At 36.9% G+C, this 72,089-nt stretch overlaps 4 protein-coding genes across 4 annotated transcripts; 1 reads left to right on the forward strand and 3 right to left on the reverse strand.

Annotated features, from left to right (window-relative positions):
* Nucleotides 1–16,350: 16,350 nt before the first annotated feature.
* LOC123947948 (olfactory receptor 4P4-like) lies at nucleotides 16,351–17,277 on the forward strand. The gene has a single exon (XM_046014290.1). The coding sequence runs from the start codon at nucleotides 16,351–16,353 to the stop codon at nucleotides 17,275–17,277; it is 927 nt and encodes a 308-aa protein (XP_045870246.1).
* An 18,978-nt stretch (nucleotides 17,278–36,255) lies between these two features.
* Nucleotides 36,256–37,194, reverse strand: LOC123948638 (olfactory receptor 4P4-like). The gene has a single exon (XM_046015832.1). The coding sequence runs from the start codon at nucleotides 37,192–37,194 to the stop codon at nucleotides 36,256–36,258; it is 939 nt and encodes a 312-aa protein (XP_045871788.1).
* A 10,106-nt stretch (nucleotides 37,195–47,300) lies between these two features.
* LOC123949845 (olfactory receptor 4P4-like) lies at nucleotides 47,301–48,231 on the reverse strand. The gene is given in 2 exon segments (XM_046017510.1): nucleotides 47,301–47,322; nucleotides 47,324–48,231. Coding segments are annotated over 2 exon segments (930 nt in total).
* An 11,159-nt stretch (nucleotides 48,232–59,390) lies between these two features.
* Nucleotides 59,391–60,318, reverse strand: LOC123948639 (olfactory receptor 4P4-like). Its single transcript, XM_046015833.1, is given in 2 exon segments — nucleotides 59,391–59,592; nucleotides 59,594–60,318. Coding segments are annotated over 2 exon segments (927 nt in total).
* Between the last annotated feature and the right edge of the window lie 11,771 nt (nucleotides 60,319–72,089).

Genomic DNA, 72,089 nt, shown 5'->3' on the forward strand with positions numbered 1-72,089 from the left:
TTTTATAAAACATTATTATGTAAGTACATCTTTTAAACCACATATTTATGGCCTAAAATCCTTTATAATTATGTTGGTATGCTACACTAATCTCATTAATGAGAATAAAATATTATATTTTCTGCTGCACCTTTTATTTTTTTAATGCTATTAGCCCACATGAAGACTTTGTAGCCAAATGCATTAGCTCCATTTCATAGGATAGTCTTTACTAATTTTAAGTTGATATGCTTTTCTCTTTTTCTTTTCCAGTTATATTATCTTTTTTTAATAAAGATTTTATTTATTTATTTGACAGACAGAGATCACAAGTAGAGAGAGAGGCAGGCAGAGGGGGTGGGGAAGCAGAATCCCCGCCAAGCAGAAAGCCCAATGCGGGGCTCAATCTCAGGGCCTGGGATCATGGCATGAGCTGAAGGCAGAGACTTTAACCCACTGAGCCACCCAGGTGCCCCTTATATTTCCATTCTTATAACATGCAACCCTCGTCAAAGCTTTCATACCAATAAACACAGAAATGGAAATATGTTGGAAATAGCTTAAGTCTTTAATAATAACAAATATGCATGGGTTTTCCTAATAAAAAATCTAGATAGGTCCTAGATTCTGACATGGAGTATTTCCATAATCTACGTCTTCAAATCTTCAGGCAGGATTTTGTGCAATAAAATTGAGAAAGTCTGGCATCCAAAAAGTTCTTGTCACAAGAAAATAATTCTCAATTATGTGTGGTGATGGATCTTAGCTACACTTACTGCAGTGACTATTTCTCAACACATTATGTTAAAGAAACTAATATAATCTCATACATCATTTATATCTCAATTGAAAAAGACGATGTTCTCCACTTATTAAACATGAAAGCCATAGTAAGAAGCCTGAAGTCATTTCTGTGAAAGTTGTTGATTTTATAGAATGCCAAAGTCTCACTAACTTGGAATGCATGTCTAGATTTGTGGCAGAAAATATCATTAACCTAGGTCAATATTATGTGCAAATAATAGTGATCATTAATAGGTTCTGAAAGAGAAATTTATATTATTAAGACAGCATGATAATGAAAACAAGTGTATCCAGTAATAAAAGAGACCTTTAAAATGCATTTGTTGTGTATATATCTAAACTTGTACTTCATTTTCAGGGACAGCTTTCTTTGATCCAGCTACGTAATGAAACAGGTAGAACATGCCTAGGAGAAAACGTTTACTCTCACAACAGTGCTTTTTTGTGTATTTGCTTCTTTGTGTATAACTGCTGAGACAATCTGCCCACTCCCTCTCTGCTCTAACAGCTCTGGTGCGTTTCATCATCCTCATTATTTTTTTCTGCTCTTTATGCTTGTTTGAACGGTGCCTCCAGACTGACTGCAGCTCTTGCATTTTACTTACATATTCTAAAATACTTTCCATGCTTTTACCATCTTCCTTTAAATAAAATCTTGCTATCTAACATCTTCTCTATAATGACATTTGCTGTGTTTCTTAAGCAACCTTTCTTTGAATCCTATCAAACGTGCAAAAAAAGGCCTTTCCTACATTTTTCCCCCCTGTGGAAAATCCTTTTCAGATGTCTCTTTCCTTCCACTTACATGCTTTGATATATCTGTCATGACATAGTGTATATTTTTAATCAATAAACTTTATTTTTTAAGCAGCTTTAGGTTCACAGGAAAACTGAGCAGAAAGTACAAAGATGTCCAATAATATCCCTGTCCCCACACACAGACAGCCTCTCCCACCAGAGTGATACATCCATTTCCATCCAAGGAACCTACACTCACATGTCATTGTCTCCCCAAATATTCTTTTCATTAGGCTCACACTTGATGTACTACATTTTATGGGTTTTGATAAGCATAAGGACATGTATCCACAACTGTACTAACATACAGATGTGCTTCCTGCTTTAAAAGTCCTCTGAGCTCTGTCTATCCTTTCTACCCTCCACACTGACCTTTGGCAAACACTGATGTTGTCGATGTCTCCATTGTTTTGCCTTTTCCAGGATTCATATAGTTGCAATCACATAATAGGTAGCCTTTTCAGATTGGCTTTTTACAGTTAGTAATAATACACACTTAAGTTTCCTATGTATCATGTCATGCTTGATAGTGCATTTGGTTTTAGCTCTGAATAACATTCCATTGACCAGAAAATTGCAATTTATTTACCTATTCACCTATAGAAAGACCTCTTGTTCGCTTCTGACGTTTGAGAGTTATAAATAAAACAGCTATAAACATCCATATGCAACCAAAATACGCTTGGAAAATGACATATGGCTTGCTTTTGGTGTTAGAACATGTCTTAATCTGTTTTTTGCTGGGCTTTTGTTTCCACGGACTTATCAATTTTTATTTTATCAATTTTATTTTTCAATCCCTTAAGATTTGTTGAAAATGTTTTATATTCTGTTAAATAGGTGCAATAAGAAGCAATTATGATTTTAGCATTCTCAATTCTTGGTTGTTAGTCTCTCTTGACTGTTAGTCTATTTCTAACATGAATTCAGGAGAATTAATCACCAGGAGCCACTTTAAGAGAGGTAAGGAAGAAAGAAAGAAAGGAAAAAAAGAAAGAAAGGAAGGAAGGGAGAGAGAGAAGGAAAGATAAAAAGAAAGAAAAATTAAGCTGGTTCTATACAGATTTTTTTTATTGCACAGCTAATTTCTGAATGCCACTACTAGAAGTACAAGTGAATATTTTATCATAAAGGTGCTCATGATGATTGGTGTTATATGTAAGTAAGGAATTGTTGAACACTAATCTAAAACTAATTGTCACACTGTATGTTGGCTAATGGAACATGATGAAAAAAATTAAGTAAGAAAAATAAAGTCATGATTTTAATTTAAATTTAAACTTCATCACTGGTGCAGAATGTGTATCACTATGTGGACTGGCATATAAGTCCAGGATATTTAATAGAATTATCACTTAAATTGTTTTGCCTTGATAATTCACTGATTAAATAGTGTTGCTTTGTTTGCTTTGGACCAGAGAGTTTTGGTTTGTTTGTTTGTTTGTTTTCCTGCAAATGACCCTATCCACACCTCCTGAATACTCCATAAAATTAAGTTTTCAGTTAATTCTGGTAGGAGGGAATAAGGATTCATTTAGCTATTGTGTTAAGTTTCTTTCTAGTAGCACTTTCTTTCATGCATTCCATTCATGAGAGTGATGGAATATAAAGACCATGAAATATTTCTTACCTCGCTGAGTCACATGAAACCCATTTTTATATAAATGTGTTTAGTTATACGTTTCTTCATTATTATTATTATTTGAAAATAATGTTTGGAACCAAACTTTTCTCATGGCACTTTTCATCTCTGTATTTCTCAGAGTATAGATTAAGGGATTGAACAGAGGAGCAACGATGGTATAAAATAGAGCAAATATTTTGTCCTCAGGAAAAGTGGTAGGAGGTCGAAAGTAGACAAAGATTGAAGGCCCAAAAAATAAGCTGACCACAGTGATATGAGACCCACAGGTGGAGAGGGCTTTGCATCTTCCTTCAGCTGAGTGATGTCTTAGACTAAATAAAATAATGATATAAAAAACAAACAAGACAACAAAGGTAACTAAGGTGACCATACCCGAATTGGCAACCACAAGGATCCCAGTGATGTAGATATCAAATGCAGGCTACACTCAGCAGAGGGAAGATATCTCAAAAGTAGTGATTGATTTCATTAGGACCACAAAAGGGTAATTGGATTGCAATCAATAATTGAGGAAAAGAATGGAAAGCCCCACCAGCCCAAGCAGCCAAGACGAGGAGATGGCACCTTGTCCTGTTCATGATAATCACAAAGTGGAGAGGCAACGTAGCAATCAAAGGTCATAACAATGAGAAAAAAGACCTCAGTACTACCAAAGAAGTGCATGGCAAATAGTTGTATCATGTAATTACCGTAGGAGATGGATTTTGTCTCCCCTAATAGGTCACCAATGAATTTGGGTATGATGGTAGAGGTATAGCAGCTGTCCATAGAGGATAAGTGGCTGAGGAAGTAGTACATGGGTTGGTGAAAAAGAGGGCGGCATTGAATGGAAACAAGGAACAGTTTTCCTGCGAACAGTTCAACATAACAGAATAAGAAGAGGGGACATAATATTGAGAGGCATTGAATTGTATCAATGTAATGGAAAGTTATGAAATATTGCAAAATTTGAAGACAGAAATACACATATTCAATTAACATACCTATAGATTAAAATTTAATATATATATAAACTTATTTTAATTAAAATTTAATTTATATATACATATATGTGTGTATATATATATATATAAGATTTTTAAATTTGAAAGTAATGTTTGTTTAGTATATGTTGGTTGGATTTTTACTTACCAGGTGATGATCTCATTTGATGAATTTAATTATCTCTGAGTAAAAGGTGGCATCTGGTGTTTTCAATACAGTCAAAATAAATGCTTAATTTTGTTACAAAGGATTAATGAATTTCACCATGAAAGCAGCCCATGTAAGTCCTGGTTGTGGAACTTCCTATTTTCCTTATAAAGAAAAGCTTTCTCCACAAATAAGTGAAACCCCACATGACACTTGACTCTCTCTGCTTGACTTATTTCACTCAGCATAATCTCTTAAAGTCCCGTCCATATTGCTACAAAAGTTGGGTTTTCATCCTTTCTGATGGAGGCATAATACTCCATCGTGTATATGGATCACATCTTCCTTATCCATTCGTCCATTGAAGGACATCTTTGTTCTTTCCACAGTTTGGTGACCGTGGCCATTGCTGCTATAAACATTGAGGTACATATGACTCTTATTTTCACTACATCTGTATCTTTGGGGTAAATACCCAGCAGTGCAATTGCAGGGTCATAGGGAAGCTCTATTTTTAATTTCTTAAGGAATCTCCACACTGTTCTCCAAAGTGGCTGTACTAACTTGCATTCCCACCAACAGTGTAAGAGGGTTCCCCTTTGTCCACATCCTCTCCAACACACGTTGTTTCCTGTCTTGCTAATTTTGGCCATTCTAACTGGTGTAAGGTGATATCTCAATGTGGTTTTAATTTGAATCTCCCTGATGGCTAGTGATGATGAACATTTTTTCATGTGTCTGATAGCCATTTGTATGTCTTCATTGGAGAAGTGTCTATTCATATCTTCTGCCCATTTTTTGATATGATTATCTGTTTTGTGTGTGTTGAGTTGGAGGAGTCCTTTATAGATCCTGGATATCAACCTTTTGTCTGTACTGTCATTTGCAAATATCTTCTCCCATTCCGTGGGTTGTCTCTTTGTTTTGTTGACTGTTTCCTTTGCTGTGCAGAAGCTTTTGATCTTGATGAAGTCCCAAAAGTTCATATTTGCTTTTGTTTCCTTTGGCTTTGGAGACATATCTTGAAAGAAGTTGCTGTGGTTGATATCGAAGAGGTTACTGCCTATGTTCTCCTCTAGGATTCTGATGGATTCCTGTCTCACGTTGAGGTCTTTTATCCATTTCGAGTTTATCTTTGTGTACAGTGTAAGAGAATGGTCAAGTTTCATTCTTCTACATATATTTGTCCAGTTTTCCCAGCACCATTTATTGAAGAGACTGTCTTTTTGTGGAGCATAACAAATAACATGGAGGACATGGGGAGATGGAGAGGAGAAGTGAGTTGAGGGAATTGGAAGGGGAGATAAACCATGAGAGACTATGTACTCTGAAAAACAACCTGAGGGTTTTGAAGGGGCGGGGAGTGTGAGGTTGTGGAACCAGGTGGTGGGTAATAGGAAGGCCACATATTGCATGGAGCGCTGGATGTGGTGCAAAAACAATGAATACTGTTACACTGAAAAGAAATTAAAAAAAAATGGAAGAAAAAAAAAAGAAAAGCTTTCTCTCTTGATTTTTGAAACTAAAAGGAAATAAAATCATTATTGGCATTTATGTTGAAAAATGCTTTTGTTTGTTTTCTTCCCAAAAGTTGTATATTCATTGGTTTTAGTGTTGGAAATATATACAAATGTTCTTTTTAATTTCCAGGTGTCATTTAAAGTACAGGACCTTGGAGAATATAACCCCAAACATCCCTCTCACTCTTTCTACAGGATGAGACATTTTCCAAAAGAAAAGTTAGCCAATGTATAGCTGAACAAGGCTTGGTTCCTTTCCAGTCTTAAAATAATAGCTATGTCATAGTTAATAACTTTTTATACCCTGAGGAGTTGGAGCACAAACTAAGAGTTCACTTGTATTCAGTATTGATTGGCCATAAATCATGTGCTTCCTGTTGAAACAGATTCTGAGGAAGAGTAGGGAACAATGTCTCAGCAGAGGTTAAACTAGAAAATGCCAAAGACGCCTAAGGCCAGATTTTGAAGTCTGCTTTAGCACAGACTAACTTAATCAACCAGTGGGTGGCAAACTTCTGTGTGTGACTTCATACCACAAAGACCCTACTTCTTCCTCCAGCCTCCACGCTGGCATCCGGTGTCACACAATGCGAGAGCTGGTGTAAATTTACACACTTCCTCCTACAAATACCACAATGAGAATTTAGTTCAATAAAACAAAGAAAATGTTCCCCTAAAAGAAATGATGTTTTTGCAATCCAGACAAATCAATTACAAAGAGACATACAGTGGTAAACATGCTTAACATAGCTAGAAAGGGGCACATAACTGAGGGAAGCTTGAGTAGCACAGGTTAATACCATTGACCCTTGAAGAGCATGGGCTGTTCAAGGTGAGTTGTGTTACATATGGAATGTTTTCAATAAATACAGTGCAGTACTATATTTTCTCTTCCTTATGAGTTTCCTACTAACTAGTTTATTTTGTTAAAAAAATACAGTGTATAATACATACATCACGCACAACATACAAAATATGTGTTAACAAGCTTCTCATGTTATTGGTAAGCTTCCAGTCAACTGTAGACTATTAGTAGTTAAGTTTGGGGCAGGGCTCAAAAGTTATACATGCCCTTAATCCCCACATTCTTCAAGGGCCAACTGTAGATTATGAAAGGTACAACTGAGAGACTTTCTGATCTGAGTGAACAATATGAACAAAGACTTGAGGCAGACTGAGAATATCTGAAAATGATGCATTGGTTATGATCAGGACCAGATAAGGACAGTATGCAGACTCATTTGAGAGAGAAATGAGGAATTTGGTTGTTATGAGGGCAACCATAGTCTAAATATCATCGGAAACCATAGAGCTGGTTATCCCTCTATGCAGGAAAAAAAAAATTGTTATATGGAAAACACATAAGTTAGTAATTTGAGAGAAAACTCTTATAATGCTTGTCTATAAACATGTTGACCTTATGTTTGAAAGAACATTTTTCCTATTTTCCACACAAAAACTTATGATTTTCCACAAAGAACACTGATGTGTTGGGATTTACAATGGAGCTTGAATGTTGTGTGGACAAGACACAGTTATAAGGATTGTGAAGCAACTGCCTTCTGTTGGTGGTGTCGGTAGGCTAACATAAAGGATAAGGTAGTTATTACTTGGTCTACACAACTTCAGGTAAACCAACAGGATGAGAGATTTTCTGTTGCAGTTCGGTCTCCAGAAGCCCAAACACAGACCCTGATAAAAATGAAGTCATGGGGGACGCCTGGGTGGCTCAGTTGGTTAAGCCACTGCCTTCAGCTTGGGTCATGATCACGGGGTCTTGTGATCGAGTCCCATGTAGGGCTCCTTGCTCAGTGCAGAGCCTGCTTCTCTCTCTGCCTCTGCCTGCTGCTCTGCCTGCTTGTGTTCTCTCTCTCTCTCTCTCTCTCTCTGACAAATAAATGAATAAAATCTTTTAAAAAAATGAAGTCATGGGTTTGATCATAGACATGGGAGGACGGTAAAGTTAGCAGAAAATGCAGCCTCTATGGTCTCTTATGTCAACAACAGAACCACAAAAAGAAAAAAAAAAAAAACAAGTCTAAAACAATGTGGTTTGGGATTGAATCTGAGAATTTTGAGAAGCCAAGTACCGTGAAGCCTCTGAACAAATGGAATCCCCTTCCTCCATATTTCTAGAGAAGAGATTCTCATGGCCTGGCGGTGATATAATAACATCACCTGAGTTATTTCCTTGCAAAATCATGCTTATTTTTGTAAGGTCTGATAGGCTCAAGGAATTTTGATATAATTCCTGCAAAATCATCTCCTTCTTCTCAGTCAACTCATGTTCCATTACAGGAAGTTGGCTGAAGAGGAAATATATGATTGTATCTGTTTATATTTAGTTCTTTCTGGCACCAGATGAACTAGAATGTTGTAGCATTAAAGCCGCAAATACAAAAGCACTAAAAAAGATGGGGGTTAAGGAAATCTTGTTAACAAATTCTCAACCAGTGCATTTGATTGTCTGCTTTGCACAAACCAAGACATAACTAGAGGTCTAGATCTATTCAAATTCATGACAGTTGCTAAAGGTTTTACTTGTGTTTGGGGACTTAGTGTGGGTAGAAACTGTGACTATATGGGTAAACCTCAGCGACAAATATAAGTCATAGAAATGCTCACTACCTGTTGTACACTGTGGAGGAAATTCTCAGTGGTGGTAGATGAGATGATATGTTTCATGGATCTCAGCCACCCTCTTTTCCCAACTACCCAAGTTCTTGTTCTTATTCTTGTTTTGTTAGATGTATAATTTTATGTTATGTGTCTACAATACTTTTAAGTTGCATTTTTCAGATCTTTTCTATTCTCCTGACATAATGTTTGCTTTACTCATTGATAATTTTAAAAAAGGAGTATTTCAATTTTCTCCTGTGAAGATAGATTCATGTTTTTTCATATGGATTTACCTAATTTTGTTTCATGCATTCTGAGGCTGTATTACTAAGTGCATATGTGAGTATGGGTTATGCAACAAGGAAAAGACAAATGCTATAATTTAAGAGCAGTATTGGAAGAATTTACTTTCATGATGTGGACAGCTATAGAAGACCCCAAGGAATGTGCAATACTCCAGGCTAGTGAAGTTGAATGTGTTAGATTATTGTGGGTGCAGAGAAGGGGCAAGCAGAAATGGAGATGAGCAATGCAGAAAGGAAAAATATGTATTAAAATAAAACCCTAGATGGACCTGCTGTGCACCCAGGAGGATCATCTGCGATGTACTAAAGGCTATGATTTACTCAACCTGTCCCCATGAGGTTCTATTGACACTCTATGTCTTTCTCACTCAAGGAGAGGGAGATAAAGCAGAGGAAGATAAAAACAAACCAAAAAAGGGGGAGAAAATTATTATGCACTGTGGCATTTCCAAATTCTAACCAGTGCCCAAACAAAGTAATATCCAGTAGCACAAAAAAGTTATAATTGGATTGATAAATAATTCAACATTTGTTAAATATATATTATGTATTATGATCAGTGGATGTGGTGCATAAACAATGAATCTTGGTACACTGAAAGAAAAAAAGTTTTGAGTTAGGATTACATCTTGCACACCCTTGGACTTCATATCTGGTTGAGGAAGGGCTTCTGAGTCGACAGTTGTCTTTGTCTTGCCTTTTTGTGGCCTGTTGTGTTGTTTGTTGTGTTTAAAAAAATGGAGCAAGCAGAGAGTAAGGAACCTGTGACACCCCTAAGTCTTGTTCTCCAGCATTTCAAGGATTTTCAAGGTAAAACCACCCAGTTGGATGACAATGTTTACCCAGGAAAACACTCTAAAATGGGGAATCCTTTCTCTGCCTTTTGGCAGCACTTTGTTCTTCTGGCTCCCCCTTCTGTTTCTGCACCAACTTGGGTGTGGCCTGCATAACTGGCCTCTAGACCATCCTCAGTGCTTCCTGCACCATGGCTCCTTCTCTTATCACTGCCAAGGACCAAGAAGAGCAGCCCCGGGACCTAAATCCCCCCACTCCAGATCTTCCCAACCATGTCTCAGGTAAACATTAAAAATGGAGTGGGTCCAGGTAAAATGTAAATCAGTATTTGAACTACGTTAAGTTTGTGGTTTAATTAAGATAGACATGCCTTTAACGTTAACAGCAGTAAACATGAAACTTCAAAGTTTTCTAGGTCAAATAAGCTCATGTTATTTGTTAAAATCTGTTAGCAAAGAAATAACTGAACTGATGATTAATTGTCTGTCCCAAAGTTTTAATGGGTGATTGTTAAAGTAGCTTTCAACGTCTTTGGTAAACTGAAACTTTAAAGTTTGCTTGGATGACAAATGGGATTAAATTTGTTGGACATCTAGGTCTTAACCAAATGGGATAAAATGTTAAAGCACTGGTTGCCGGAACTAGGTTTGTGCTTTTGAAATCTGTTGGTAAACATGTTTTGTGCTTAACTGATTCATAAATTTGCCTTCTAAAAATTCTGTTGTAACAGTTCACAGTTGGTTGATATTTAGTCTTCATTAGAGATTGAGATGTTTCTAAGAAAATGTAAATGGCTTTCTCTTCACTCACTCAGAATTGTAAATGAGATCTCTGACTCATAAGGCTTTCTCTTGATATGCTAAGTTACTCAGGAAGTGTTGGTAAACCAATGATAAACAGCTTACATTTGAGTAAATTCTATAACTACTCTAGAGGTTCTATACATTTCCTAAAGGTTTAATGTTTTGATAAGGTCATCATTTGATATTTAACAATATCTATTCATAGATGTTGTCATTTGTAATTGTTTTAATTCTCTTGTAACATGAATTCCACCTTAAAGGAAATTATATGTGAGAATTTCAGGACAAATGCAGGTCTTTAATATGTTAAAATCCTGGAACTGAAATGGGCAAAAATTTCCAGAAGTAAGAGCTACATTCAAACTAAACCAGAATTAGTAACATGGGACTAGATGAACTGAAAGATTGTAATGTTATGTCTCTTAGTGTTTTGTCTTATTTTAAACAATTACTGGTTCTGTGATGTTTACTCTTCCAGACTAGGGAAACTTTTTCTTAAGTTATCTGCAACTTACAGAAATGTAAAAGTATTCATTTGTAAACAAATCAAGGCATTCAACTTTTCTCTCTGTCTGAACCCTCTGAAACTCAAAAGATCTCAGCAAGTATTTTTTCTTCCATGACAATCAGTCATTTGCATAATTTCAATAAGAATCCATTCTCCTTATAACAGGACACCATTGGAAACACTGGTTACTTTACCAAGGCTTTGACTGGAATGTTATATTGAAAAAGACTCAGATATGACCAGACAGCTTAAAAGAACTAAGGTTGACTTTATGAAACCTGGAGTCATACAGCCCCTTGAAGCTGTTGGCCTGATACCTTGCTTACAGAGTTCTCAGCAGCCTCACCAGGTGAGTAAAGAATGTAACTTCTTGGCAGGTGCAGGAACCTGAGGACACATTGGGGACCTCATAAAGAGGAATTCACCCAAATCAACAGGTATTGCAGGCATGTCTGATGACAAGTACTTGGCTTGGCTTCTAGCCTGGAGAGACTATTACAAGTTCAACTTAGAGATTCCTTATAAAAAGTTCCAGCAAAACAGATTCTAAAAGATCTATATAATCACTCACTGTTCTTGCTGAGCTTATGTAAATAATTAGGCCAAGTTTGTTCAAACTGGACGTGTTTTTCAAATAAATTAGTCCAGATTTGGCGATCTCTGGAAATAAGGGATATTTTAGAGACAAAAATTATGTTTCAATAACACACCTTTATGGATATTAAGTTCTAGATTTTGTTGTGTTTAAATGATTTTTTACCTAAGCTAGACAACTTGAGGTAAACTTCAAAGAAGTTGAAAATCATATCTGCTATTGTTAAGACATTTACTCCTGGAATCGACACCCAGACGCATACTAGGAACTACTGGGTGTTTATTCCTCGAATGAAGTTTATACATATAAACAACAATATGGCTACCCAGGTAATATGGAGTAGGCCCTAATAGTTAAACAGGTTTTAACATTAAATCGGCCCTAACATCACTCATGTAATAACTCTCATGAGATAAATGACAAAAGCCTCAAGCCCATCCATATGACCTTATAAAATGTGAGCTTTTATAACCACATATGCACTGGCCACTGTAAAATGCCTGTGGGAGCTTTTCCCTCAGGTCCTTCTTGTGCTTTTAATTCAAGGTATTCCCAGTAACACTTTCCTGAAAGCTTCTTTGTATGGAAGATTCACAGGACAGTCAGGGACATTCCTCATGTGTTTGTTATTTTATAGCACAGGCACAGAAATTAAAATAAAAACAACACAGCCTGAAGGATCATCCTCACATTCCAAAGAGATTTAAAATCTCACAGAAGTAAGCACCCTGATTACTATGCATGTATGTGTGCATGTGTATAATGTAATGTATATTTATATATTAATGTATGTATATATATGCATAAATATGTATGTTTAAATTGGGGGAAATAACTGGGATACTTAACAATTTATTTTACATAAAACTCGATCTTATTGAGTCATTATTTTTAAGTTTAAATTCTTCTGGAATAAATTTTCTTGTTGGTTATTTTTAAGAGAGGTCATTCAGGATATTCAAGATAAAATCTCAATATTTTAAGGCAAAGGGAAGGTTTAAAGCTTTTATTTATGAGAGGATTATGAGAGGATATTTAGGTAAAATGAATAAAGTATGAGCTTCCAAATCACATTGAAAAGGTTTAGATACAGACTGCCCTCTCTTACTTGTGTAACCTTGAGTACAAATTTCCTTATTTGCAAAACAGGGACAATAGTACAACAATAAAGCTCATCAGGTCATAGCGTAGTCAAAATAGTTGTTAAATGAAAACCATTTACTAAAGTGCCTAGAATATATTATTACTTACCATTCGGTTTTTAAACATTTTAGTATAAATATGTCACTTAATTGTGCTCATAAGTTTCAATTCACATTTTTTCTTTATTATAGTTTGATAAAATTAATTTTATTATGTGACAGAGAGAGACACAGTGAGAGAGGGAACACAAGCAGGGAGAGTGGGAGAGGGAGGAGCAGGCTTCACACTGAGTAGGGAGCCCAGTGTGGGGATCTATCCCAGGACTCTGGGATCATGACCTGAGCCAAAGGCAGATGCTTAAGGACTGAGCCACCCAGTTGCCCTGGAAGTAATAAATACTTTTAAAAAGCCAGAAGAATAAGGGCATCTGGGTGGCTCAGTCAGTTCAGGATCTGACTCTTACTTTCCATGCAAGTCACAATCTCAGGGTCTTGAAATCAAGCCCCGGGCAGGCTCTGCATTCAGTATGGAGTCCGCTTGATATTCTCTTTATCTTCTCCCTCTGGCTCTTCCCCTGCCTCTGCTTGCTTGTTCTCCCACTCCCTCTCTCTAAAATGAATGAATGAATGAATGAATGAATGAATATTTTTAAAAAGCCAGAAAAATCGTGTCAAATTGTCCTTGATGGATTTTTATGCTATCCATAGATTCTCATGTCCTCAGTCATAATATCCACTTCCAAATAAGCTAATGAAACTTCTTTTCCTTTTAACCTATAGTTAATATGTGTATGCAAAGAATTCCTCATGGATTCTTCTCAAGTGATTTAAAATCTAAGGAGATGTTCTTGATAAAATTCTTTAAATAAAAAATGTATGTAAAAATGTGGACTCTAAATTTACTCTAAAAACCCAGTTCATAAATATATACAGTGTGTGTGTGTGTGTGTGTGTGTGTGTGATAGAGAGAGAGAGAGAGAGAAAAGAGAAACAGGATTTTTATTTAATGGATTAAATAATGACCACAAGGAAAATGATCCAAATATGAACAGAGGATATTTATGCATAAGGCAACATTCCCAGAGAATTCTATGGTCACTGCTTTGTAGAATTTTTTTTTCCTATATAGGCTTATGTTTTCCCAACTAATGTTCAGTCACTGTAAACTGAGCAATACTGGATCAAATGTTGAGAGATGTTGAGTCTTAACCAAAATTTGAACTTGTTACACTTTAGTTCTACAATTTTATGAAAAGTTGTCTGTAAGTTCATATATATCCTTTAACTGATCATAATCTGCCACATAAACAAGGACTAAGTTTCAAAAGTCTCAGTTTATACATAAATAAATATATTGTTAAGCTTTGTTTTATTAACCCAGAACAAACTTATACTAACATCATTTTTTTTTCTTTGCATTCAATGTATGTCTAACATGAATTCTCCAACTATCCCATTGTGGAAGAATATAAAATCCACAGGTAAAGCCAATGAACTGATGTAAGTACTGATAACTATCTTCTTATAAAACTTGTTCCTTTCATTTCGGGATGGACTCTTCTTCAGACTTAATCATATCAGAATCATAAGCATCTATATTTTGTATCTCTAAATGAACTTTATTTTGCCCTTGAAACAGGACAGACAGATCCAGTATGATTGGTTCCAATACCAGCTGAATAAATGGGACCAGGGAGAATGAATTGCTCCATACTAACAAGAAAAAGGTAAAAAGACATAGGAGCTTGGATGCTCACCTTCATGATCATTAGACTAAAAATCTGTCCATTACATCATACTGTTCCTTCAGTAGCACCATTAAAATAATTCATTGACATTAAGATTTTTAGGAAATTATGTCCGCTGTGGCACACATTAGGTTAAGGTAAAAGTTGATGGCTCAACATAGTCACTCTCTGCTCCAAGGTCTACTGCATCTAAGTGGCTATGCTGCTCAACTGTATGGTTAAACATGCAGGACATTCATTAATCACCTTGGGTTCTTCAATATGTCAGTAGAAGATAACTAGCTCTCCAAAGTGCTTCTAGCATTTTAAACAGCAACCTCAAAATGTGTCTTTAAAGTGATTAGAAAAAAGGGAAAGCTGTATATAATAATAAACTGCTATAATAGACTGGGCATCTTATATTCAGATTCCAGATTGTGTCCCAGTTCCTTTCTCCCTGTCTCTCCATGTTCTGAATCTTGACCAAAAATGTCAAAAAGAAGATTCACTGAAACTATTATCAACTAATTATCAACCAATCTCTGCTATGATTCAGAGCCTTGATTTTGTCCTTAATTCAAGAATATATCTTTAGTTCTACTGGATATATAGAAAAATTTGTGTGATTGGGATATTATGTATAAATTCCCAAATGTCCATTAACTGGTGAATAGATGAAGAAGATGTAGTATGTATGTACAGTGGAATAGTAGTCATTAAAAATAATGAAATCTTGCCATTTGTAACAATGTGGATAGAGCTAAAGTTTATTATGGTAAGTGAAATAAGTCAGCCAGAAAAAGATAAATACCATATGATCTCAGTCCTTTGTGGAATTTAAGAAACAAAACACATGAACATAGGAAATGGGAAAAAAGAGACAGAGGGAAGCAAACCATAAGAGACTTTTTCCTACTGAGAACAAAATGAAGTTTGAGGAGGGAAGTTGGAGGGAGATGGGCTAGATGGATGGGTAATTGGTATTAAGGAGCACACTTGTGATGAGCACTAAGTGTTGTATGATAAGTAATGAATCACTTGATTCTGTACCTGAAACCAATTTTATCATATATGTCAATCAACTAGAATTGGTGGGTATTATGGAGGGCATGTGTTGCATGGAGCACTGGGTGTGGTGCATAAACAATGAATCCTGGAACACTGAAAAGAAATTTAAAAAGTGAAATAAAAAAGAAATATGGCAACCACATGCAACAAACAAAACTAAATTATATGTAGCATAGAGAAGGGATGAGACTTGTTTAAAATCATATAGGTAGTTAATGGAAGAGATGGAGTAAGACCCTATCTTCTAAGATGGTGGAAAACAGCTGCAAGTCCATTTGTTCGGTAGGTAATGTGGCATAAATGTTAAGAGAATGGAAATAGCATCTGATACAGGTTCATATCTTAGGTTGCTACTTAATACCTTAATGATTTAGTGGAATTAACTGAAGCAATCTATATTTTGTTTTCCCCATATGTAAAATGAGTATCAGAATAGTAACCATTGGGTTGTTATGACTTAAGTGCATGTAAAATGCTTACAATAGTTTCAGACATAAAACATATTTTTATTGAATATTATTTGAAATATAATGATGTCTCTGATCTGAAAAAACTTTTTTAAAGATTTTATTTTGTAGATAGACAGATACCCAGCCAGAGAGGGAACAAAAGCAGGGGAAGTGAGAGGGAGAAGCAGGCTTCCTCCTGAGTAGGGAACTTGATGTGGGACTTAATCCCCGGACCATGCGATCATGAACTGAGCTGAAGGCAGGTGCTTAATGACTGAGCCACACAGGCACCCCTCATCTGAAAGGATTTAAAAGATTGTAACAAAGTCTCTATAATCTACATATTTTTTTTTCAATTTGTAAATATTTCAAAACTTTAAAAAGCTATTGAAGATGTCGTATGTTCTCTATTATTTCAGATAAATTATGTTTCTTTTGTGTCTCTGGAATCACCTCAACCACATGGAAAATCAGAACAATGTCACAGAATTTGTATTCATGGGTCTGTGGGGAAATAAGCAACTAGAACTACTGTTTTTTTTCTTCTTCCTGCTTTGTTATTTGGTAATCTTAATTGGAAATTTTATCATCTTACTCACGATCACCTGCAGCCATTTAATCGAACAACCAATGTACTATTTTCTCTGTCACCTTTCCCTCATGGATCTCTGCTACACCTCCACTGTGGTCCCCAGGATAATCAGGGACTTGGTTGCAGCAAGAAAAAACATTTCCTATAACAATTGTATGGCCCAGCTCTTCACTGTCCACTTGCTGGGGGGCGTGGAAATATTCATCTTGGTGTCCATGGCTTTAGACCGCTATGTTGCTATTGTCAAGCCCCTGCACTACATGGTCCTCATGAACCGGCGGAGGTGTAACACGTTGGTCTTCATGTCCTGGGGTATGGGTTTTTGGCACTCTGTCTCTCTACTGTTGGTTGTACTCCATTTACCTTTCTGTGGTCCTAATCAGATCGATCACTACATATGTGATGTGAAGCCTCTTTTAAAATTGGTGTGCAAAGACATTCATGTTGTTAATATCTTAATGATTGCAAACACAGGAATGGTGATAGTTTCTGTCTTTCTTGTCCTGGTGGCTTCTTACATTCTCATATTATGCAATCTTAGGACACGCTCCTCTGTAGGGAGATGCAAAGCTCTTTCAACCTGCAGCTCTCATGTAATGGTGGTCATTTTATTTTTTGTGCCTTGTATCTATGTTTATGTTCTACCTCCTGGGAGTGAGAACAAGGATAAGGAAGTCTCTGTATTTTATACTGTGATTGCCCCCATGCTGAATCCTCTCATCTATACTCTGAGAAACATGGAGATGAGAATTGCCATGGGAAAGGTGTGGTCTAAAATGGCACATTCAAAATTGTGATAGTGGCACCTGGGTGGCTCACTTGTCTCAGGTCATGATCTCAGGGTCATGGGACCAAGCCCTACATAGGGCTTTCTACTCAGCAGGGAGTCTGCTTCTGCCTCTGCCACTCCCCCTGTTTTTGCTCTCTCTGTCAAATAAATAAATAAAATCTTTAAAAGAAAATCAGGTAAAGATGATATTTATTTTACTTCTGATCCTATGTTCCCAGAGAATTTATTAGCTGAGATGTTGTAGAAGATATATAGCTTTCTTTGGGGAGTTGGACTAAATGATCTCTAACATTTTAAGAATCAAAAGAAAGTTACTGTAGTTCAGATTGCAATTTGCATGCTAAAGTTTCCAACTAGTGGCAGATGTGGTTGAATGGCTTTGAGGAATGCTAGAAATGTCTTTCTAAAACACATGCTTAATCATAGCACAATTATAGATGAAACCATATTTTCCATGAATAAAATCCAAACTTCTCCGTTGTTTATCAAAATTGGTCCTGGACAAATTTGCTAATCTCAGAAGGCATTACATTTCTAGAAATTATGGTGCTACAATGACAGGTTGGAGGGTCAGGGAAAGCTGGGTAATTACTGACTCTGGTACATTTTCATCTTCGGGTCTTGGTAACTTGCTTTAATTATATATGCATTCTCATTTTTCAATTGTCTATGAAATGCATAATATTATACTTTATGAAGTTGTAGCAGTACTTTGGCTAACACATGTGAAGATTTTGCTAGGACACATGGCTACTGGAAACACGTTATATATCTTTCCTCTTTCCTTACCATTCTTCACTTTTTTTCCCCTTTGCTAGAATGCTTTCAACCAACTACACCAAACTCCACATTCTTCAAACATACTCTAAAGACTATCAGCACTATGACTGTTTCTTCTATCTTTCCTGCTTATCATGCTGCCCCCACTATGCATTAGTGTTCATGTCTTAAATGTAAGTCAAACTTCTGATATTTTCTTTTTCCAAAACTTTTTGCCAATTCATGGATAGACCAGGAGTATTTCTGATTTTTCTCTGTTCTTTTGTTGTTATGAAACTGTACATTTACTCCTTTTAAAATAATCCTCTGCCCCATATTAGTATTTTTTCTCATGTTTTTCTGGTTTAAGTCAACTCAATCCATAGATTCACTATATCTTTATTTTTCTTTTATCCATTTTCTAGCAATGAACCCACACAAATTAAGAAATAAACAATGAAGGGGCGCCTGGGTGTCTCAGTGGGTTAAAGCCTCTGCCTTCAGCTCAGGTCATGATCCCAGGGTTCTGGGATCGAGCCCCGCATCGGGCTCTCTGCTCTGCGGACAGCCTGCTTCCTCCTCTCTCTCTCTCTCTGCCTGCCTCTCTGCCTACTTGTGGTCTCTGTCTGTCAAATAAATAAATAAAATCTTTAAAAAAAAAAAAAGAAATAAACAATGAATTAAATTCCAATAATCTATCTTCTCTTTTTGTTGACTTTATAGTTTGTTCTCACATATCCAGAACTTCCCCTTACACTAAGAATTATCATGAATTAGTAATAAAATATGTAATGTCAGAAAGGTTAAAAATTCAATGTACATTTCATGGAGCTATCAGGGAACGAATGAATAGTGGCAGACTCTCAGCCACCTAGTGTGTCTTTTTAATTATTTTCTGCAATTGGAGGTGCTACTACTTTTTTTTAATTTATTTATTTATGTATTTTCAGCATAACAGTACTCATTGTTTTTGCACCACACCCAGTGCTCCATGCAATACGTGCCCTCTCTATTACCCTCCACCTGGTTCCCCAACCTCCCACCTCCCGCCCCTGAAAAACCCCCAGGTTGTTTTTCAGAGTCCATAGTCTCTCATGGTTCATCTCCCCTTCCAATTTCCCACTCCCTTCTCCTCTCCATCTCCCCATGTCCTCCATGTTCTTTGTTATGCTCCACAAATAAGTGAGACCATATGATACTTGACTCTCTCTGCTTGACTTATTTCGCTCAGCATAATCTCTTCCAGTCCCGTCCATGTTGCTACAAAAGTTGGGTATTCATCCTTTCTGATGGAGGCATAATACTCCATTGTGTATATGGACCACATCTTCCTTATCCATTTGTCTGTTGAAGAGCATCTTGGTTCTTTCCAGAGTTTGGCGACCGTGGCCATTGCTGCTATAAACATTGGGGTACAGATGGCCCTTCTTTCACTACATCTGTATCTTTGGGGTAAATACCCAGTAGTGCAATTGCAGGGTCATAGGAAATTTCTATTTTTAATTTCTTGAGGAATCTCCACACTGTTCTCCAGAGTGGCTGCAAACATTGGGGTACAGATGGCTCTTCTTTTCACTACATCTGTATCTTTGGGGTAAATACCCAGTAGTGCAATTGCAGAGTCATAGGGAAGCTCTATTTTTAATTTCTTGAGGAATCTCCACACTGTTCTCCAGAGTGGCTGCACCAACTTGCATTCCCACCAACAGTGAAAGAGGGTTCCCCTTTCTCCATAACCTCTCCACACACTTTGTTTCCTGTCTTGCTAATTTTGGCCATTCTAACTGGTGTAAGGTGATATCTCAATATGGTTTTAATTTGAATCTCCCTGATGGCTACTGTGATGAGCATTTTTTCATGTGTCTGATAGCCATTTGTATGTCTTCATTGGAGAAGTGTCTATTCATATCTTCTGCCCATTTCTTTTGATATGATTATCAGTTTTGTGTGTGTTGAGTTTGAGGAGTTCTTTATAGATCCTGGATATCAATCTTTTGTCTGTACTGTCATTTGCAAATATCTTCTCCCATTCCGTGGGTTGCCTTTTTGTTTTGTTGACTGTTTCCTTTGCTGTGCAGAAGCTACTATTTTAATTTTCTTTTATCCCCAGTATTTTGAATCACATAATCCAGTCAGCTCAGTGTTTTGGTTCCCATTTGGGTAGATGTTTCTCTCTGCCAAAGCACTTTGACAAAGAAGGACTGTATTGTTTCCACACACAGTTTGCTCAATTAAATTACTTCTGCCCAACAGCCAAGAAGAAGTCTAGGCAAAACCATAAATGAGATAATGCTTGTCTTTCATGTCAGGAAAGTTTTTTTGGCATTTCTGATCTTATAACTTTTCACAAATCTAGCTAATTATTTTTTTTTCCTTCATGGGTCTATGAAAACCTATGGAATATCAAGGGAAAACATTCTGCCTATTTCATAGGAAATTAAGTCTGTCTAGTGTAGTTTGGATTGTCCTGGTTTAATCTATTAATTTTCCAAAAAAGATATTTGGATTATTTTTAAAAGTATAGAATCATAATACTTGTTCCTTGTATGTATGATCATTTTTGTCTCTATGTGTGTGGTATGAGGGGTTTTGAGGGTTTTCAGGATGGGTCAAAGGAAATAGTCTACCCATCAAAAAGAATGCTACACAACAAAACCAAAATCTTTTCTGATTTGTTTTCTTTTCTCAAGAATATGTAAGATTTTTTGGCAAAAAAATTAAAATATTCTATAGTAGGCCCACCAAAAATATATTGAACCTAGATTAGTTATCCACTTGCAATTCTCTCTGGAATTCACTTTCCAGCCTATCAAACAATACCTAATATCGTCAAAAATACCTGAAGTCTCAGTTTTGTAAGTAAGCTCATACAACCCATAAAACAAATGGTTTTAGAAGAGAATTAGAAAAGAAGAAAAATACAACAAAATCGATTCTCAGAAGAGTGAGTTAATATGAACTGAGACAAACGCAGGGATTGAGGTGATAATTGAAGTACTTGTACACATCTCTAAGGCATATCCTGATATGTTTGTGTGTGTTATTGGTAGACTTATGACCAACTATCTCCTGTGTATTGACACAAGGTCTGAGTGAAGCTTGATCAAAAGCACACGTTATGTAGAAATGGACAACTGGTAAAACACAGAGTTCTGAAGTAGTAGAATCTCTTATTTCCTCAGGGTAACTACACTTTCCAAGCTGGAGGTACATAGTAAATATATAAAAACCAGCTCATTTCACTCATAGAAGGCACACAGTTCTTTTCCTTATTCTTATTTAGTAGATCTTTGGGCAAATCTTTTTAACTTCTAGAGGACTGTATTCTTATTGGAACAAGAGAACTAGCATTACTTAATTCACAGTATTCACTATTGGGAGATGCAATGATACAATAAACTTAAAACACAAAATAATGTCTTGATAAATTAATTATTAGTAGTAACATTATTATTTTGTATCTGATAAGATTCTACAAAATTTGATCTCCTTAAGTTTAACATGTATAAAGGAATTTTTTTAAAAGATTTTATTGATTTAACAGAGAGATCACAAGTAGACAGAGAGGTAGGCAGAGAGAGAAGGGGAAACAGGCTCCCCACTGAGCAGAGAGCCCTATATGTGCCTTGACCCCAGGACCCTGAGATCATGACCTGAGCCGAAGGCAGAGGCCAAATGCACTGAGCCACCCAGGTGTTGATTTCTGTATGATGGAAAACCTGCTCCCTGAACGTCAATGTGTACATTTCAGGCTGAACCAAATAACCTGTACAAATGAACTTACATTGGACCAGGACAAATGGTAAACAGAACTGTTGGTCATTGAATACTGATTTCTCCTCATATTTTATTATATTCTCACTTTATGATATAACATTTTTACCCTAGCATGTGTATAAAGAATGGATTATTTATTATTTTTCTTTCCTTTTCTTCTGTCCTCCATTCCTCAGCCATCTATTTCATCACTGTTAGTCCCTAGCAATAAATAACCCTTGTTCCAGTCTTGATGGTGGATCACTATTTTATTGATCTATCCACTCAATCCATGAAGGTTACTCTAGATAATGATGCATATTGAACTGTTTTGCATGTGTTTGTTTCTTTTTGTCTTTCTCCATTTCAGAGTTTTCTGAGGCTAATATAAAAGGAATTTTGAAAAAGGAACAAGCAAGCCTATTTAAAAGAGGTTTTTCTGGTTTTGGGATCAAGGTGATGCTGGCCTCATAAAATGAGTTTGGAAGTTTTCCTTCCATTTCTATTTTTTGGAACAGTTTCAGGAGGATAGGAATTAGTTCTTCTTTAAATGTTTGGTAGAATTCCCCTGGGAAGCCGTCTGGCCCTGGGCTTTTGTTTGTTTGGAGATTTTTGATGACTGTTTCAATCTCCTTACTGGTTATGGGCCTGTTCAGGCTTTCTATTTCTTCCTGGTTCAGTTGTGGTAGTTTATATGTCTCTAGGAATGCATCCATTTCTTCCAGATTGTCCAATTTGTTGGCGTAGAGTTGCTCATAGTATGTTCTTATAATTGTCTGTATTTCTTTGGTGTTAGTTGTGATCTCTCCTCTTTCATTCATGATTTTATTGATTTGGGTCCTTTCTCTTTTCTTTTTGATGAGTCTGGCCAGGGGTTTATCAATCCTATTGATTCTTTCAAAGAACCAGCTCCTAGTTTCATTGATTTTTTCTATTGTTTTTTTGGTTTCTATTTCGTTGATTTCTGCTCTGATCTTTATGATTTCTCTTCTCCTGCTGGGTTTAGGGTTTCTTTCTTGTTCTTTCTCCAGCTCCTTTACGCGTAGGGTTAGGTTGTGTACTTGAGACCTTTCTTGTTTCTTGAGAAAGGCTTGAACCGCTATATATTTTCCTCTCAGGACTGCCTTTGCTGTGTCCCACAGATTTTGAACTGTTGTGTTTTCATTATCATTTGTTCCCATGAATTTTTTCAATTCTTCTTTAATTTCCTGGTTAGCCCATTCATTCTTTAGAAGGATGCTGTTTAGTCTCCATGTATTTGGGTTCTTTCCAGCTTTCGTCTTGTGATTGAGTTCTAGCTTCAGAGCATTGTGGTCTGAAAATATGCAGGGAATAATCCTAATCTTTTGATACCGGTTGAGACCTGATTTGTGACCCAGGATGTGATCTATTCTGGAGAAGGTTCCATGTGCACTAGAGAAGAATGTGTATTCTGTTGCTTTGGGATGAAATGTTCTGAATATATCTGTGATGTCCATCTGGTCCAGTGTGTCATTTAAGGCCTTTATTTCCTTGTTGATCTTTTGCTTGGATGATCTGTCCATTTCAGTGAGGGGAGTGTTAAAGTCCCCTACTATTATTGTATTATTATTGATGTGTTTCTTTGATTTTGTTATTAATTGGTTGATATAGTTGGCTGCTCCCATGTTAGGGGCATAGATATTTAAAATTGTTAGATCTTCTTGTTGGACAGACCCTTTGAGTAGGATATAGTGTCCTTCCTCATCTCTTATTATAGTCTTTGGCTTAAAATCTAATTGATCTGATATAAGGATTGCCACCCCAGCTTTCTTCTGATGCCCATTAGCATGGTAAATTGTTTTCCACCCCCTCACTTTAAATCTGGAGGTGTCTTCACGTCTAAAATGAGTTTCTTGTAGGCAACATACTGATGGGTTTTGTTTTTTTATCCATTCTGATACCCTGTGTCTTTTGATTGGGGCATTTAGCCCATTAACATTCAGGGTAACTATTGAGAGATATGAATTTAGTGCCATTAGTAGCCTGTAAGGTGACTGTTACTGTATATTGTCTCTGTACCTTTCTGATCTACTACTTTTAGGCTCTCTCTTTGCTTAGAGGACCCCTTTCAATATTTCCTGTAGAGCTGGTTTGGTGTTTGCAAATTCTTTCAGTTTTTGTTTGTCCTGGAAGCTTTTGATCTCTCCTTCTATTTTCAATGATAGCCTAACTGGATAGAGTATTCTTGGCTGCATGTTTTTGTTGTTTAGTGCTCTGAATATATCATGCCAGCTCTTTCTGGCCTGCCAGGTCTCTGTGGATAAGTCTGCTGCCAATCTAATATTTTTACCATTGTATGTTACAGATTTCTTTTCTCGGGCTGCTTTCAGGATTTTCTCTTTGTCACTAAGACTTGTAAATTTTACTATTAGGTGACGGGGTGTGGACCTATTCTTGTTGACTTTGAGGGGGGTTCTCTGCATCTCCTGGATTTTAATGCTTGTTCCCTTTGCCATATTAGGGAAATTCTCTCCAATGATTCTCTCCAATAGACCTTCTGCTCCCCTCTCTGTTTCTTCTTCTTCTGGAATCCCAATTATTCTAATGTTGTTTCATCTTATGGTGTCACTTATCTCTCGAATTCTCCCCTCATGGTCCAGTAGCTGTTTGTCCCTCTTTTGCTCGGCTTCCTTATTCTCTGTCATTTGGTCTTCTATATCACTAATTCTTTCTTCTGCCTCATTGATCCTAGCAGTGAGAGCCTCCATTTTTGATTGCACCTCATTAATAGCTTTTTTGATTTCAACTTGGTTAGATTTTAGTTCTTTAATTTCTCCAGAAAGGGCTTTTATGTCTCCAGAGAGGGTTTCTCTAATATCTTCCATGCCTTTTTCGAGCCCGGCTAGAATGTTCAGAATCGTCATTCTGAACTCTTGATCTGACATAGTACCAATGTCTGTGTTGATTAGGTCCCTAGCCTTCGGTACTGTCTCTTGTTCTTTTGTTTGTGGTGATTTTTTCTGCCTTGTCATTTTGTCCAGATAAGAGGATATGAAGGAGCAAATAAACTACTAATAGGGTGGCAAAGACCCCGGAAAAATGCGCTGTAACTAAATCAGAAGAGACCCCGAATTGTGGGGGGGAGAAAGGGGATAAAAAACAGGTTCTGAAAAAAAAAGAAAAAAAAAAAAAAAGAAAAGAAAAAAAAATTTAAAAAATAAAACAAAAAATATAAAAAAGAAAGAAAAAATATATATATTTAGATGAACTAGTCAAAAAACGTTAAAAAAGAAAAGGGTAAAAGTTTTAAAAAAAATTTAGCAGAAGAAGAAAAAAGAAAAAAGAAAAAAATTGAAAAAAGAAAAAAAAATTGAAAAAAGAAAAAAAAATTGAAGTAGCCGCAAGACTAAAGAATCATGGGGAGAAAGCCATGAGTTCCTTGCTTTGCTTTCTCCTCCTCTGGAATTGCTCTCAGCAGTTAATCTTAACTAAAGACTATTGAAAAGCTTTAGGGAGGTTGAGATCATTGACCTATTCCTACTCATTGCAAGTGATGCTAAAACTTTGTTAATAAGGTGGAAATAACGTTAATTTTCAGACACAGTTTTTGACCTAAAACAATTTGGTTTTAAAGGAATTCTTATACAAGAAAACTGCAAATAATTTAAAAGCAGAATTCACTTGACTAATCCAAATCTTTGATTTTAAAAAGAAGAAACTCAGATCAAGAGATCTAAGCATTTTTTCAAGATGGGGAAATTATTCACAGTGAATGATGAGACACAGAAATCCTGATTTCCCCCTCAGTTTTGAATGAGGAGAGAGCTGAGAGGGATGATGATCAGTGTCATGAAGAAAACATGAAAAGTCTATTCTGGGTCCTCATCTGAGTAGAAATGTACATGCAAGATAAAATGATTGATGGACACCCATTCCGTCTTCCTGAATATTTATGGAAATAAAGATATATGGACTATTTAACATTAATGTTGTCTGGAATTTTCTCATCCTAAAACATTTTAAATAATTTTCCTTCAGTTTTACCAACATGTAAATAGCTTAAATCAGGATTCTTCCTTGTTTCTAGACCATGATTGACATTGAATCCACAATAGTGCTACTTATCCATCTCACCCTGTAACCTGAGGGGTCATTACACATGATCGTTGCAGGGAGCAGATGTAAATGGGAAAAAGAGGAGATTTCCTGTCATAGAAATAACATTTTGATGGGAGAGATACTATGGACCCCTCTTAGGTAGAAACTGAAGTCACAGTTGACACATTAAAAAACATCAGGCAACCACTGAACCAGTGGTTAGAAGAGCACAACACAGGAAGACGGGGAGACATTGAGGCGTCTTAAGGAAACCGACCAGTGCAGTCCTTGAATGAATTCCTTCATCTCTCTAAACTTCATTTTACTCCTTTTACGATGAAGAGATCATTACAAAATTCAGAATTTTAACGAGGAATACATGAGGTAATATGAAATAGCCAGAGATGTGTGTGGTTCAAAACTGTCATTTTTCTTTTATAGTCTTTCATTTCTGAGTGATTCCTTTAGGACCACAGACTGTCATGCGTGCACACACCCACAATCAATGGGGAAATGAAGGAAATAAGAAAGAACATTCATAACAGGGATTTAGCAAATGTGATCATGGGAAACTCCAATTTAAAATCTATTACTGAAACTCTTTTAATGTCGTCATTAATTGGTTATCTTAGCATGTATTTTAACACTATCACTAGTCTAATAATTTCTTCCCTATAAAAGGCGCTCAAATTGTTACTTATTTTTGGCATTATTGAATAAAATTATGTGTATCTTTTGGATTATGCTGCTCATAAAAGAATAGAAGCTCTCTTTATATATAATTCAAATAGTTGGAAGCTAAAGACCACCCTGCTTAAGAATGTTTGTGGAGCATAATCAATAACACGGAGGACATGGGAAGATGGAGAGGAGAAGGGAATTGAGGGAAATTGGAGGGGGAGATGAACCATGAGAGACTATGGACTTTGAAAAACAATCTGAGAGTTTTGAAGGGGTGGGGATGGGCAGTTGGATGAACCCAGTGGTGGGTATTATGGAGGGCATGTATTGCATGGAGCACTGGGGGTGGTGCATAAACAATGAATTCTGGTACGCTGAAAAGAAATTTTAAAAAAATAGAAAGTTAAAAAAAAAAGAATATTTGGATCAACCAGGAAATCAAAGAAGAACTTAAACAATTCACGAAAACCAATGAGAATGAAGACACTTTGGTCCAAAACCTATGGGATATGTCAAAGTTGTTCTAAGGGGGAAATACATAGCCATCCAAGCCTCATTCAAAAAAATGGAAAAATCTAGAATACATCAGTTCTCTTCTCACCTTAAACAACTGGAAAATCAACAATGAATTAAGCCAACCCCACACACAAGAAGGGAAATAATCAAGATTAGATCAGAGGTCAATGAGATAGAAACTAGAGATACAGTAGAATACATCAATGAAATTAGAAGGTGGTTTTTTGAAAGAATCAAGAAGATTGATAAACCACTGGCTAAACGAAGCAAAGAGAAAAAACCCAAATTAAAAAAATTATGAATGGAAAGGGAGAGATCACAACTAACACCAAGGAAATAGAAACAATCATAGAAATTATTATCTATAGTTAGATGCCAATAAGTTAAGCAACCTAGAAGAAATGAATGCATTCCTGGAAAACTATAAACTTCCAAAACTGAAACAGGAAGAAATTGACAACTTGAAATGATCAATATCTAGTAACGAGATTGAAGCAGTGATCAAAAATCTCCCAAAAAACAAGAGCCCATGACCTAGAAGCTCTTACATGTAAATAGAAGTTTCTACCACAATTTCAAACTTTAGTGTAAGAGAATTTTCATGCATCAGAAAGTAAAAATACTTAGTGTAATGTAGGATGCTCAGGTGAAACTAGTCTATTTTGGATGGCAGATGTTTTGAAATAGAAGAAAGTTTTCATTATTGTACATATTCAAGCTTAAACTAGTCTGTTTCATAATAGTTATATAGAAGACTGCCTGTATTCAAAATCTGTGGTCACAATGAAATTCAACGCCAACGTAAATATGGATTATCTAACTCTACAATTTTCCTCTACCCAAAGGGGAATTCTGTTTGTAAATAATGTGCCATTAAGTCTAAAGTATGGTAAAACACTTCTATAGTAATCAAATTGTCATATGCTGCAAGAGAAGTTATATGCTTTAGAATGAAATTACATAGAATACATATAAAGAACACACAAGCAGCCTAGCACATGTGTGATGGGACCATTCCCAAACCAAGGTGACAAGGGTACTTCACTAAGCATTAGATCTGAGTGGCTGTCTGTTTAGATTTGGGGCTGCATCAGGAAGCATTCTGTCTGCAGATACTCACTCTGCCAGTGTGTGTCTAGTACCAAAACCTGGTGTCAAGTGCAGAGAGTGACAGTCCCGGAATTCAAGCACATCCAGATGAATTCTCTGCAAATATTTTGACAATCTCAACACGTCCTAAGCCTTCTACACTTTATAAGGTTAGTGGCCTTCCAATATTCACTAAGTCTTAGTGATGCAAGAAGTGGATCTTCATCCCTCAGGGAAGTAGTCTGGGCATTTCAAAAGTTGATTTAGCTGTTTAATAATAGGTCAGAAGAAAAAGTAAGAGAAGCGATTTTATATTCCTACAAATGCTTACACAGTTTTGAGTCCTAGGAAAGATCCCCATTTATTTTATGCCTATCGTTGAACACAATTTTACTCAGAGGAACAGAATAAAACTTAATTGGTAATGATAGGAATTAATAGGTCTTTGAAATCTTTCTGTAATTATATTCCCAAAGGCATTTCTAGACAGGTCATGGTCCAAGTGTTGCAAATCCACCATCAACAGTAACGTGCTTGATGATCTTGGGTATTAACTTTCTACATTTGCCTAACTGGAAAAAAATTTGTCTCTTTTTCCCTAAAGGTGAAAAGGCTATAGGGTGACTGCCGTGTGCTCTTCTGCCTTTCGAAAAGGAAGGAAATTGTAGCCTATAGTAGTATCAGGTTTGGGTTCAGGAACTCTAAGATGAAGTAGTAGAAGGAACACAAAAGATGGCCACGTAGAGTCCTTTTTTCTTTCTTTCTTTCTTTGAAATTATCAAGATCTTTGGTACGCATGGTAGGTAGATAAATAAAATCAATGACTTGTGATATCATAATTGGAATGACCTTATTATTGATGAATGGGCTGTGGAAAATGGGAGACAAGAAAAGAAAGGAATAAAGAACTCTCATTACAGGGGAGAGAGGAAAAGCAAAAATTATAAGGAAAAATCAGAAGAAGGAAGCAAAGTACAGCAAAGCCTTTTTTTTAATTTTTATCTTTTACATTTAAAAATATAACTTATTCAGGAACTTAAAAAACTTAATCACTCTATTTGATTACTTAGAAGCAATCATTTATGTATATCGTACAAACGCTTCTGGTCAATATTTAGTATTTTTCAGAGAGGACGGTATATATTCTGTTTTTATTTGTGTCTCCACAATAAAACTGACAATATAATAGAAGATATATTGTTGTTTACAGTAGTTTACCCTCACACAGTACTTTCCAGTCTTCTTTTAAAATTTAAATTCAATTAGCCATGGTATAGTACATCATTAGTTCTTGATGTAATATTCAATGATTCATTAGTTGAATATAACACCAGGTGCTCATCACATCATGTGCCTTCTTAACATGTTTGTTCTCTGCTCACTGACTATTCACAGATGGTTTAGACACAGCCTCATCTGCCTGATGATAAGCTGACCACAGTGATATGAGACCCACAGGTGGAGAGGGCTTTGTGTCTTCCCTCAGCTGAGTGATGTCATAGACTAAATATAACGACATAAGAAACAAACAAGAAAACAAAGATAACTAAGATGACTATACCTGAATTGGCGACCACAAGGACACCAGTGATGTAGATATCAGTGCACGCAACTCTCAGCAGAGGGAAGATATCACAAAAGTAGTAATGAATCTCATTAGGATCACAAAATGGCAATTGGATTCCTATCAATAATTGAGGAAAAGAATGGAAAGCCCCACCAGCCCAAGCAGCCAAGACTAGGAGATGGCCCCTTGTCCTCTACATGATAATCACATAGTGGAGAGGCAACGTAACAATCAAAGGCCATGACTATGAGAGTTCAGACCTCAGTACTACCAAAGAGGTGCATGGCAAATTGTTGTAACATGTAATTACCATAGGAGATGGATTTTGTCTCCCCTTGTAGGTCACCAATGAATTTGGGTGTGACAGTAGAGGTGTAGCAGATGTCCATAGAGGATAAGTGGCTGAGGAAGTAGTACATGGGTTGGTGAAAAAGAGAACTGCATCGAATGGAGACAAGGATCAGAAAGTTTCCTGTCAACAGGGCAACATAACAGAATAAGAAGAGGGGACATAATATTAATCAGTCATTGAATTTTACCAATATAATGGAAAGTTAGCAAAATTGAAGAGAGAAATACACCTATGAAATCAACATACTTATCGATTAAAATTAATCTATATATAAACATATTTTAATTAAAATTTAACATATATATAGATAGATATAAGTTGTGTGTGTGTGTGTGTGTGTGTATGAGCTTTTTAAATTTGAAAGTAATGTTTGTTTAGTATATGTTGCTTGGATTTTTACTTACCAGGTGATGATCTCATTAGAAAAATTTCATTATCTCTGAGTAAACTCTGATTAAAAGGTGGTATCTGGTGTTTTCAATAGAGTCAAAATAAATGCATAATTTTGTTATAGAAGATTAATGAATTTCACCATGAAAGCAGCCCATGTAAGTCCTGGTCTGGGACTATCCTATTTCCCTTATAAAGAAGAGCTTCCTCTCTTGATTTTTGAAATTAAAAGGAAATAAAATTATCATTGGCATTTATGTTGAAAAACGCTTTGGTTTATTTTCTACACCAAAATTGTATATTCATTGGTTTTAGTGTTGGAAATATATACAAGTGTTCTTTTTAAATTCCAGGGCTCATGTAAAGTACATGATCTGGGAGAATATAACCCCAAACCTCCCTCTCACTCTTTCTACGGGATGAGACATCTCCCAAAAGAAAAGTTGGTCAATGTACAGCTGAACAAGGCTTAGTTCCTTTCCAGTCTTAAAAAAATAGCTATGTCATAGTTAATAACTTTTTATACCCTGAGGAGTTGGAGCACAAACTAAGAGTTCACTTGTATTCAGTATTGATTGTCCATAAATCATGTGCTTCCTGTTGAAACAGATTCTGAGGAAGAGTAGGGAACAATGTCTCAGCAGAGGTTAAACTAGAAAATGCCAAAGACGCCTAAGGCCAGGTTTTGAAGTCTGCTTTAGCACAGAATAAATGAATTGAACAGTGGGTGGCAAACTTCTGTGTGTGACTTCATACCACAAAGACCCTACTTCTTCCTCCAGCCTCCACACTGGCATCCGGTGTCACACACTTAATGCGAGAGCTGGTGTAAATTTACACACTTCCTCCTACAAATACCACAATGAGAATTTAGTTCAATAAAACGAAGAAAATGTTCCCCTAAAAGAAATAAGATGTTTTTGTAATCCAGGTAAACCAATTACAAAGAGATATACAGTGGTAAACATGCTTAACATAGCTAGAAAGGGGCACATAACTGGGAGAAGTTTGAGTAGCACATGATAATACCATTGACCCTTGAAGAGCATGGGCTGTTCAAGGTGAGTTGTGTTACATGTGGAATGTTTTCAATAAATACAGTGCAGTACTATATTTTCTCTTCCTTATGAGTTACCTACTAACTAGTTTATTTTGTTATAGAAATACAGTATATAACACATATATCATGCAAAACATACAAAATATGTGTTAATCAACTGCCCATGTTATTGGTAAGGCTTCCAGTCAACAGTAGACTATTAGTAGTTAAGTTTGGGGCAGGGCCCAAAAGTTATACACACCCCTAATCCCCACATTGTTCAAGGATCAACTGTAGATTATGAAAGGTACAACTGAAAGACTTTCTGATCTGAGTGAACAATATGAACAAAGACTTGAGGCAGACTGAGAATGTCTGAAAATGATGTGTTGGTTATGATAGGACCAGATAAGGACAGTATGCAGACTCATTTGGGAGAGAAGTGAAGAATTTGGTTGTTATGAGGGCAAATATAGTGTAAATAACATTGAAAACCATAGAGCTGGTTATTCCTCTATGCAGGAAAAAAAAAGTAACATGTAAGTTAGTAATTTGAGAGAAAACTCTTACAATGTTTGTCTATAAACATGTTGACCTTATGTTTGAAAGAACATTTTTCCTATTTTCCGCACAAAAAAATTTACTGATTTTTCACAAACAACATTGATGTGTTGGGATTTAGAAGGACTGTGGAGCTTGAATGGTGTGTGGACAAGACACAGTTATAAGGATTGTGAAGCGGCTTCCTTCTGTTTGTGGCATTGGTAGGCTAACATAAAGGATAAGGTAGTTATAATTGGTCTACACAACTTCAGGTAAACCATCAGGATGAGAGCTTTTCTGTTGCAGTTCAGTCTCCAGAAGCCCAAACACAGACCCTGATGAAAATGAAGTCATGGGTTTCATCATAGACATGGGAGGACTGTAAAGGGAACAGAAAATGCAGCCTCTATGGTCTCTTATGTCAGCAACACAACCACAAAAAGAAAAAAAAAAAAAAAAGAAGAAGAAAGAAACAAATCTAAGATAGTGAGGTTTGGGAATGAATCTGAGAATTTTGGGAACCCAACTTCCCTGAAGCCTCTGCACAAACAGAATCGCTTCCTCCGTATTTCTAGAGAAGAACAGATTCTCATGGCCTGGCGGTGATATAATAGCATCACCTGAGTTATTTCCTTGCAAAACCATGCTTATTTTAAGGTCTGATAGCTCAAGAAATTTTGATAAAATTCCTGCAAAATCATCTCCTTCCTCTGAGTCAACTCCTGTTGCTTTATAGGAAGTTGGCTGAAGAGGAAATATATGATTGTATTTGTTTATATTTAGTTCTTTCTGGCACCAACGGAAATGGAATGTTGTAGCATTAAAGCCCCAAATACAAAAGCTCTAAAAAAGAAGGGGGTTAAGGAAAATCTTGTTAACAAATCCTCAATCAGTGCATTGATTGTCTGCTTTGCACAGACCAAGAGATAACTAGAGGCCTAGATCTATTCCAATTCATGACAGTTGCTAAAGGTTTTACTTGTGTTTAGGGACTTAGCGTGGGTGGAAAGTGTGACTATATGGGTAGACCTCAGGGAAAAAATATAAGTCATACGAATGCACACTACATGTTGTACACTGTGGAGGAAATTCTCAGTGGTGGTAGATGAGATGATATGTTTCGTGGATATCAGCCATCCTCTTTTCCCAGCTACCCAAGTTCTAACTCATTGGTCTAGGGCTAAAGCAGCCATGGATGGGGCACCTGGGTGGCTCGGGAATTTAAGCATCTGACTCTTGGTTTCAGCTGAGGTCGTGATCTCAGGATTGTGAGATTGAGCCTGGCATTTGGCTCCACTGTCAGTATGGAGTCTACTTGAAAATCTCTTGCCCTCTCCCCCCGACCCTCCTCTGGCTTTCTCTAAAATAAATAAATAAATAATCTTACAAAAGGTAAAGTGGTCAAGGTGGTTAGGAAGCTTCTCTGTGAAGGCTATTGCTAGAGTTGAACACTATGAAATTTCCCTCTAAAATTTCATCTGGCTTCTGTGACTACCGAGTCTCAAATATTTGTAGTTATTATGTCTGCAAGAGATAACCCCAAGTTTCATGTGTAAAACAACTTATTTAGTAGGCACTTGGGCTCAGTGGATCAGGAATTGAGACATAGTGAGGATGTCTTATCTATGCCACATGACGTCTGAGGTCTCAACTGAGAAAACGCAAGGACTGGGAATGCCCACTAGCTAGCAACTGAAAATATCTGGGGTCATCTTGACTTACATGTCTCACAGTTGCCACTGGTTGTAGGCCTAGACATCAGATGAACTTTTGGCCATAAAATTCTACATCTGGCCTCTACATATGGTACCTCTATATGGACCAGTTAGGAAATATTGTTATGGCCTTGTTTGAAAGCTACTTTCTGTCACACCAGCATTGAATGCCCAAGATATTCGCTCCTCAGGGAGTCCACTCACTCCTGAGATAGCAAGTTGATTACACTGAAAACCTTCCATCATGGAGGAAAACAAATTGGTCTTCACTGAAAGAGACACTTATTCTGGATATAGATTTGTCTTATAATACTTGTACCAGCAGCACAATGCATTGACTTATGGAATGCCTTATTTTCCATCATACTATTTTACTTAGGATTGATTCTGATAAAGTAATGTATTTCTTCCAGAAGAAATGGTAGTGGACATATACACTGAAATTCATAGATCCTACCACATACTCTGTTCTAGGCTGAATTGAGTTCCTGAAAATTCATTTATTGAATATCTAGATCCAAGTAACTCAGAAGGTGACCATTTAGAGATAAGGCCATTAAAGGGGCAATTAAGTTAAAATGAGGGCTTTAGGGTGGGCCCTAATCCAATGTGGTAGGCATCCTTAGAAGAGAAAATCTGGACACACAGAAAGAACACCAGGAATGTGTGTTCACAGAGAAGACCATGTGAGGACATATGGAGAAGGCAGCCTTCTGTTAAACCAAGGAGACAGACCTTTGAGGAAGTTACACCTGCCAGTACTTTAGTTATGGACTTTCAGACTCCAGAACTGACAGAATATATATTTTTTGTTGTTTAAGCCATCCTATCTATGGTATTATTTTATGGCAGCCTTAGTGAACTCATTCATACCCCATTTATCTAGGTAACTGATTGGATACAATGAAGAAATGGTTTACCAAACACACTGCCAATCGAGAAATAGCACCCTGAAAAGCTGGAGTTATGTTTTCAAGGATGTGTTGACCAGCAGATGATTATATTTCTCCCATAGCCAACATAAAGAGTTATAGATCTTATGGAATTGAAGGATGTATATGCAACTGCCTCCTTTATTATTACACTAAAGTACTTTACAGTTCTGTTTCCTGTACCAACAGTTTTTGGCTCATCTGGCTTTTAGGTTTTAGTTATAGATATTTGGTTTCATAAGGAACCACAACAATTATTTTATTGAACTGGAAATTGAAGTTGACACCTAGACACCATTTGGGGTCTTCATGCCTTTACTAAACCAAAAGATAAAAAGGGGCTGGAGGAATTGGCATTGATGATGAGATGACATCTGTTTGTTTGACACAATGGAACATGAATGATCACTATTTGGAACCCAGCCCATCTCTTAAAATTTCTATAACTAATAGTAAATGTTAATTTAAAAAAAAGAAAACAAGAAAAAATGGCAGGACCATTAAAGATTCAGAATGTCAAGAATAAAGACTTGGTACACCTTAGTAGATAATGAACCCCAATAATAAAGGTTAACCTTAAATCAAAGGGAAGAGTGAGTAGGAAGTGCAAGGAAGAAAAGTATAAATGTTAATTTAAATCTAATGACCAGTCATAGAAACAAGGACCCTTGTAGCAATGCAATATTATATTAGTAATTTTAAAGCCTGTTCTTAATATTACAGATCTTTCAGGAAGGATTATAACCTGAAATAGAAAAGTAACTAACACAAAATTAACTTTGTCCAAATGTTGAAAATACTATGTTTCCTTTCTGGAAGGGAGAGAGGTGGACTAGGCTCAAATATCAGACAGAAGAGTATTTATGAATGCTGAATAGCTCATGTACCTATTACCCTCAGCTCAAAAACCTACTTAAATGCTCTCCTCTGAGATGTTGGAAGTAAAATCTACCTATGTTTCTAGTCTACCAGATGAGTTCCTACTGTTTCTATCAACAGGAGTGTACACTGTAGTGATAGTGGAGTCAAGGGGAGGAGAAAAAAGACTTCATTACATGTTCAAGATAAAGTATCAAATTAATTTTGATTAATTTGATACTTTATCTTGAACATGTAATGAAGTCTTTTTTCTCCTCCCAAATTAATTTGATACTTTATCTTGAACATGTAATGAAGTCTTTTTTCTCCTCCCCTTGACTCCACCTGAGGAGATTAGAACCAGATTTAAATGAAAAAATAAGTGAAAATTGTCCAATCATCAATAATATTATAATAATTTTGTGTGGTGACAGATGATAATTAGACTCATTGTGAGGATAATTTAAAGGGTACGAAATATTGAATCACTGTGATGTATAACTGAAGTTGACAGGATGTCATATGTCAAAAATACTTCAATAAAAAATACAAAAAAAAAATCTTTAAAAATAATAAATTTATCCAGTCAGTAGAGGTCTGAGGAAATGCTAAAGATTCTGAGCTCCAACCTGTGATTGGCTTTTGAAATCATGATATACTCTGTGTATATAATTTCTTCTTAATTCTAAGGCTCAAGATAGAATCCTAAAATGAAATTCTAGAATGTTCTTAATACAAGTTAGTTCCCTTCCCAAACAAATGATGATACCACATTTTCTTCACAGCATTCTTCATCTCCATGTTTCTCAGTGTGTAGATCAGAGGGTTGAACATAGGGGAAATGATGGTGTAGAAAAGAGCAAATACTTTGTCTTCTGGGAAAGTTGTGGCCGGCCGAATGTAAATGAAGAGAATAGGCACAAAAAACAGAACCACAACTGTGATGTGGGAAGTGCAGGTGGAAAGAGCTTTGGAGCGGCTCTCTGCAGGGTAAGCTCTAAGGGTGTATAATATCAGAAAATAGGACACCATCAAAATCACAAAAGTCATCAGAGCAATCAGTCCTGAATTGACAACGACCAAGAGACCAATTCTGTATGTGTCCCTGCAGGCCAACTTCAGTAAAGGATACACGTCGCAGAAGTAGTGATCTATCTCATTGGGGCCACAGAAGGGTAGGAAGATGGTGAGGAGGAACTGACTGGCAGAGTGGATTAATGCCCCAGTACAGCAGGCTGTGATGGTTGCGTGACACCTCTCTCTGCTCATGATGACGGTGTAGTGCAGGGGCTTACAGATGGCCACGTAGCAGTCATAGGCCATCCCTGTGAGGATGAAGATCTCCACACCTCCAAATAAATGTATGGTAAAAAGCTGTGTCATGCAGCTGCTGTAGGAAATGGTCTTCCTTTCTGCCAGTAAATCAGACATTAGTTTAGGTGTCACTGTTGAGGTGTAGCAAAGGTCGGAGAGTGAGAGGCAATTAAGGAAGAAATACATGGGTTGGTTCATTAGTGGACTGCACGTGATAGAAATTATTATGAGCAAGTTTCCCACCCAAATAGCAATGTAGCAAAATAAAAATAATACAAAGCAGAGGATTTCAATGTTCTTGTTTTGAGACAGTCCCAAGAAAATAAACACAGTGACGTTATTCTTATTTTCCATGATCCAGTGCCATAAACATGCTTAACAGTCTCCTGAAAAGACATAATGCACAAGTGTAGACATGTGCATGGGGAATATAGATGATGACCCTGACATCATGAAGCTCTATTTAATGGATATGATGTGATATGATATAATTTTTTTCTGATTAGTCTCATGAACATTTCCATAAGTCAGTTTTTCAGGACATTATGCTCGATCTTGACATTATGCTTTATGAATGAATTCAATCAGTAAATTAAAAAAATGTTTAATTATTATTATTAGTTGTCAAATGTTTTTCTATTCTAAAGAAATATACAACAAAGTCCTCAGAAAGGACATTTTTCTGGGTCCTTCCAAACACACATTTGTTTTTGTTTTTTTGGTTTGTTTTTTGTTTTTTTAAAGATTTTATTTATTTATTTGACAGACAGAGATCACAAGTTGGCAGAGAGACAGGCAGAGACAGAGAGAGGAGGAAGCAGGCCCCCTGCTGAGCAGAGAGCCCCATGCGGGGCTTGATCCCAGGACCCTGGGATTATGACCTGAGCAGAAGGCAGAGGCTTTAACCCACTGAGCCACCCAGGCATCCCCAAACACACATTTGTTAAAGAGGCAGGTTTAAGTCATTAAAGTTGCTGTTAAATGATATTGAAGCAAATGTTAAGCTTGACAATGGTCACTCGTGGACTTACATGCTTCCCCAAAATAGTTTCAGGTTGAGGTAAAAAATGAAACTGAACATTTATATTATACAAATATGTTTACAAAATGGAAGATTAAAAAATATCTGCAGGAGGCTTCTGAGTTGGTTTGAATAACTCTTTGATTGCTTGTTAATAACTCTTTACTTAGTGATTTAGGACAGTAGGATGCTGATCTTTTGTATCAAATGTTTATTTTTATATAGGATATCAATACAAATCCTATACTTAAATGAACCACAGAATAAAGAGAGAGGTAAAACTAAAATGATGAGGCGCCTGGGTGGCTCAGTGGCCTAAGCCTCTGCCTTCAGCTCAGGTCATGGTCTCAGGGTCCTGGGATCTTATCCCCTGTTGGGCTCTCTGCTCAGTAGGGAGCCTGCTTCTCTCTCCACCTCTGCCTGTCTCTCAGTCTACTTGTGTTCTCTCTCTCTGTTGAATAAATAAAATCCTCACAAAAAATAAAACTAAAAGGAAGAACTGAAGGCAGTTTACCTTTCTGGTTTTTCTCTGACTCAGTGTACCATAATTCGCAAGTCAATTTCTTCCCATCAGTCTGAATTATAGTATGAATTTCTTTTCGATATTCAGACAAAGCATATCTTTTACCAAACCCTTAAAGAATATTGACACTTCATAATTCAAAGAAAAAATGTATAGGAAAATGTTTATATGGAGACAAACATTTGGGACCAAGCCTCTATTACTAATTATACCAGTGTGTGACTTTGGATACCATTTTTTTTTAAATTTACATCAACTTTTTGGGGCACCTGGGTGGCTCAGTGGATTAAAACCTCTGCCTTCAGCTCTGGTCATGATCCCAGGGTCCTGAGATCCAACTGGGCTTTCTGCTCAGCAGGGAGCCTGCTTCCTCCTCTCTCTCTGCCTGCCTCTTGCCTACTTGTGATCTCTATCTGTCAAAAAAATAAATAAAAGCTTTAAAAAAAATAAATAAATCTTCTTGTTTGTAAAATAAAAAAAATCTGATTGAACTTTGCCACAAAATGTTTGAGAAACTCAAAAAAATCACGAAATGATCCTTGCTTTATTAACCGTAAGAATGTAAGTGCTAGTGTTACCAAATCAGTAAGGCTGTTGATAATGAAGTCTAGTAAATATGACTCCATGTAGAAAATAAAATTTTAATGCCATAAAATTATTTTGAGTTGGAAGGTAACTTTGAGATCGGCACTAACCTAATCTCCTAGTTATAAATAGAAGGGATTTTAATTAAAAGTATGTAGAAAATACAGGGACACCTGGCTGGCTTACTGGAGCGTGAAACTCTTAATCTTGATTTGTGAGTTTGAGCCCCATGTAGGGTATAGAGATTACTTAAAGAATATCTTAAAAAAAAAGAAAAGAAAAGAAAAGAAAATCTTAAAACAAAAAAAATAATTAAAAAGCATATAGAAAATACATAGAATAAATGAAGATAGCTTCAATCTCTTCATCATTCACCAGTTATATTAAACCTACAGGATTTGATATGTGAAGAGACAGGCAATTTAGTTGTGGTTGAGCATAGATTCTGGTAACTTAGACTCTCAGTGCTAATGAAAAAATAGCATTAAATGGGTAACCCATGATCCAATTGTTTTTCTATAAATTTTGACCCCAAAAGGCATCATTAATATTTACCATCTTCCTTTAGAAGTTGTGATACATCTTCTGCCCTAATCTCGTTGCTACAGTTTCTCATCAATTAATTTTTAAATTTTCCCCTCATCACTTTCTTTTAGAGGTTAAGTTAACTGTATCACACACCAAATATAAAATTCCTTTGTAATGGGGCCTTAAAACAAATGAATTTATTTCTTTGGTACAATTTTAAGATTTAGAATTAGCTTAGCAAGAATCATTGAAAAGTTAGTTTTCATGCCTCCAATTAAGCCATGAAAACTTCTTCTTACCTATAAATAAGCACACCCTCTTTTAAAAATAATATTTAAAACACTTGTTTGGTCATTTTTTAAAGTAATTGCTTGTTCCTTTGGAGGGACATAAAGAAAACCATTATGTTAATCATGTGCATAGAAATAAACAACCACCTGAATTGTTTTTCTTTTTCCCCTTCCTCAAAATTAAACAAAATTTCACTACAACCTGAAATTAATCCACTTTACAAATTAGTTGTCAGAATATGTAGGTAAAGCCCATCATTCTGAATCTAGAGCCTGAGTCCATACCTGGGACAGAAGAAATTTAATGTTACAGACCCTTTTCCTTCAATTACCTAATTATTTCATGCAAAACCAGATAACTTCCAAAATCGTGATCCTTAAACCATTTCAGCCATTCTAATCTTGAAATGCAGATGACAAAATGAGATAATAAATTCCAACAAACTATCTTTGTCTATAAAATGCAGAAAATATTCAAACAAAACTGCAATCTCAATCTGTTCCTCTCACCTGCATATGTAGCCCAATTACAAAGAGTAAGAATAGAGAATAAAAATCTCTGTTAAGTTAGAGAATGCAATTTATTCTTAGAGAATACAATGCACTGAATCTTGTCATGTCCTTGGATATGCTTCTCCAGCCACAAATAGTCCCTCTGTAAGAGCAGTGGTTAGAAGAAAGAGGTCATCATTTACTCCCTGCTGTAGTTCCTCCCTCACTGTAGGAACTTGTGCTCACTTGTTCTAGAGGCCCCTTCTTAAAAAGGATCAATCTAGTCTTGAAAATGTATATGTTTCCGTTAAGATTTTGCTTAAACTTTGGGATCTCTGCTATTGTCAAAGTTTTGAAAAACCTTGATCATAATGAACATAATAAATTTTGGGTTTGCCATGAATGATCATATGGCCTCATTCATTACTTTACTACAATATCAGTAGGTTTAATAATTTGTATATATAACTATAACATAAACTTTTTAAATTCTCCCAATACTTCTGAGAAGTAAATATTTCTAATAAGCTCATTTAAGAAAATGAAACCGAGTTATAGAGAAAATAAGTAATTAGCCCAAACCCATAGACATAATTAGTAGTCTGACAATCTGAAACATGTCTCACTTAGTAATATACTTAGCAAAATGTTATGTACTTCCCATACTAACTGATACTTAGTGTATACTCAATAAATATTGGATACTCTAATAACTTAAAAGAGTGCCTCACGGATCCCAATATTTCCATTTTTTAACTTATGCCAAACTAAACCCAAAATAGTCTTAAGTTTTGTGACCCTAAATTCCCAAAGGACAGAAAGAAAGTCTTATTTTCCATCTTGAAACACTAAGCCTGTTTGCACAAATTTAGCTCTCAGTTCTCACCAGGTATCCCCAATTTGTATATTCTTTGTCATGTACTTTTTTTTTTTTCTCAGATCATCATACTGGCAATGGATAAGTACATGGTTGGTGGGTACATCTATCTCCTGAGACTGTTTGGGATAAAGTATAGAAGTTGCCCAGTACATTGTAGGGACTTGATAAATATTTCTAATTATTTTATCTTTGTTCTATATCTTGTCAAAAACAGGTTACTGATTATTTAACCAATAGTCAGCAAATGTTTGTAAATAATTAAAAGAAAGAGCTTCAATGATTTCAAGTGTAAATAATTAAAAGAAATAGCTTCAATGATTTCAAGTGGTCTGTAAATAAAATACTCCATAATTGAAATTATTGTCCTAAATCTTATTCCCAGAAACAAGGGCAGGCAATAAAATAAACAGAGATAAGATAAACAGAAATAAGATAAACAGAGACTCAAGTTTTGAGATTTTCATTTGATTTTTTTGGAGACCTGCATAAGGTCTAAGGTTAACTTAATTCTTGAATTCTTGGAGCTTCTTTGTTTGTTTGTTTGGTTGTTTGTTTGTTTGTTTGTTTTGAGGAAGGGGTTATCAATACTCATGATAGGGTTAGTCCAAGGAGTTTATTTGTCCTTTCAATTTGGGCTTTATCGATTTCCTAGCAACCTGTGAATCACTTTTTCTTAATCAATGCTTTTTCAGCTTTCCCCCCAAAAACTTCTATTTCTTTTTTAATTTGAAATTTGTTATCCACCTAAGCATCACTTCCCATTTGCTGTCTGCCTATCTCTTTAGAACGTCATATGGCACTTTCAATGGGCAGCACTGTGAATTTACCACCGCCTCAACCTAAAAACAAGCTAGTCTATACAATTCAGAGAAGATGCCTGTATTCAACTTTCACTGAAAGTCAGTCAGCTAGCTGTACAGTGGAGGCAAAAATATACTTGGCGGAACTCGCACAGTCAGGCAGGATAATTGGAAGGGAAGAGAAATAATTCACCTCATGTTCTTTCACTTTTTGTGGATCCATTCCTAATTCTTCCTTCCAGTGTTCCCCCTTTCTTCACTGAAATTCTGGTCATTCACCTACTGTCAGAGCATATCATGTCAGCTTCCTGAATTCACATTTCACTCAGTGCAACTCATCAGCCATTCACAGAAAGAAAACTGGTATTATTTTAGAGACAACTGACATCACTCAACCAACATTCCCAGAATGAGTCATATATTCAGAGCGACAGTTGGAAGTCAAATGGAATAATTTTATATCCAAAGAGAACAAATCACAATCTATATTTTCATCATTAAAATTACCCCTAGAGATGGCCAAGCTCACATGATTAATTAATACTTCATAGAGAGTGCATTATAAATTATGTTTCTCTTATCCTAGAGCACTATTCTTTCCAGGAAGTTTGGATTTACCTTCCCAAATAGAAGTTCACCAGGTTGATTTCCTTTAGATCTAAGTGGACAAAGAGCAGCTAGGATTGGATCCGGATTATAAGCACTGTGCAAGCCACAATTAATGTTGCATGCCATTTAGGAATTTGTCATTAGAAATTCCTCCTAGGCCCCAGGGACCATATTCTCCTGCACTTAAGGAATTCTGTGATGAAAACAAACTTGAGTGCCTAATGCTTTCTCTGATCTCCATAAACTGACAGAAGTTTAGACAGCCTTGGCCCTCATGGTAGCTAATGATCTTCATCTCTCCTCAAAAACTGCCTTTATGGGCGCCTGGGTGGCTCAGTGGGTTAAGCCGCTGCCTTCGGCTCAGGTCATGATCTCAGGGTCCTGGGATCAAGTCCCGCATCGGGCTCTCTGCTCAGCGGCGAGCCTGCTTCCCTCTCTCTCTCTCTGCCTGCCTCTCTGTCTACTTGTGATCTCTTTCTGTCAAATAAATAAATAAAATCTTTAAAAAAAAAAAACTGCCTTTATTATACTCTCTAAGAGAATGACAGAGTTATAGAGTACTTCGAAGTATATAGGGAAATTTCTGGGAAAATTATGAACTAATAAAGCTTGGTATTATTTTGTATTATTTTTGGTTTACAGAAAAATATAGATTTATTTTTAGAGACAGACTGAGAAAGGGCAGGAGCAGGAAAAAGGGCAGAGGGAGAGGGAGAGAAACCTCAAGCAGGCTCCCCACTGATCCAGGGCTTGATTCCAGGACCCTGAGATCATGAGCTGAGTAGAAATCAAGAGTTGGATGCTTAAGGGACTAAAGCACTGAAGTGCCCCTGATTTGGAACATTTTATAAAAGTTATGTGAAAAAGAAAATTTGCATTTGAACAAAATTTGCATTTGAAAATCTTTAAAATGAGGGTTTACAAGGTGTCATACACTAAGTACTCCTGTTTAATCTTCACAAAGACTCACTATGATTTTTTTTGACCCACAAGAAAACTCTAACAGCTAAGATAAATACTTGACTGGGCGCCTGGGTGACTCAGTGGGTTAAGCCGCTGCCTTCGGCTCAGGTCATGATCTCAGGGTCCTGGGATCGAGTCCCGCATCGGGCTCTCTGCTCAGCAGCGAGCCTGCTTCCCTCTCTCTCTCTCTGCCTGCCTCTCTGTCTACTTGTGATCTCTCTCTGTCAAATAAATGAATAAAATCTTTTAAAAAAATAAATAAATAAGTACTTGACTGACTAAGGTCACTAGACAAGGAGGAGATTGCATTTCAGTGTCAAGAAAATAGTTCTGGGGAAGGAGAGTGGTGAGGACAGGATGGTTGACCCTGGACATGGTGACAGTGTTCTACTTTTTGATTCATATGGAGATTACAGGGGTATGCCTGCCCAGTTCTCAACCCCAACCCCAGCCCTCATCTCTCTCTCTATCTAAGTGTCTTTACATATTCTATTCCATAAGTTAAATATGAAAAGAATACATAGCAATACAACCTTAAAATCATATTCAAGGCATTGAAGCGACCCAGAGTAGAGTGTGAGGTTGGATTTCCCTTCAAAGAAATAACTTGAAAACAAGTCTAGGTGTTTCATTTTGGTGCAGTCTATTGCCACTCTCCTCAAGAGATCTGGTTTTTGTCTTTGTTTGTTTGTTTGTTTTTGGTATTTTTTTAACCTTATTGAGGAATCATTGACAAATATATTGTGTGTGAGGTAGACAGTGTGAAGATTTTATATGCATACACATTGTGGAATTATTACGAATACATTATTACCATTACTTTATATAGTTCACTACTATTTGTATGTGTGGCAAGAATGCTCCACTCTCAGCAGCTTTGAAGCAGACAAAACTGTATTATTAACTGTCATCACCATATTGTGGTTACATCCTCAGAACTGACTCTTCTCCTAACTGGAAGAATTCTAACACTTTACTCAAAGAAACCTTCCCCAGTCTATGTCATGTTTCCACCAATATTCTATTCTTAGCCCAGAACTTCTATGGATGCCCAGTCCTCACAGTCCTCTCCAAACCATGTCGTCATCTTCAGGCTCTGCTCTACAGCCCCTACCCCTGAATCTTTCTAGCTTTACTTCCCCACCAAGGAAGAGCATTTGCTCCCATAGACTCAACTGTCCTCCAACGTGGAGGTGTCATTACAAAAGTCTTAATAGTTATGGTAGCACTGAAGAGGTCAATGTACCATAAATGGGCTATGACTTAGAAGTGATGAATGAGTTAATATTCACTCATAAAGCACAGCAGGAAGAAAGTTGTTGAAAGAAGACTATGCTCTTGATAAAGGCTGCTGTGATGTATTGTAAAAGTCTAACTGGGTTTATTCACACAATATGTTTTGGATACGTTAAGTTTGGATAGAATCTGGGCAACTCCAAAGGTAATTAAATGTGCATTTGCTAGCTGCCTATCTTGTATAGTTAAACCTCAATTTTAGCAGTTTGGGAGAATTTATTACAAATTTTGTTTCTCTAAATAACATAGTATCTTCTCTGTGGGTCCCTTTCTTCAAGAAAATGGTCGAGAAGAGAGCATCATGAAGACAGCACCATTGAGAAAAGAATATGGAAATAGTCACAGGACTTCTGTTGCAGATGATTAATGTCTTAAGTAATAGCTATCCCACGTGTCCTAGCCACTAATCAATTTCTCAAATGCAATTTCAATTTATCATTTCATATTTAATTGGCACTAATAACTTTACTTATCAGTGTTATATTGTAAATGAAGAATACAAGATGCTAGTTGTTTGCTGATTTGACCAAGAGGCAGGGCATTAAAAAATGGTAGACTGACATGCAAATCAAAGTGTAGGACTTCTGGTTTGATGCTCATTCTTCTCCCTAAGTGCTATTAAGGTGGCTTTTGAGGATGAGGACAAAATATACCAATTATTTATATTCTGACTTTTCTTTCAGTTTTTTATACAGATTAATCACTTATGGTGTTATGATTTTTTTTAAATAAAGTAAAACATTTGCTCAAAGAGAACTTGTGGATAGTAAATATTAGGCTGATATGAAAGTATCTTTTTTTATTTTTTGCATTAATGAAAGGCAATAGGACTAAGACTAAGACTTAGCACTCACATTCTTTTTCTCTCAAAATCTGTAGATATTCCTACTCTATCTTTTACTATGTGATACTAGGGATGTAGTTTAAGCCACCACAATATTCATGTTTATCTTCATAATTTGTCTACTTTGTAATTTATATGATTCTTCCTGCAAAAAAATGTGCTACAATTTGAATTTCTTATCATTTTCTCTCCATTACGTGTCTCTTCATTTTTTGTTAAAAGATTTATTGACTTACTGTAGAGAGAAAGAGAGCACAAGTGGGAGGGACAGAGGGAAGGGAGAGAGAGTTTCAAGCAGATTCCATGCAGAGTGTGGAGCCTGAAAGCAGGGTTGATTTCATGCCCCTGAGATGATGACCTGAACCAAAATCAAGAGTTGGATGCTTAACCCACTGTACCACCCAAGTGCTCCACTTTCCCCTTCATTTTATGTTGCTGTTGAATTTTTTTTAATTCTATTGCATTTTGTTTTTAAATATTCTTCATGTTTTAGAAATAACTCCCCTTGATAGTATTACACCATTACCGATCTTCTTATGAATGTCAATTCTTTTTCATAAAGATCTTAATTATTTGCATTCTACTGATGATAAAAAATATTTTTATACATTGTTTTCTGGTTTTCCTGGGAAATTGTTCTCCAAAATAACTACAGGCAATATGTTCTATTCATGGATGATGGTAGTATATCTTTTAATATTAAAAAAACTTGTGTTTTCTTTTATTACTTCATTTCTCACTTTAAGGTGAAAAAAAATATATATATATACAAGAATAATGCTGAAGGAAAATTTCTATCTCGAAAAGTTCAGCTGACCTTATTCTTTGTCCATCTGGATGGAAATGGAATGCATTTCTCAGGTCCACATGTCAAGGCAAGCTGATATGTGCAGTTTCTCCCAAATGCAGTTTTGAGGTCGCTCAACTAACCCAGCTCTGCTGGAAGCGGATATGCTCTACTACTTTTCTCATCTTGTCTTTCCACATTGTATCTGTGATGTAATAAACATGACAACAGAAATGAAAATTTCCCCCTGTCCCTTTGTCCTTATCTATGACACACTAAGGGAGATGGGGTTGGAGGGGGTGCAGCAGCTCCCACAGGGCAGGTATGAGCACCTCTTTTTCTTTGCTTTTTCTTTGGTTTAGAACCAAATGATCTGCATGGATTTCATCATCACATAATTTATTTCACATAAGATTTAGATGAATTTCCTACAGAAAATGAATTCAATAACAAAAAATGTTCTTTCTTAATTTCTGAAAACCATTTTTAATCTCCCTGTCTACACAATGCCAAAATGTTGTCAAATCTTCATGTATAAATTTCATATGCAAATAAATATTAAAGTTTCACAAGCAGCTTCACAGCTTCAGAAATGCTTACTGTATGTGACATGGCCACCATCATTCCTTTAGCCTAGAATATTTTTAATATGCTTATGTTGCTACCCAATCCCAGTTCCACTAGTAAAATTGTCACCTTACTCATAACTCCTCAGCTTATCATCTCCAACGTTTATTAAGTGAAAGGTTTGGTTTCAATGATCTGAATGATCAGAGCTCTCTGACTTCAAGTTCATTTTTTGCTCCTGCCTGAAGTTTTTAGCAATGATTGAGTAGGACAAGTCAATTGTGTTTTTCTTCCGATCCTTTGACACCAAACCCTTCTCATAGCTTTTTTCATCTCTGTATTTCTCAGAGTGTAGATTAGGGGATTGAACATAGGCGCAATGATGGTGTAAAATAGTGCAAATATTTTGTCCTCAGGGAAAGTGGTAGGAGGTCGAAGGTAAGCGAAGATTAGTGGTCCAAAAAATAGGATCACCACAGTGATATGAGACCCACAGGTAGAGAGAGCTTTGCATCTTCCTTCAGTTGAACGATTTCTTAAACTGAGTAATATAACAACATAAGACCCAAACAAGAGAACAAAGGTAACTAAAGTGACCGTTCCTGAATTGGCAACCACAAGGACCCCAGTGATGTAGGTGTCAGTGCAGGCAACTTTCAGCAGAGGGAAGATATCACAATAGTAGTGATTGATTTCATTGGGGCCACAGAAGGGCAATTGGATTGCCATCAATAATTGAGGAAAAGAATGGAGAGCCCCACCAGCCCACGCAGCCAAGACTAGGAGATGGCACCTTGTCCTGTTCATGATAAGCAGGTAGTGGAGAGGTTTGCAGATGGCAGCATAGCGATCAAAGGCCATGACTGTAAGAATGAGGATTTCAATCATTCCCAGGAAGTGCAAGACAAAGACCTGTAACATGCAGTTATCATAAGAGATGGTTTTTCTAGCCAGTAGCAGGTCACCAATTAGTTTGGGTGTCACACAGGAGGTGTAGCAAATGTCCATGAAGGATAAATGGCTGAGGAAATAGTACATCGGTTGGTAAAAAAGGTCACTGCATCGAACAGAGACAAGAATTAGGAGATTTCCCACCAAGACAGAAACATAACAAAATAAGAAGAAAACAAAGCAAAATTTTTGTATGTTCTGGTTATAGGATAGTCCCAAAAGGATGAATTCTGAGATGTTTCTCTGAATTTCCATAAATTGTGTGTTATGCACAAATAACTGAGTATCTGAAAAAGAAAAAAAAATATTTGGATGAAAACATTGACAATATAAATACAATCATATAAGATCTGCTAACAAAATATAAACCTAATTCAACAAATCAAAATGGCTAATTTATAAGTCAATATTATTACATTTTTTCCCTTTAGGAATCAAAACTGATTTTGCAATAATTTTTTAAATTTTTCAAATATTCTCTTATTTTGAAATACTGAAAATACTTTCGATTAAATTTTGAAAATATAATGATTTAAAAATTACTATATTCTAACAAGAAATTGTACCACTGTTCTTTATAACTTTTAGATAGTAGGGACATTAATTTAATGCAGGAACTTTATTTTACATATCATTTTCCATTGTGTTCTTTATTCACAGCTGGCTTTGTTGTAGGTAAAGTTCCTTTTTCCCACAGGATATGGAACTTCCTCCTAAATTGCTTAGAGGCAGAGGATCAGGATGGTGGATTGCATTTTAAAAAAAGAGACTCAAAAATACATCTGCTTAAATTGTGAGTTGAATGATTAGGATTGCAAACAAAATTCTTTGAACTATAATGGGTGTGAGGTGTAGATTATAGATTGAGCTTGAGAAACCTATCTTGCTAGCTATGTTATAAGACAAAATAGTTGAAAATACAACAAAAAGTTGATTTCTTTTGTCAGTGAAATTTTGAAAAATATGTGTATTTTTAACTTAAATTTTAGTGTAAAAGAATGTTTGAAGGTAAACTCCATAGTCATTAAACTTAATAATGTAAATAAAGAAAGAAAAAGACTTCAACGGAAACTGAAGACATTCTAGTCTATCTCTCTCTCTCTTTTTTTTAAGATTTTATTATTTATTAGACAGAGACACAGTGAGAGAGGGAACACAAGTATGGAGGGGGAGAGGGAGAAGTAGATTACCCGCCAAGCAGAGCGTCTGATGTGGGGCTCAATCCCAGGACTTCATCATGAAGTGAGTGGAAGACAGGCACTTAACAGCTGAGTCACCCAGGAGCCCCACTAGTCTCCCTTTTTTTTTTTTTTTAAGATTTTATTTATTTGACAGACAGAGATCACAATTAGGTAGAGAGGCAGGCAGAGAGAGGAGGAAGCAGGCTCCCTGCTGAGCAGAGAGCCCAATGCAGGGCTCCATCCAAGGACTCTGGGATCATGACCTGAGCTGAAGGCAGAGGCTTTAACCCACGGAGCCACCCAGGTGCCCCTAGTCTCCCTTTTTAACATGAAAGCATCAACTTGTACCCTTAAAATTGTATACAAGTTATAGTTGTCCAATAACTTAATGGTTTTCTTATATCTTCATGTATATTGTCACCATTACAGTTGCAAATAATAACTAATTTATGAATCTATAATATTGCATTCCTTTAAATAATTATGCATAAAAACTGAAACAGATAAATTTGAAAATATTTATCAAATATTAAGTCTAATTATGAGAATGATTTAAATATGAAAATACACATCTACTCCCACCATAGTCTTTTCAGTGTAGAAGTAACAGATTAAGAGAATCTAAATGACTATCCCATATTAAAGAGCCAATAAACTGAAATATTTATATGTCCTAATTCTTATTCTTTCAGTGTGGCTTTCTGCAGGAAAGGGGCATGCATCAGAGAAGATAGCAAAGGAGGAATTACCATAATTGTCATCTCTTGAGAGATGCCAGACTCCCACATCACTGTAAAATATACCACAATAGTTCTATGGATAAGTGTGTGGTGGTGTCACATGTCTCTGCTTTGAAATCCCTTCACAGCATCAGGCTTTAAGATTCCCCCATACAGCTGTTACTATTCCAATCTGTGTACTCATGGAAGTGTCATCACTCTGAGAGGCACTAGTAGAACACCAATGTGACCAACTTCCTGAGAAAGAAATTTAAGCAAGGGAAATACATGACTTTTTTTTTTTTAATCTTCAATGAGTTAAACATAAAAATGAAGAACATCATTTGTAACATCACTAAAGCAATGCAGATAGAATTAGAAATAATGGGGAAGAAAAAGTAAGGTAGAGGACAGCCCACTATTATTCAAGCATTGTTTGTAACTGATGAGGGAGCAGAAGTCTGGAGGAGGACAAAGCAAAAGGCTGACACCTGGCAATATCCCCCTTACCCCCACTCCTGGGTGGGACCAATGTGACATTCTTTAGGAAAGTCCCAACTATCTTAATGTTAATGGCTTGCTAAAAGGAAAAGACAACCTTGTTGCTGGCAAGACCTCAGGTATCAGGTACCTTGTAGATCCTCTTTAGTATATGAAAGTTCTATTGAAACCTCCTTTGCCCTTAATTCCCCCAACCCTATGGTACATAATTTGCCATCCCTCACAACCCAGGGCAGCATCTCTTCCTGCCCATGGGTCCTGTCCCTGTGCTTTAATAAACCACCTTTTTGCATCAGAGACATTTTAAGAATTCCTTCTTAGCCTTCAGCTCCTGACCTTGTCCCACTGAACCTCACCTAGATTCTAGAACTTCGTCACTACCACTAAATTTCTAAGGCTGTTAGTCACTTGGAGGCTGTCAACATTCAGCTGTTTGCTATCAAGTGAAATAACGTGAACTGAAGTGGGATGACTTTTGGGTTTCAATCTTAATATTTAAGATTTATTTAGAAGCTGACATCCAAATCTAAGCAGATTAGAGGAGATAATCATCAAGCATGAATTTAGATAATTGTCACACCTTATTCCCAAAGTTTTCTACAGTTTACATTCTGTTACCATTTATAATGAAATTTTATCCCGAATAAGGAAGACTGCTTTGGATATCTCCATTCACACAAGCAGTTCTCACCAGTACAAGACACTGAAACTTTCTCATCTCGAGCTTCAACCTCTATAAACTCTGATCTAGACCCAACACCCAAGGAGCAATTAGGAGTTTCTGAAACAAAATGGCCAGGGGAAATTGAGACTATGTAACAATTATATATTTTTACCTTAAGATGTACAATCTCTCTCTTTGAATGTCAAGATTAAGAAGTAAATTGTCCTCCAAGCAGACATACATCCTGAATCAAATCTCTTGAAATAAACAAACACAAAACTGCAACAGAGATTTTGGGAGGACAACAGAAGCAAAGGTCAAATGGATAAGGTTTTGGTGGCAAGATAAAATTGAACTGGCGAAATCATTGGCTACCTAGGGGAGTTTCTTAAAATTAATTTTATTTTTATTTTTTTTAAAGATTTTATTTATTTATTGGACAGACAGAGATCACAAGTAGGCAGAGAGACAGGCAGAGAGAGAGGGGGAAGCAGGCTGCCTATTGAGCAGAGAGCCAGATGCAGGACTGGATCCTAGGACCCTGGGATCAACACCTGAGCCAAAAGCAGGCTTTAACCCATTGAGCCACCCAGGTTCCCCTTAACACTTAATTTTATGAAAATAGTCTTTTTCCATGCTACCAAAATTAAATAAAAAAGCCAATTTGTAATTTTGAAGTCTCCCTAACAGTCTTGTCCTCTCCTTATGAGTTACCACCAGCTTTGTAAAACCTCATTCTTCTAGGTCAACCAGGGTAAGTACATACTAAATACATATATTTCTATTGATGTACTCAACATGTGCCTTACTACAAACTTACTTTACCTGATTCAGGTGAATGTAAAAAATTTGAAGAGACGCTAATTTCTAGGATAGGATTTTCTTCAAAGATTAGAGACTGGAAATTCACTGGCAGCCTAAAGATTTTATTATTTTTACATGTATTTTTCAAAAACACAAATTCTGTTTGTAATATACAATATAAACTAAATATTGCTTTTTTATACTCTTGCTTAAATTTTAATACACCACACCAGAAAGTATAATCCTTAAGATAACAGAATAAGTGTTAAATAGATCTGATGAGCCTAAAATAGGTTATAAGTGTGATTACCTGAGCATCAGTTGTGGATGGTCTGCAGGTTTCAGTTAGTCAGGAAAATGTCTTGGTCACACATATGCCCCCTTTAGTTACATAGTTTGCTAACTCTTCACTGGCATTTACATCTCCAAATGTGAGACTACAAAGCACTGATTCAAACAAATCTCAGTAAATTCTCTAAAAATATCTATTATTATCTCTTTCCTTGAATTTGCAGGAAGGAAGGTCCTATCCCACCAAAGTGGGTGAAAATATAAATATCACTGCAAACTATCTTGATTCAAAGAAATGTGTCTACTTCACAACAAAGTGATCTAGGATTTTAAATGCGTATATAATTCCCTGACCCCTGATCATAATTAGAAGTAAACAAGAGCATTTTGGATTGTCTGCTAAAGCATCCTACATATCTATGCCCTAGAAGTCAGGTCTTTCAAGTTTATGCTTGCAAGTCATTTGCTCTCCAAGAGTCAAATACAAACTGAGAAGAGATTATAAGAATTTTTTGATTTTGAATATTACAGACATTGTGTTCCCAGAAGTAGTTCTTAAAAGATCCTCAGCAAAGAACACTAATCAATTGTCCAAGCTTATATTGCCTAGCCTCTTGGGAATTTTCAGGCTTTAAATTTACTTTCCACTTTTGCATTAGCCACGCTCTGGTCACTATGTCTCTAGAGGTCACTATTGTTATTCAGATCCAGAGTAGTTAAAGAACTTCTGCCAGTTCTGGCTAATTTCTTCCTTGGAAAAGCAAGAGGGCAAATTTGTAACCCTGTGAGAACATTGGTTTGTTTTAGAGAAATCTCTACTTCTACAGTGGAGAAGGTAAAAGAAAATCAGAGAGAGAAATTTCCAGAGTCCCAGCAAAAGTGATTAACAAAAGAAACACGAGATGAATAACAATGAACAAGTCAATGACCTGTCACACCACCTTTCTCCTGGACCCAATAGTAATTAACTCTCACTGCTGCGATGAAGGGTTGGATTTTTAAGAAGAAAAAAAAGTAGCAAAATAAATTAAAAATTAAAATAAACAGCCACTCTTATTCGTAGATTGGAAAAGGACTCATAGGTTTTGGTGAAAAAAAATTGGAGAGGATAACCAACAAAGTAGGTACAGCTCTATTCTCATTACTACCAGGCAATTTCCTTTGTGTGGTTGCAGTGCTGCAAGGTACAGAGACTCAGAATCATGTGCTCTGAAATTCAGGTGGCCTCCCTTCTTGGAAGGCAGCTATGCTCACCACTGTATGACCAATGCAGGTGGCCTACTTTCTTGAACAGAAAATCCATATATGTGTGTGTACTCATATGACTTCAGAAAATCAGTGTTTTATAGCATCTCATCTAGAACAACTCACAAAGTAAACTAATCACAATATTTATAAGCATTTTTAAATTCTTTTTTTTTAAGATTTTATTTATTTATTTGACAGACAGAGATCACAAGTAGGCAGAGAGGCAGGCAGAGAGAGAGAGGAGGAAGCAGGCTGTCCGCAGAGCAGAAAGCCCGATGCGGGGCTCGATCCCAGAACCCTGGGATCATGACCTGAGCCGAAGGCAGAGGCTTTAACCCACTGAGCCACCCAGGCACCCCCACATTTTTAAATTCTTATATGTTAATCACTGTATTAAGTATTTCAAGTACATTATCTTAATTATTAAAAAAATTTTTCATGGAAATTATTGCCCTTATTCCTCAAAGGGGGCAAAAAAAGGATTTTTCTAGAGATTAAATAGCTTGCTCAAGATAACAGAGCTGGTTTCCAAAATAATAACAATATACCTGGTCTTAATAACTTTTGTAGAACTAAAAGGTATGGCAACGTTACATAAAGTTTGGGAGTAGAGAAATGGAAGGATATTATTGTAATGCTATTATATTATACGTAAAGTGGTATCATAAGAATGCCCAATTGATTCAAGGGAAGAGAAGGAAAAAAAAGAACAAATAGAATTAATAGAAATTGATTACAAGATGATAGACTTAACATTCCAACTTATCAATAATCACATTACATGGAAATGCTCTAAGCAGTTAAGTTAAAAGGCCAAATAGGATATACAAACAAAACAAAGCAAAACAAAAACAAACAAAAAAAGCCACCCAACCTAACTATACTCTGGAAACAGAAAATTATGTATTTTACATATGAAGATACAAATAATAGATTAGAGGTAAAGGGATGGAAAAGATAAATAATGCTAATGTCAATGAAAGATGGAAAAGCTTTTCAATTATCGAAAAAATTTAAGAGCAAAATATATTATGAAAGATTAAAAAAAAAATTCATGTCATATGATAAGGGACCAACAAATCAAGGAGACATAGCTACCTAAATATTTATGACCCTAATACCAGGGCTATCAATTCATAAAACAACAACTTATAGAATCTGAAGGAAAAATAGACAAATTCATAATATGGTTGAATATTTCACAACACATCTATTAATAATTAATGCAACAAGTAGTCAGAAAATAAAGAGATTAGTAGACGAGCAAAACCATCAACTGACTTGACTTGATTGTCTCTATGAAATACTCTATCTGAATCTCGCAGAATACATATTCTTGTCAAGTTAGCTCAGAGCATTGACTAGGATGCATCATTTTTCTGGTCCATCAAGTAAGTCTCAATAATAAAAGGACTCTAATCTTTCTAAGTATGTTCTTTGACCACAGTGGAATCAAATGAAAAATATTAAAAAGAAATCTAGAAGATTTCCAAATATCTGGAAATTATATAAGGCACTTACTTCTAAGTAACCTCCTGGATCAAGAAGAAATCAAAGGGAAATTAGAAAGTAGCTTCATATGAATGAAAATGAAAACAATATACCAGAGTTTGGGGATCCTACTAATACAGAATTGGGAGGGAAATTTATTGCACTAAACATCTAGACTGGAAAAGAATAAAGAGTTCAGATTAATGTCCTCAGCCTCCAGGTTTAAATTAGAAAAACAAAAGTGAGTTAAGCTACCATGAAAAGAAGGAAGAAATGAAGATAAAGTGAAAGTCCATGGAAAACAAAAGAGAAAAAACAATAAGGAAAGTTCAAAGCAAAAAAAAAAAAAAAATCTATTTGAGAAATTCAATAATGTTCATAAACCTCTGGCCAGAGTGATTGAGAGCAAAGGGAAGAAGACACAAATACCAATATCAAGAATGAGAGAAGTGACATCACTAAAATTTTGCAAATACTGAAAGATTAATCAGAGAACAGTATAAGCAATTTTATGTCTAAAAATTCCACAATTTAGGGTCGCCTGGGTGGCTCAGTGGGTTAAGCATCTGCCTTTGGCTCGGGTCATGTTCCCAAGGTCCTGGGATAGAGCCCCGCATCAGGCTTCTTGCTCAGCAGAGAGCCTGCTTCTCTCTCTCCCTCTGCCTGCCTCTCTGCCTGCTTGTGTTCTCTGTCTCTCTGTCAAATAAATAAATGAAATCTTTAAAAACATAAAAATAAAAATTCAACATCTTAGATGAAAATCTTTAAGATGGGTAAAAGATTTTGAAGACATTTTCCCCAAAGACACTGCACTCTTTACACCATGTCAAGTAAGTGCATGAAAACCTGCTCAATATCATTAGTTATTTATGAAATGCAAATGAAAGCTGCAATGAAAAGTCAGTTCACACATTGTAGGAAGGCTAAAAATAAGAAAATTTGTATAGGAAGAGTGGAATATAAGTGGAAACACTCATAAACTTCCTGTGGGGATATAACTTTGAAAAGACAGTTTGGTGGTTTCTTAACATGTGAAACATACACCTGGCTATGACCAACAATTCCACACCTAAGGATTTACCTGACAGAAGAGAAGCCTACGGTTCACACAGAAACTTTGTGCATGAATGTCTACAAGCAGGTTTGTTTGTAGTAGCTCAAACTGGAAACCACCCAAATTCCCAAGAGCAGAACTGTGGAATTTGCTGGTAGAATCCATGCAGCAATAAACAGGGAATGCACAACTGATGCGTGCAACATTACGGATTAATCTCCAGAGAATCATACGGAAAGAAGTTAGTGAACATAGGCTATATACTGCCTGATAAATTTATGTAAAAATCTAGAGAACACAAACTAATCTATAAAGACCCAAAGCAAATCACCAGGTATCTGGGAAAACTTTTCAGAGGGCTGGATACTCTCAGTCTTGATTATGATGATGGAGTCACAGATTTATACTTATGCCACAACTTAATCAGACTGTACATTTTAAATATGGGAAGAGTATTGTACAGCATTTATACTTCAATGAGAGTTTTAGAAGTAACCTAGGACTGAAGAAGAATACCCAAAGAATGAACTTAGAAGAGAAGAGCCCTCTCCAAAGTTGGGATTGGAAGAGTTGAGGTTGTAGGCGTGGCCAGAACAGGCAGTCACGGAGCAGGTGGGAAGTGCTTTGGGAAGTCAAGAGCACAAACCATTGTTTTTCTGATCCTTTTCTTCCAACCACAACCCACATGATGTTGTGGAACTGATCTTTCTTTTGTTTTTCTATGCTTTATCTCACATGCTAGATAAGATGGCCCAAGTTAGTGCAATTTTAGGCTTACAAATCCACCTACTACTTCTCTCATTCTCCATTCTTCCTGGAATCTATCTTCTTTCTCAGACTTCCTCCCTTTTTATTGAAAACATTCTGCACAACTTCTTTTAGTGAGCATAGATTTGTAGTCAGATCTTGGTTATTTTTTCATTGTTGTTCCATTGTACTGAAAAATCCTCATTTTACTCTTCTTGAAAAAAATTCGGAAGTCAAGGGTAACATTTTCTTTTTAGTGCTTTCATTAGGCAATTACATTTTCTTCTGTTTTTTTACTCATTATTGTGATTTAAATATTGACTGGAAAATAGTGTTTTCTATGATTCTTCTTAAAAGCAATCTTTTTGTGGGCAGCTCAGTTTGTTAAATATCTGCCTTTGGCTCAGGTCTTCTTGGTCCCAGTGTTTTTGGATCGAGCCCTGCATCAAGCTCTCCCTGCTCAGCGGATAGTCTGACTCTTCTCCATCTTCCTCTGCTACCCCTCATGCTATCTCTCACCCTCTTTCTCTCAAATAAATGAATAAAATCTTTAAAAACAGAGCAAATATATTTCTTTCTTGTGATTATTTTGTAACGATTATTTTCATCAATTTTCAAAAATTCCTAATAATTATCTTTTCTTTTTTTTTCCTGTTACCCGAATTCTGGAATCTGATAGATACATGTTGTTTTCTCTTACTCCATTCATAATGTCTCTTAATATGTCTACTTTTTTCTATCACTTCTTCTTTCTAATTCAGTGTTCTGGTAAATTGTTAATATTAAGATTCTGTTCACCCTATTTTTCTTAAAATATAGCTACTCCTTTTTATCCATCAAATTTCTAATTAGAATAGCTTATATTTGTTTCTTAAATTATTTTGTCTTTTAACACCTTAGACAACTTTGAGATTTCTGTGGCTATATCATGCTTTTATTTGATTATTTTTTAAAAATTGTATTTATTTATTTGAGAAATAGAGATAGTGAGAGAAAGCACAAGCAGGGGATGGGGGGATAGAGGGAGAAGCAGGCTCCCCACTGAGCAGAGAGACTGATGCAGGGCTCCATCCCAGGACCTGAGATCATGACCTGAGCTGAAGGTAGATGCTTAACCATCTTAGCAACCCAGGCACCCCTATAACATACTTTTAAAATTATTTCTTAGTTTTACATAATAAAATACTCATATTCTGTTTGTGTGTGAGAACAATGCTCAAAGCTGCCATTGTATGACATATTCTGCTATAGCTGTTTTCAACATAACTTCCTCTTTTCTCTGTAATTTTTGCTTTGTGATCATACGCTTTGAACAGAAATTAAATATTTTCTCTCTCATTCTTCATTGTCCACTCAGGTCTGTTTATTCCGATTACAGTAGAGATAAAGAGCCCGGGAAGATCTTATTTTCTACAATGTGTCCTTCTGCGCATGTGTGTGGATGTGTGGCAATCCAATACTATACATACAGCATTCCTTCTTCACCTAAAACCACTGTCCTTATTTGAAGCCTACCAAAATGTATTTTTCTTTTTAGGGGCTAAATAAAGAATTTTCCTTGTTTTGCTTATTAGGACAAACAATTTCATATAGTCCAGTGAATATCCTATGTATTAAAATTTCCCAGTTGAGGAATGAATCTCACAAACATAATGAGAGACACTAAGAGTATGATCTACATCATTATTTTTCCACAAAGTACAAAAGTATATCAAACTTATTGATTTAGAGATGAAAAGAGTGAGGGGAGGCTAGTGAGTATAAAGAGAAACAGGGAGGACTTCAGGTACTGGTAATTTCTAACTCTTAATCTGGTTGCTGATTACAGGATTTTATTGTTCCCTTTGTGGTAATGCATGAACTGCATATAAATGTTACATGCAACTTTCTGTGTTCATGGTTGAGTAAACAGTTGAAAATTGAAGGTATTATTTTCTTTAGCTCTTTAGTATGTTAAGGTATGAAAAATGCATGGTGTCTTTTATCTCCTCTCCCCCATGCAATGGCCAATAGGTGATATAATCTTTTGTACATAAGATATCATCTGGTTGGGGCGCCTGGGTGGCTCAGTGGGTTAAAGCCTCTGCCTTCGGCTCAGGTTATGATCCCAGGGTCCTGGGATCGAGCCCCACATCGGGCTCTCTGCTTGGCTGGGAGCCTGCTTCCTCCTCTCTCTCTCTCTGCCTGCCTCTCTGCCTACTTGTAATCTCTGTCTGTCGAATAAATAAATCTTAAAAAAAAAAAAGATATCATCTGGTTATTTTATATCTTATAAGCACAATTCTTTTTTTTTTTTTTATTTTAGAGACAGAAAGAGATCAAGAACACAACGGAGAGGGGCAATGAGAGAGGAATAGAGAGAATCTCAGGCAGAGTCCCGCTGCTGAGTGCAGAGCCCCACGGGACTCGAGCTCAGGACCCTGAGATCATGACTGAGCTGATATCAAGAGTCAGATGCTCAACCTAGTGAGCTGCCCAGGCGCCCCTATAAACCTAATTCTTCATACCTATCTTAGGTGGAGAGGCATGTGAATAAGAATTACACTCAGTTTGTTGATAAGGTGTCAGACTGAAGCATAAAACAACAGAGGTGATGCTTCCTGCTTGCCCCCTTATCTCTCCAAGCAGCAGGGCGGGATAATTAGAATGGATTTTATTCACAGTCTTAGGTTTCAAGGAACCACAGAGTGAAAATCAGAAAAGCTTTTGCAAACCTACTTTCTTTCCAAGAGCACATGATGGCACCACACTTTCCTCAATGCGTTCTTCATCTCCGTGTTTCTCAGTGTGTAGATCAATGGGTCGAACATGGGGGCAATGATGGTGTAGAAAAGAGCAAACACTTTGTCTTCTGGGAAAGTTGTGGCCGGCCGAATGTAAATGAATAGCGCAGGTGCAAAGAACAGTACCACCACTGACATGGGAAGTGCAGGGGGAAAGAGCTTTGGAGGGGCTCTCAGCAGGGTAAGCCCTAAGGGTGTATAATATCAGAAAATAGGACACCATCAAAATCACAAAAGTCATCAGAGCAATCAGTCCTGAATTAACAACGACCAAGAGACCAATTCTGTATGTGTCCGTGCAGGCCAGCTTCAGTAAAGGATACACGTCGCAGAAGTAGTGATCTATCTCATTGGGGCCACAGAAGGGTAGGAAGATGGTGAGGAGGAACTGACTGGCAGAGTGGATTAAGGTCCCAGTGCAGCAGGCTGTGATGATAGTGTTACACCTCTCTCTGCTCATGATGACGGTGTAGTATAGGGGCTTACAGATGACCACGTAGTGGTCATAGGTCATCCCTGTGAGGATGAAGGTCTCCATACCTCCAAATAAATGTGTGGTAAAGAGTTGTGTCATGCAGTTACTGTAGGTAAGGGTCTTCCTTTCTGCCAGTAAGTCAGCCATTAGTTTGGGTGTCACAGTGGACGTGTAACAAAGGTTGGAGAGTGATAGGTAATTAAGGAAAAAATACATGGGTTGCTCAATTAGCGGAGTGTACATGATAGAAATCATGATGAGCAAGTTTCCCCCACAAATAGCAATGTAGCAAAATAAAAATAATACAAAACAAAGTGTTTCAATATTCTTGTTTTTGGAAAGTCCCATGAGAATAAATACAGTGACATTATTGCTTTGATCCATGGTCCACTGTAGATAGAATACAATAATCACCTGAAATACAGAATTCATGAAGCCATATTTAGAAGGGTTTCTCGAATGGAGTGATGATCGTATCCTATTCAAGGAATTGACTAGTTTGACTATGCCTCATTCAAGTGTCTCAGAGAATAAAAACCAAATATTCAATTAAAATGACCCTTAAGAAGACTCTAGGAGAACACAAAATAACAATTTTCCATTAAATCTACCAGCAAATTGTGCCTTAGTCAACACGAAGGCCTTTGATCAATCCCTAGTTGAGTCTTAGATGTTACTCAAAACACAACACTGATTGCCTAACAATGTGTTCCACCCAATACTTTTATAATTTCAGATCAATTCTGACCAAATATCCTCATTATATCTGCATTTTCATGATGCGGGGTCATGATTCAGCCGTGACTTTACACCTGACTTCTCAATCAATTCCTATTTAAATTTCCTCTTCAGCTCTATTACTAAGTTAACATGGTCACCATACAATGAATAATCACGCTGTAAAAGAGATGGAATGTTAAAACAAAAATATTCATTTCCATAGTGGAATTTTAAGAACTTGAATCTGTTAAAGATAAATTATTGAGAAATAGCTTCAGATGATTCTCCAAATCAGATTATGTGATATTAGCCAGTAACTTAAAAAGGCTATTTTTTTTTTTTTTGACAGACAGAAATCACAAATAGGCAGAGAGGCAGGCAGAGAGAGAGGGGGAAGCAGGCTCCCTGTCAAGCAGAGAGCCCGATGTGAGGCTTGATCCCAGGTCCTTGGGATCATGACCTGAGATGAAGGCAGAGGCTTTAACCCACCGAGCCACCCAGGCGCCCCTAAAGAGGCTATTTTAATTTGAATAAAATATAATGCTGAGGATACTACTGGCTTGAATTAGTCATTAAACATACCTGAAATATGTCCCTTATCCTCACTCAAGCATAAAGGCTTTTTGCATAATTTTAAGTCCCTCAGTAATGAAAGTCTTGGAATATTCTCAAGAGAAGCCATTTCATCAATCTGTCTGCATTTATTGGGATTTTGTTAAAATTTTACTTGAATCTCTAGTTGTCTTGGTGCAGAAGGCTATAGCTATGTTTAATGTCCTGCATGGCAGGCCAGGGTTCAACCTCCTGACAGTCATAGGGTTACTGCCGTTAACTGCCACGTATTTTAGTGTCTGTAAAAAATCATGTGCTGGGCACCTGGGTAGTTCAGTGGGTTAAGCGTCTGCTTTGAGCTCAGGTCATGATCTCAGGGTTCTGGGATCCAGCCCAGCATAGATCTCCTTGCTCAGCAGAGAGCCTGCTTCTTCCTCTCCCTCTGCTCCCCTCCCTGCTCAGGCTCTCTCTCAAATAAATAAATAATCTTTAAGAAATAAATAAAAAAATAAAAATTATTTTAAAAAATCATGTGTATTATCTGATGATTCATTATAGTTTTGAGGACTCCCTGGTTACATATCTTAATTCAGCCACTAACTTCAGATACGAACTTTGCACATCAGTTAATTTCTTTTAAGAAGTTTTTTCTTCATTTGAAACCCAGAAAAATATATCCCGCTCTGTATATTCAAACTGAGACTCAACTTTGATCATAGGTGAGAAAGACCTTTAAACAAAACAAAACAAAACAGTGCATACGTGACAGTATTATTGTATTAAAATTAATGTGCACAAGGACAAATGAAATTACTTTAGGCTTATAGAGGTTAAGGAACTTATGCATAGTAACATGACCAGTGTACATAGCAAACTAGAATTTATAACCTGAAGCTTCTGATTCCAGTGCCTGTTTCTAAACACTTTACTATATAGCCTCTCAAAAGGGAAATATTGAAGTAACAATATAAATTTAACATGAACTCTGGCTGTCCCAATTCTGAAATTTGCACACATTTCTGAATCTTCCAGATGAAACCAGAATCCCTCCTGAATGGATCGTTGCCCCCATTTTAGTCACTCCAGTTTAAAGGGAAATGTGTAACAGGAAACACAAAAGTGTAAAATTGACTCAAGTCTCCATAAGAAACCACAAACCAAATCAGTTCAGGGTTCTGAAATAAATAAGCCACCTCTAGAAAGAAAACAAACATATGTGCTCCTCTAGGAACCAATATATTTCTTATTCTCACAAGCATGGGTAGTGATACAGCAACTTCAGCTATTGGTCAAGTGGGAAAAACAGGTAGGAGAAAACCATCTGAGTGCATGCCCTAATACTGCCAGACCTTGCGTTTGGGACCTGGTATACTCCTGATATATAAATGTCGTATCTGCAGAATGAGGGCACTAGCTTCAGTGATCCCATCATGATGTCTTCTGCAGAATTAAAATTACCTTATTCCGGGTCAGTGTTTTACTGACCATCTTCCTAACGTTGTAATAATTTGCCCTTTTTTATGCGTAGGCATCTAATAAAACAGGCAAAATTAGTAGGTGAATTTGATCTTGTTTTTCTAGAATATGCGATCCTACCCTTAGTAGACAACCAAGATCTCTGAAATTAGTCCTGTCTGAAACCAAAAAGTCTTAGACTGTAGATTTCACAGTAAAATCTACTTTAAAATGAACTGCTAATTAATGTTTTCCTAACATAGTAGTTAAAAATATTTGTTTCAAAAGCTATCATTATAGATTTGTACAAATAATGGTAAAAAAAACTCACATTTTTTAAAAAGATTTTATTTTTATTTATTTGACAGACAGAAATCAAAAGTAGGCAGAGAGGCAGGCAGAGAGAGGGGGAAGGCAGGCTCCCTGCTGAGCAGAGAGCCCGATGCAGAGCTCGATCTCAGGACCCTGAGATCATGACCCAAGCCGAAGGCAGAGGCTTTAACCCACTGAGCCACCCAGGCACCCCAAAAACTCACATTTTTTCCTCTGCATTTATTTTTTTTTCAATTTTATTTATTTTTTTCAGCGTAACAGTATTCATTGTTTTTGCACAACACCCAGTGCTCCATGCAAAACGTGCCCTCCGCATTACCCACAACCTGTTCCCCCAATCTCCCACCCCTGACCCTTCAAAACCCTCAGGTTGTTTTTCAGAATCCATAGTCTCTTATGGTTCGCCTCCCCTTCCAAATTTTTTTTTTTAATAAACATATAATGTATTTTTATCCCCAGGGGTACAGGTCTGTGAATCACCAGGTTTACACACTTCACAGCACTCATGATAGCACATACCCTCCCCAGTGTCCATAGCCCCCTCCCCCTCTCCCAATCCCACCTCCCCCCAGCAACCCCCAGTTTGTTTTGTGAGATTAAGAGTCATTTATGGTTTGTCTCCCTCCCAATCCCATCATGTTTCATTTATTCTTCTCCTATCCCCCTAACCCCCCATGTTGCATCTCCATGTCCTCATATCAGGGAAATCATATGATAGATGTCTTTCTCCGATTGACTTATTTCACTAAGCGTGATACGCTCTAGCTCCATCCACGTCGTCGCAAATGGCAAGATTTCATTTCTTTTGATGGCTGCATAGTATTCCATTGTGTATATATACCACCTCTTCTTTATCCATTCATCTGTTGATGGACATCTAGGTTCTTTCCATAGTTTGGCTATTGTAGACATTGCTGCTATAAACATTCGGGTACACGTGCCCCTTCGGATCACTATGTTTGTATCTTTAGGGTAAATACCCAGTAGTGCAATTGCTGGGTCATAGGGTAGTTCTATTTTCAACATTTTGAGGAACCTCCATGCTGTTTTCCAGAGTGGTTGCACCAGCTTGCATTCCCACCAACAGTGGAGGAGGGTTCCCCTTTCTCCACATCCTCGCCAGCATCTGTCATTTCCTGACTTGTTCATTTTAGCCATTCTGACTGGTGTGAGGTGATATCTCATTGTGGTTTTGATTTGTATTTCCCTGATGCCCAGTGACGTGGAGCACTTTTTCATGTGTCTGTTGGCCATCTGGATGTCTTCTTTGCAGAGATATCTGTTCATGTCCTCTGCCCATTCCTTGATTGGATTGTTTGTTCTTTGGGTGTTGAGTTTGCTAAGTTCCTTATAGATTTTGGATACTAGCCCTTTATCTGATATGTCGTTTGCAAATATCTTCTCCCATTCTGTCAGTTGTCTTTTGGTTTTGTTAACTGTTTCCTTTGCTGTGCAAAAGCTTTTGATCTTGATGAAATCCCAATAGTTCATTTTTGCCCTTGCTTCCCTTGCCTTTCCCGTTGTTCCTAGGAAGATGTTGCTGCGGCTGAGGTCGAAGAGGTTGCTGCCTGCGTTCTCCTCAAGGATTTTGATGGATTCCTTTCTCACATTGAGGTCCTTCATCCATTTGGAGTCTATTTTCGTGTGTGGTGTAAGGAAGTGGTCCAATTTCATTTTTCTGCATGTGGCTGTCCAATTTCCCCAGCACCATTTATTGAAGAGGCTGTCTTTTTTCCATTGGACATTCTTTCCTGCTTTGTCGAAGATTAGTTGACCATAGAGTTGAGGGTCGATTTCTGGGCTCTCTATTCTGTTCCACTGCTCTATGTGTCTGTTTTTGTGCCAGTACCATGCTGTCTTGATGATGACAGCTTTGTAATAGAGCTTGAAGTCCGGAATTGTGATGCCACCAACTTTGGCTTTCTTTTTCAATATTCCTTTGGCTATTCGAGGTCTTTTCTGGTTCCATATAAATTTTAGGATTATTTGTTCCATTTCTTTGAAAAAAATGGATGGTATTTTGATAGGGATTGCATTAAATGTGTAGATTGCTTTAGGTAGCATAGACATTTTCACAATATTTATTCTTCCAATCCAGGAGCATGGAACATTTTTCCATTTTTTTGTGTCTTCCTCAATTTCTTTCATGAGTACTTTATAATTTTCTGTGTATAGATTCTTAGTCTCTTTGGTTAGGTTTATTCCTAGGTATCTTATAGTTTTGGGTACAATTGTAAATGGGATTGACTCCTTAATTTCTCTTTCTTCTGTCTTGTTGTTGGTGTACAGAAATGCAACTGATTTCTGTGCATTGATTTTATATCCTGACACTTTACTGAATTCCTGTACAAGTTCTAGCAGCTTTGGAGTGGAGTCTTTTGGGTTTTCCACATATAGTATCATATCATCTGCGAAGAGTGATAGTTTGACTTCTTCTTTACCAATTTGGATGCCTTTAATTTCTTTTTGTTGTCTGATTGCTGAGTCTAGGACTTCTAGTACTATGTTGAATAGCAGTGGTGATAATGGACATCCCTGCCGTGTTCCTGACCTTAGCGGAAAAGCTTTCAGTTTTTCTCCATTGAGAATGATATTTGCGGTGGGTTTTTCATAGATGGCTTTGATAATATTGAGGTATGTGCCCTCTATCACTACACTTTGAAGAGTTTTAATCAGGAAGGGATGCTGTACTTTGTCAAATGCTTTTTCAGCATCTATTGAGAGTATCATATGGTTCTTGTTCTTTCTTTTATTAATGTGTTGTATCACACTGATTGATTTGCGGATGTTGAACCAACCCTGCAGCCCTGGAATAAATCCCACTTGATCGTGGTGAATAATCCTTTTAATGTACTGTTGAATCCTATTGGCTAGTATTTTGGCGAGAATTTTTGCATCTGTGTTCATCAAAGATATTGGTCTGTACTTCTCTTTTTTGGTGGGATCCTTGTCTGGTTTTGGGATCAAGGTGATGCTGGCCTCATAGAATGAGTTTGGAAGTTTACCTTCCATTTCTATTTTTTGGAACAGTTTCAGGAAAATAGGAATGAGTTCTTCTTTAAATGTTTGGTAGAATTCCCCTGGGAAGCCGTCTGACCCTGGGCTTTTGTTTGTTTGGAGATTTTTGATGACTGTTTCAATCTCCTTATTGGTTATGGGCCTGTTCAGGTTTTCTATTTCTTCCTGGTTCAGTTGTGGTAGTTTATCTGTCTCTAGGAATGCATCCATTTCTTCCAGATTGTCAAATTTGTTGGCGTAGAGTTGCTCATAGTATGTTCTTATAATTGTCTGTATTTCTTTGGTGTTAGTTGTGATCTCTCCTCTTTCATTCATGATTTTATTTATTTGGGTCCTTTCTCTTTTCTTTTTGATGAGTCTGGCCAGGGGTTTATCAATCTTATTGATTCTTTCAAAGAACCAGCTCCTAGTTTCATTGATTTTTTCTATTGTTTTTTTGGTTTCTATTTCATTGATTTCTGCTCTGATCTTTATGATTTCTCTTCTCCTGCTGGGTTTAGGGTTCCTTTCTTGTTCTTTCTCCAGCTCCTTTACGTGCAGGGTTAGGTTGTGTACTTGAGACCTTTCTTGTTTCTTGAGAAAGGCTTGTACCACTATATATTTTCCTCTCAGGACTGCCTTTGCTGTGTCCCACAGATTTTGAACAGTTGTGTTTTCATTATCATTTGTTTCCATGAATTTTTTCAATGCTTCTTTAATTTCCCGGTTAACCCATTCATTCTTTAGAAGGATGCTGTTTAGTCTCCATCTATTTGGGTTCTTTCCAAATTTCCTCTTGTGATTGAGTTCTAGCTTCAGAGCATTGTGGTCTGAAAATATGCAGGGAATGATCCTAATCTTTTGATACCGGTTGAGACCTGATTTGTGACCAGGATGTGATCTCTTCTGGAGAATGTTCCATGTGCACTAGAGAAGAATGTGTATTCTGTTGCTTTGGGATGATGTCCATCAGGTCCAGTGTGTCATTTAAGGCCTTTATTTCCTTGTTGATCTTTTGCTTGGATAATCTGTCCATTTCAGTGAGGGGAGTATTAAAGTCCCCTACTATTATTGCATTATTATTGATGTGTTTCTTTGATTTTGTTATTAATTGGTTGATATAGTTGGCTGCTCCCATGTTAGGGGCATAGATATTTAAAATTGTTAGATCTTCTTGTTGGACAGACCCTTTGAGTAGGATATAGTGTCCTTCCTCATCTCTTATTATAGTCTTTGGCTTAAAAGCTAATTGATCTGATATAAATATTGCCACCCCAGCTTTCTTCTGATGCCCATTAGCATGGTAAATTGTTTTCCACCCCCTCACTTTAAATCTGGAGGTGTCTTCGCATCTAAAATGAGTTTCTTGTAGGCAACATACTGATGGGTTTTGTTTTTTTATCCATTCTGATACCCTGTGTCTTTTGATTGGGGCATTTAGTCCATTATCATCCAGGGTAACTATTGAGAGATATGAATTTTGTGCCATTATTAGTCTGTAAGGTGACTGTTACTGTATATTGTCTCTGTACCTTTCTGATCTACAACTTTTAGGCTCTCTCTTTGTTTAGAGGACCCCTTTCAATATTTCCTGTAGAGCTGGTTTGGTGTTTGCAAATTCTTTCAGTTTTTGTTTGTCCTGGAAGCTTTTGATCTCTCCTTCTATTTTCAATGATAGCCTAGCTGGATAGAGTATTCTTGGCTGCATGTTTTTCTCGTTTAGTGCTCTGAATATATCATGCCAGCTCTTCCTGGCCTGCCAGGTCTCTGTGGATAAGTCTGCTGCCAATCTAATATTTTTACCATTGTATGTTACAGACTTCTTTTCTTGGGCTGCTTTCAGGATTTTCTCTTTGTCACTAAGACTTGTAAATTTTACTATTAGGTGACAGGGTGTGGACCTATTCTTGTTGACTTTGAGGGGGGTTCTCTGCATCTCCTGGATTTTGATGCTTGTTCCCTTTGCCATATTAGGGAAATTCTCTCCAATGATTCTCTCCAATAGACCTTCTGCTCCCCTCTCTGTTTCTTCTTCTTCTGGAATCCCAATTATTCTAATGTTGTTTCGTCTTATGGTGTCACTTATCTCTCGAATTCTCCCCTCATGGTCCAGTAGCTGTTTGTCCCTCTTTTGTTCGGCTTCTTTATTCTCTGTCATTTGGTCTTCTATATCACTAATTCTTTCTTCTGGCTCATTTATCCTAGCAGTGAGAGCCTCCATTTTTGATTGCACCTCATTAATAGCTTTTTTGATTTCAACTTGGTTAGATTTTAGTTCTTTAATTTCTCCAGAAAGGGCTTTAATATCTCCAGAGATGGTTTCTCTAATAACTTCCATGCCTTTTTCGAGCCCGGCTAGAATGTTCAGAATCGTCATTCTGAACTCTTGATCTGACATATTACCAATGTCTGTGTTGATTAGGTCCCTAGCCTTCGGTACTGTCTCTTGTTCTTTTGTTTGTGGTGATTTTTTCCACCTTGTCATTTTGTCCAGATAAAAGGATATGAAGGAGCAAATAAAATATTAAAAGGGTGGCAAAGACCCCAGAAAAATGTGCTGTAACCAAATCAGAAGAGACCCCAAATTGTGGGGGGGAGAAAGGGGATAAAAACAGGTTCTGAAAAAAAAAAAGAAAAAAATTTAAAAAATAAAACAAATAAAGAAAAAATATAAAAAATAAAGAAAAAAATATATATTTAGATAAACTAGTCAAAAAACGTTAAAAAAGAAAAGGGTAAAAGTTTTTAAAAAATTTAGCAGAAGAAGAAAAAAGAAAAAAGAAAAAAAATTGAAAAAAGAAAAAAAAAATTGAAGTAGCCGCAAGACTAAAGAATCATGGGGAGAAAGCCATGAGTTCCGTGCTTTGCTTTCTCCTCCTCTGGAATTGCTCTGCTGTCTTAGGAATTGAACCTACTTTCCTTGATAGATGAACTTCGTCCTGGCTGGATATTTTGTTGATCTTCTGGGGGAGGGGCCTGTTGTAGTGACTCTCAATTGTCTTTCCCCGAGGCGGGATTGCACCACCCTTACCGGCGGCTGGACTAAGTAATCTGCTCGGGTTCGCTTTTGGGAGCTTCTGTTCCCTGAACACTTTCGGTAGAGTTCCGGAGGACAGGAATGAAAATGGCGGCCTCCCAGTCTCCGGCCCGGAGGAGCCGAGAGCCTGGGGCCCCACTCCTCAGTGCGCCCCCAGAGGACAGCACCCAATCACTCCCGTATCCCCAGCCTCTAGCTGCGCTCCGAGCTCACCCAGCCTGCGACCAGTTGAAGGTAACCCCGAGCTGAGAGTTCAGTCCTCGGCTCTGTCTCTGCAGCCAGCTTCTCCGTTCTAATACCTGCGAGCTCTCCGACACTCTGACACCCCCGATCCTTCTGTGACCCTGTGGAACCTGGGGCCACGCTGACCCTGCGTGGGCTTCACCCTGGTTTAGCCTCTGGAGCAACGTCTCTCAGTGGAACAGACTTTTAAAAGTCCTGAATTTGTGCTCTGTTCCTCCGCCGCTTGCCGGGAGCCGGCCCTTCCCCCCGCGGTCTATCTTCCCGTCGTTTTAGATTCACTTCTCCGCCAGTCCTACCTTTCAGAAAGTGGTTGATTTTCTGTTTCTAGAGTTGCTGTTCTTCTTCTTTTCACTCTCCCGTTGGATTTGTAGGTGTTTGCAATGTTTAGATAAGCTATCGAGCTGATCTCCTGCTACCTGATGTAGTCTCAGGCTGCTACTTCTCTGCCATCTTGACTCGCACCCTGATATTTATAACATGATTATCTACAAAGACCAGTATGGATACAGCCTGAATATACATCAAATGATGAATGGATAAAGCAAATGTGAGAATAGATAGATAATTAGATAGATAAATATAGATAGATAGATAGATAGGGAAACCCAGAAAGGACTCTTTTTTATCATTTTTTACAATTTTATTTTATTTTTTTCACTGTTCAAGATTCACTGTTTATGCCCTCCCAGTGCTCCATGCAACGTGTGTCCTCCTTCATACCCACCACCAGATTCACCCGTTCCCCCACCCCCCTGCCTTCCAAAACCCTCAGTGTGTTTCTCAGAGTCCACAGTCTCTCATGGTTTGTCTCCCCCTCCAGTTTCCTCCAATTCACTTATCTTTTCCTTCTCCTAATGACCTCTATGTTATTCCTTATGCTCCACAAGTAAGTGAGACTATATGATAATTGACTTTCTCTGCATGATGTATTTCACTCAGCATAATCTCCTCCAGTCCTGTCCATGTTGATAGAAAAGTTGGATATTGGGCGCCTGGTGGCTCAGTCATTAAGCCTCTGCCTTCAAGTCAGGTCATGATCTCAGGGTTCTTGGATCAAGCCCTTCATCGGGCTCCCTGCTCAGCAGGAAATCTGCTTTCCCATTTCCCACTCCCCCTGCTTGTGTTCCCTCTCTCACTGTGTCTCTTTCTATCAAATAAATAAATAACATCTTAAAAAAAAAAGTTGGGTATTCATCCTTTCTGATGGAGGCATAACGTTCCATTGTATATATGGGTCATATCTTTTTTATGAAACAGGCTCTAAAATTGAGAGAACAAAGTGGTGGTTACCATAAGGTAGGTGCACAGGTGCATGGGGAATGGGTTTTACCTTGTATATTAACTAACTGGAATTTAAAAGAGAACTTTATCCATTTTGAGGTTATCTTGTGTATGATGCAAGAGCATGGGTCAGTTTCATTCTTCTGCATGTAGCTGTCCAATTTTCCCAGCACCATTTATTGAAGAGACTATCTTTTTATTTCCATTGGAAAATTTCCCCTGATTTGTCAAAGCTTAGTTGACCATAGAGTTGTGGGTCAATTTCTGGAGTCTTTATTCCATTCCATTGATCTATGTGTCTGTTTTTGTGCCAATAGCATGCTGTCTTGGTGACCATAGCTTTGTAATATAGCTAGAAGACAGGCAACATGATGCTCCCACTTTGTTGTTCTTTTTCAACTTTCCCTTGGTGATTTGGGGTCTTTTCTGGTTCCATACAACTTTTAGGATTGCTTGTTGCAGCTCACTGTGAGACAGGAATCCATCAAAATCCTAGAAGAAAACATAGGCAGTAACTTTTTGAAAATTGGCCACAGCAAATTCTTCAAGACACTTGTCCAAAGGCAAGGGGAACAAAAGAAAAATGAGCTTTTGGGAATTCATCAAGATAAAAACCATCTGCACATCAAATGACACAGTCAACAAAACTAAGAAGCAACCCATGGAATGGGAGTAGATATTTGCAAATGACAAAACAGATAAATGGCTGGTATCCAACACCAGTAAATAACTTCTCAAACTCAACACCCTTAAATGAAATAATCCCATCAAGAAATGGGCAGAAGACATGAAAAGACAGTTCTCTGAAGATGACTTACAACATTATCTGGTCCATTATAAATAATGAATTAAAATAAACAGTATAAAGGAAGGTGAACCAAGTTGAAAAAATGTAGAGCAAAAAAAATAATCAGTTGAAGGAATTTTTTTCATATTTTTATCTGATTCAGACTTTGAGACTTCAAGCTAGATCTCTTCAAGAAACCACAATTTGTTTTAACTCCTGCTTAAAAAGCATGATGAGAAGGTAATTGAAACTGAGATTTTCAGTGAATGAATTAATAGCTTACCTTGATACTCTTCCTGCTATCAGCAACATTTTATCATATGATTGGGAGTTGTTCATGTTATTTTTTCTTTTAATTAGTTAATTTTTGGTAAAATTTCATTATGAAAGGTATTTTTAAATACATGGCTACATCTACACACAAAAAACTAAAAGATAAAGATATTTCACTTATTCTTTCCATCTATCACTCATTAATCAACAAAAATTTCTTGAACCCAAAGAATGCATTGGTCACATTGATGGTTCCTGTACACAATGATAAATAGTGAGGAACCTAGGTCCTGTCTTCACAGAGCTTCAAACCCACTGAGAGACACCCAGAGGGGAGCAGAAAATGACAACACCATGATATACATGGTAAGGTATCAGCTAGGTAGGGTGCTATGAGCATGTTTGAGGAACACACAACAAAGGCTGGAGGGTTCTGGAAAGGTTCCAAGATGAAAAGACATATAAAAGAGAACCTGA

This window comes from Meles meles, chromosome 8 (genome assembly GCF_922984935.1).
Source record: "Meles meles chromosome 8, mMelMel3.1 paternal haplotype, whole genome shotgun sequence".
In the NCBI taxonomy this organism is placed as follows: domain Eukaryota; kingdom Metazoa; phylum Chordata; class Mammalia; order Carnivora; family Mustelidae; genus Meles; species Meles meles.

Coding starts and splice junctions, on each gene's coding strand:
- LOC123947948 (XM_046014290.1), top strand. CDS start 16,351: ATGGAAAATCAGAACAATGTCACAGAATTTGTATTCATGGGTCTGTGG.
- LOC123948638 (XM_046015832.1), bottom strand. CDS start 37,194: ATGGAAAATAAGAATAACGTCACTGTGTTTATTTTCTTGGGACTGTCT.